Source organism: Camellia sinensis, chromosome 11 (genome assembly GCF_055761805.1).
Source record: "Camellia sinensis isolate YWXY chromosome 11, ASM5576180v1, whole genome shotgun sequence".
Taxonomy (NCBI): domain Eukaryota; kingdom Viridiplantae; phylum Streptophyta; class Magnoliopsida; order Ericales; family Theaceae; genus Camellia; species Camellia sinensis.
This window is the reverse complement of record NC_138971.1, coordinates 151,175,592-151,247,680: the sequence shown is the minus strand read 5'-3', so window position 1 is coordinate 151,247,680 and position 72,089 is coordinate 151,175,592. Positions and strand designations below refer to the sequence as shown.

Sequence of the window (72,089 nt, the reverse complement as noted above, 5' to 3'; positions counted from 1 at the left end):
TGAATATTCACATTGTCAACAGGCCGGGTCGGGCCAGCCCTAGGCCGCTGGCCAATTTTATACTCTTATCAATGTAAATGTTAACATGTCAATGTAAATATTCACATTGTTAACAGGCCGGGCTCGGCCCGGCCCGGGACGCCCACGAGCTGTGGGCGGGTTTCGAGCAGCCACGGGGCGTGGGCTAATTTTACACTCCTATCAATGTGAATGTTAACATGTCAATGTGAATATTCACATTGTCAACGGGCCGGGCTGGGCCCGCCCCGAGCCGCGGGGGGCTTTTGACCGCCCATGGTCGCGAACCAATTTTATACTCTTATCAATGTGAATGTTAACATGTCAATGTGAGTATTCACATTGTCAACGGGCCGGGCCGGGCCCACCCCGGGCCGCCTATGGGTCGTGGTGCGGGTTTCGCGCCGCCACGGGACGCGGGCCAATTTTACACTCCTATTAATGTGAATATTAACATGTCAATGTGAATATTTACATTATCAACGGGCCGGGACCGTCTCGGCTCGTGGGCGGGTTTCGGGCTGCCCACGGGCCAATTTTACATTCCTACCAATGTGAATTTTAAAATATGAATGTTCACATCATAAAATTGCTAACCGTTCAAAAAATATTTATAAGGGTATCAAAATTAAATATAAGGACATAAGTGTCCAAGAAAATAGTGTAAATCAAGAAAAAGGACTTTATGGAATAAAACTATACATACATGGGACTAAATGGGTTAAAAAATTTCTACTTCTTGAATTAAAACACTTCTAAATAAGATTTATCAATAATTTTCCCAATAATTTATCCAAAAAAATTTTACCAAAGAAAAGTCCTTTTGCTAGTGCATTAAGCTTTTGCTTAATTACTCCAATTTTTTCTGACTAGTGCAAGCCTATTGGCCATGACTCTATACATGGATACACTTGCATTCACCACATTAAAAATATTCAAGAAATTGAGTCAAGTAAATCGTTTTGTTTTAAGTTTTTAAAAATAATTTTTCAGTTTTTTATTTGTATTTTTTATTTTTAATGATTTTTTTAATATTTTGAATTGTATTTGTCAATTATTTCCATCTGGGGTGAGTTTAAAATTTTAGTTTTTTTTATTCAAATCCTGATTTAGAATTGATTTTTTTTTTTTTTTGTCACTTTTAACTTGGAAAATTTACATATAAATCCCATATTGAGGAATGGTAATCCAATTAGTTCCAAGAGTTTTCTTATAGACCAATTAGTTCAATTGATTTAAAAAAAAATAGATTTAATATATTATTTAAAAATTGAAAATACGGTTATACCCTTATTTCTATTATTATTTTATTTTTTATTTTTTTTGGTAGTAGAAAAATAAGATATATAATCTATGATAATCAAATTTGGCATGAATTTTTATATGAGAATATTTTTTATTTGGAATGACTTGAGATATGAAATTTTTCAGACATTCCAAAAGGATGTGGGATTGTTCAAATATTTCAAAAGGAGTACAAAAACTCCTTAGTAAGGTTTGAGCAAATGTAAAATTTCAATATGTAATACTCCAATATAACACTCGTAACACTCCCAAAAAAATTAATTATTATATTTTTTCCAAACATAACACTCGTAACACTCCCAAAAAAACTCCTTATTATACTTTTTCCAAACATAACACTCTAATGTAACACTCAAAATAAAAATAAAAAAACTCCTTAGTGTAGCACTTTAATGTAACACACACACAAAATTCTTAATTTACTTTTTTTAAATGAATATTTCAATATAACACTCAAAAAAATGATGTAGTATTCTTTAAACCATTCTAAAAGGTTGTGGGATTTTTTAAACCATTCAAAAAAAAGTATAAAAATTCCTTAGTAAGCTTTGGGTAAATGTATAATTTCAAACTGTAAGTGTTACGTTTAGAAAAAGTACACTTGGTAGTTTTTAAATATTTTTATGTGTGTTACATTGGAATGTAACGTTTGAAATTACATTGATTAAAGTGTTACGTTTGGAAAAAGTACACTAAAGAATTTTTTTATGTGTTACATCGGAGTATTACATTTGGGGGAAGTTCAGAGTGTTACATTATTTCATTTGAAAAAAATATATTAAGGCTAAGTTTGGGAAGTCCCAAATAAGCTAAAAAGTCAAAAAGTTACTCAAAAAGTTAAAAAGTTAACACTATTCACCAAAAGTCAACAATTACGGCTGCACAACTCCCAATTCAAATTTTCCTCTACAAACCAATTTTTACAATTTTTTATTACACATTTTTCCATAAAAAGTCAAAAAGTTAACCCAAACATCCATATTTTCAATCTCAATTTTTTAGTCCAAAAAGACAAAAAGTGTACTTATTTAGTCTTCCCAAACTTGGCCTAAGAAATTTTTTAGTATGTTACATTGAAGTGTTACATTATTAGAATGTTATATTGGAGTGTTGCGTTCATATTCGTAATGTGGGATTTATTCTAAAATGAGAAAAATCCAAAACCTCTATAGTGCGGATTGTCTAAATATGTAATTTCATATTTGGGAAAACTCACTTTTATTCTTCAAAAATTAAACGCAAACATATAAGTGACTACTCTTTTACATAATTTCTACTCTAATAAGGCCTTTGAATTCATAAAAAAAATTAAAATTAAAAAATTAAATAATGCATAAGATCACATTTTGAAATTTATTAATATGCATAAGATCACAAAGGACCCCAACACCCCCACTGAGGGTCACAAGCTTTTTTTTTTTTTTTGTTACAGGAAAATCCTCCTACTCTCCCGCATGTCCAAGGCAGCGCCCCTTTAAAGAGATCACCAGGGTGTCATGTTGTCCGTTCCGAGTAAGAGACTATAACCTGAAAGCTTATCCCGACCTCCCAAGGCAAGCTCCGCTTAAGTCAGGATTCGCACAGCGGGAGAGAATTAAACCCACACCAAGTAGCTGATAAGATATCCTTGAGGTCAACCTTCTAATCAACTGTGCTACACCTAAAAAATTGACCCAAAAAAGAGTTAAACCCAAAACTTAGGGACTTAAATCCCAGTCCTTTACCAAGTTGCCACTGACCCCCGGTTGGTCACAAGCTTTGTTCTTACCCTTTTAACTTTTTAAAAATGCTACAAAGGTTAATGTCTTTTGGAAAGTTGTAATTATTAATTTTTTTTAATGATAAAATTTGATATGACATTTAACTTTTCTAATTAATGACAAAGTAATTTTTTAATTTTTTTAATCAGAAAAATGACTTTTAAGTCGTCCCAAATGCGGCTTAAATAAAATTTAAAAAATTAAAAAATTAAAAATTTATTATCAGTTAAAAAAAGGTTAAAAGTTACCCAACTTGTGCTTACATGTCGTATGGACATGTGTTCAGCGTTTATTATGTTTTCTGTATTTTCTTAAGCCTCCGTTTATTTTGGTATAAAATATTTTATATAAAAAATATATATATTTTGTAAAATAATTTTACATAGGAAAAATATTTTTATTTTTATTTTTCGACATTTAATTGATACTTAAAATAAAAATATTTTATTGACTAAAAGATAAATTTTGATTCAATAAAGTGTCATTTATAACTTTTTAGTGAATTAAGATATTTATTTGAAAATGTTAAGGATTCATTTGGAAGGTGGGTTGGCTTTTTGACTTTGTTAACTATTTTAGCTAAGGGTTAAAAAGCCTGGTTTTTGAGGGCCTTTTTATTTTTTTAACTTTTTTGACTTTTTTATGAGAGAAAGAATGTAAGAGCACGTCCAGCAGTTTAGCAAATTTTTCACCAAATCTGAGTAAAAAAAAGTTGATTTTCTTGATCTGATACGCGTAGCTCCAATGGTTATGATTACTATAGTGTGCATCAAAAAAGGAAAGGGACATCTGGTGGGTCGACCGGTTCAAAATTTTTTTGAACCGTTTGAACCAGTTCGCAGGCAATTTTTGCATGAGCCGATCGACCGATTGGTCTACCGGGTGGTCGACCCCGTAGTGTAAAATTTTCACAAACTTCTGCTTTAACGGCTATGCACAGTGAATTGGTGAAAGGGGTAAGCCGTCCTCAAATTGATGAAACGTTTGATATTTTCTCAATTTGATACTGTTTTGGTGCAACCGTTGGAGCACAAAAAGCAGCTTTTTTTCATCAAATTTGAATTTGATGTTGGATTTGGTGAACGGTTGGAGATGGCCTAATGATTATAGATTAGATGTAATGTTTTGTCTTATTAGGTTGAAAAATCTATTTTGTTTTTTGTGGTAATTTTTGCTAAAAATTCCTCTAAGAGCATCTCCAATGAAGCTCTCAAAATAGTTGCCAAAGTTATAATTTAGCAATAGTAATAAAAAGTGAGTCTCCAATGGCTTGCTATTTTACTTGCCAAATATGGCATATGTCATATCTGTTCTCAAATTTGGCAAGTAAAATAGTAATTGCCAAACATGTCACATCAGCAAATATGAACATATTTGTAGCTCCAAATTTAGTTGAAAAAACCGAATTGAAATAGTAGAAAACCAAGTAACTTTTTAAATTTAATTTTTAAATTTTTTTTCATTTTTTATATTTGTCTAGTCGGGAATAATATAAATATATAATTTTTTTTACAAATAGTTAAAAAAAATGTCATAAAAGACAAAAAAATAAACAAAAATAAAATCACAAAAAAACTTATATCCAAATTACACCTACAAACTAGGAGAGAAAGTTCGTTGAAAATTGTCAAAATAGCAAGTGACCATTGGAGCACCATTGCTATAATTTAGCAAAATAACACTATTCATTGTCAAATTATAGCAATAGCAATGGTATTATAGCAACAACTATTGGAGATGCTCTAATCCAACTTCCCAAATATAGGCTAAATGTATTGAAAATGTAGTGAATGAGAGTTAATTTTGTAAAAATTGACTTATAAAATTTTTAAAAGTAAGTCATTTTTAAAAAAATATTGCAAAAATATATTTCTTAAAAAATATTTTACATACTTTTTTCAATCAAATAACAGAAAATGAGTAAAATGCTTTTTGAAAAATGGCGCCTAAGTGGAAAACAAAACTTCATTGCCTTGAAAAAAAGAGAGTACCTTTAGATATATTTTTCAGCCCAAATAATTTTCCTTTTTTTTTTGTTTTTTGTTTTTTGTTTTTTTGGAGTTGGGGTATAATTCTCAACTATTAAGTTGGTAGCAACTGATCTCGAGCAATTATTTAAGTGATTATTAAGAGGATACTTAAATATTAAATTGGTGTGCTTTATAATTTAAACATCAAGCTAAGTAGTTATTTGTGATGTGTTATATAAGTGTACATTTTGATTTTTTAGTTTAAAAAAAAAAGAAAAAAATGTATGTTTTGAATAATTTTTTGAATTTTTACAAAAAAGATGTGTAATAAAATATTATAGTAAAATTAAAATGATCATTTTACCCTTTTTTTCTTTTTAACTTTTTGGATAGTTGAATTCAAATGGCAAAATAATAATTTTATTCTAGTAGCTTCCTCCACAAGCTACTCTTGAATAGTATAAATTTTTTAACTTTTTAAAAAAAAATTTGAACTTTTTTTAGTTTTTTTTTTTTTTTTTTACAGAAAAATCCTCCCTACCCTCCCGCAGGTCCAAGGCAGCGCTTTTTGCAGAGATCACCAGAGTATTCTGTTAGTCATTTTGAGCGAGGACACTATAACCTAAGAACTTGTCCCGACCTCCCAAGATAAACTCCGCTAAAGTCAGGACTCGCACAACGGGAAGTATTGAACCCACATCAAATATTGATTAGATAACTTGAAATCTAACCTCCTAACCAACCATACAAAAAATAAAAATAAACACAAAACTTTTTTTTAGTTTACTCCCAGCAAAGCCTAAACCGCTTTACAAAGAGAAAAAAAAGTTGGTAGCAACTAATCATTTCATTAGTTGCCATCAGCTGTTTTGCTTTATTGTTTTTTTTGTTTTTAATTTAGCCTGTGTTTGGCAAGTGGGTTTATAGGTTTTTTTGGCTATTTTAGCCTCAAAAAATAAACTAGGCTATTTTAACCATAACAAACAAAACATCACATTCAACCCATAATCATTACATTATTCTCTCACAAAAAAATTTAAAAAAGCCAAAAAATCAAAAAGCCCTTCCCAAACCAAGCTTTTAAGCCCAAGCTAAAATAGCTAAAAAAACCAAAAAGCCAAAAAGGCAACCCACTTCCCAAACGGAGGCTATTTGACAAGTGGCTGGTGATGAAATTTGGGCTACTTTTAATTTTGATGGTGGTTGATTAGCAAGGGAAGACCCATTTATTGTAATAAGAAGATGTTGAAGGCCCAATTAAATAAGACCCGATGTGCATGTGGATTCTCTCTTATTGGGTTGTCTAATTCACTATAGATCCATTTTTGGTCTATCATGCTAATTTAATTATTTATTTTATAAAATTATCTATGTAAATTATACGTACATATTAAAAATTAGTTTGATTGAACATCAAGAATTGCTCAATCAAACTACATTTATTCGAAAAATAATTAACAAACTTTTTTTAAAATATTCTATCTATTAATTTGTTATAAAATTTCTTATAAATATCTCATTTATATTAAATCGAAAAATATGTAATTGGTTTCATTTTATAAAATTTAAAAATTTAATTTTGATATGAAATTTTTTTTTCCTCAAACTTCAAACGAAACAAGCAAATCTCGATGGGTTGAGTTTCTTTTATATTTTCATCTCAATATAAGAAAACTTAAGGATTAAGTGAAGCCATCACAAGTCTATTTTCGATAATATGAATCGTTCATTTTGTAAAACCATCAATATATATTATCTATGAAAAAAATTATATTGATTCAATGATCATAATTTTTTTTCATTTTAAATGTTTGTTTCTAAAAGTTGATGATTTATTTTTAAAAATATAGTTGTCGTCTGTTTTTTCTTAAATACAAGTGAGATAAAAATAAAAACATTATGATTATTAAATTGAACCAATTTTTGTTATAAAAGATATACTTTGAAGGTCCTATAAAATGAAATTTTTAAAATTTTAAAATAAAACCTATAATAAATTTCAGAAATCCGATAAATTCTTTCATATCTATACTATATATTAAGCAAAATTGAATTTTTAACTCACAAGTCTTGTGAGAGTTTCAATATCCCAATCCTCATTTTCTAATTTTTTGATTTTTTTCTTTTAAAAAAAACTCAACATTTATTAAATTCTCCAAAATCTTTTTGACTTCCTTTTCAAGGCTTGATCGGAAGAAAGCCTATAGCCTAATGTGAACTCTACTATTGAATGCTTTAATTAAAGCCTATGCACACCAAACTTATTAATTGAGTCTCCAATCGTCAAATGAAAAATTCTGACATATTATAAGAGTATTATGATATCTACGTGTACTCCAAAACTATGTATTCCACATGCAAAATATATATATATATATATATATATATATATATATATATATATATATATATATATATGTCTTGCCCCATTAAATTAAGGAAATGGGGTTTCTAACCTCCGAGTCTTGTGGGAGTTACAATCTCTCAATCTTCATTTTCTAAATTTTTTATTTAAAAAAAAAAACTCAGCATTTATTGATTTGGTCAAAATCCTGATCAACATTTATTAACTTTTTCCAATCCACATGTCTTTCTACATGCCTGCATTTATTGATTTGGTTAAAATTCTCTGATCAGCATTTAAAATCCCCCCATACAAATAATTATAGATACAATCTGTGCATAGTTACTGCAGTACCCTTTTTAATTTCTCTCATACATTATGATTAGAGATGAGATTGTTAAATTATTTTTATAAAAAATCTTTACAAACATAATTTATATATTAAAAAAATTTAAAACAAATATGAATATTTATAATTATTCTGTGCATAACACGTGTGATAGGTTAGTATTATAATATGTGAATGTGGAGAATCCAAACTCAACCTAAACATCCTCCTCCGGTGTTTCTGAGCTAAGAATCTATACTATATATTAAGCAAAAGGGAGTTTTTAACCTCAAGGCCTGTGGGAGCTACAATCTCCTAATCCTAATTTTCTAATTTTTTGATGTAAAAAAAAAAAAAACTCAGCATTTATTGACTTCTCCCAACCCAACCTCAGCATTTATTGACTTCTCCCAACCCACAATCCCTTTTGACTTCTCTCATAATTATTACAACACCCTTTTCAATTTCTCTCATACACTATAGTTACACACAAAATTTTTTTTAAAAAATAAGAATTTAGCTATAGATCTCAAAAAGATATAACATCTAAATTTAAATTATGATTTAATAATATAATTATGTATTTTTTTATGTATATCTATCAAAATTTTAAATCACTTAATGGGACAAATTAATCAATTTTTCAAAATTATTGATTTTTAATTTACAAAATAGATTAAAAAAACTATTGACTGATTTATTTATTTAATAACCAAAATATTTCATAATCTCTCCCTCCTAATCTCTCTCACAAATTTTTTTTAAAAAAATATTAAAACTTGCATTCCTTTTCTCTTCCCCAAAAAATCAGATAATATTTTTTATTAAAGTTGTAGATATCTACCTATATTTTATATATTATATTATAACATAACAAAAAAAACTAAAAAAAAATCTTTAAAATTTATCTAAATAAACTTTAAATCTTATCTGAATAAACTTTAAATCAATAAAACTCGCATGCCTATCACGTATCTGACTCACATCATAACTTACCTAAATAATAATAATTAAAAACAAATAGAAACCACAGATAAATTAAATTAAAAAAAAAAGATACCCACAACTCCATCTTAAATAAATTTAAAAAAAAATACCCGAATAGAAACTACACAAAAATAAAAATAAAAAGATATATCTATCTATCTATCTATATCTATACTATATATTAAGCAAAAGGGAGTTTTTAACCCCCAAAGCTTGTGGGAACTCCAATATGTTAATCCTAATTTTTTAATTTTTTGTTTTTAAAAAAAATAACCTCAGCATTTATTAATTTCTCTCAACCCACAAGATTTTTTTGACTTCTCTCATAATTATTGCAGTACCTTTTCCAAAACAAATAATTTGTATATTAAAAAAAATTTAAAACAAATATAAATATCTCTATCTATATCTATCTATTTATTTATATCTATCTCTAACCCACAAGTTTTGTGGGAGTTTCAATATCTAAATCTTAATTTCTTAATTTTTTAAATTTTTTTTGAAAAAAAAAACTTAGCATTTATTAAATTCTTCCAAGACTTTTTAATTTTTTCAATGCACACACTCTTTTTAACTTTTCACATACCTATTGCAAATAGTGAGTCTCTTTTTTGTTTTCTCCTTCTTGACTTCTCACTTCTACACTTTCAATTTCAGTAACCACGTATGCAAACAGTAAGTCTTCTTTTGTTTTTTCTTTCTTGACTTTTCCTTTTGTTTACTATTTTAATATTGTAGTTAGATAGCGCATAAAAATATTTGTGATTTGTCTAGCGAATAAAAAATTATAATTTGATTTTTTAATATGATTGAAGTTAGATAAATATAAATCTTCACAAAGAGAAAAATGTGATTATAATTAGTTGAATGATTCTTTTTTTTTTTTAATGTGATTGTAGTTAGTTTAATAATTCTTTTTTTTCATTTATTTATTTTATTATGGGAAAAATATGATGTGATTGTAGTTTGTTCAATGGCTCTTTTTTTTAATATGATTGTTGTAGTTAGTTCAATAGTTTTTTTTAATGTTATTTAATCTTTTTATTTACTATTTTAATTTTATTTTTAATATGATTGAAGTTAAATAAACATAAACATTCACAAAGAAAAAAATGTGATTGCAATGTGATGTGATTGTAGTTTGTTTCAATGGCTCTTTTTTTTAATATGATTGTTGTAGTTAGTTCAATGATTTTTTTTAATGTTATTTAATCTTTTTATTTACTATTTTAATTTTATTTTTAATATTATCGAAGTTAGATAAACATAAACACTCACAAAGAAAAAAAAATGTGATTGTAGTTAATTCAATGATTTTTTTTTTAATGTGATTGCAGTTTGTCAATGGTTCTTTTATTTATTTATTTTATTATGAGAAAAATGTGATGCGATTGTAGTTTGTTCAATGGTTCTTTTTTTTAATGTGATTTAATCATTTATTTACTGTTTTAATGATTTTTCTTTACAATTATTTATGAAAAAAATATGATTGTAATTAGATAGCATAAAAATATTTGTGATTTGATTTGATTTGATTTTTTTATGATTTGGTTTTTAAAGTACCAATTATTGATAATGATTAGATTGTATTTTGAAAAAAAATTGTAATTGATTTTTTTAACTCACTGTGTTTTTTGAAAAAAAATTGTAAGTGATTGTAGTTTGTTCAATTTGAATTTCTAAATTTTTTATTAAAAAAAAACTCAACATTTATTGATTTGGTCAAAATCTTCTAATCAACATTTATTAACTTTTTTCAATCCACATGTCTTTCTACATGTCTGCATTTATTGATTTGGTCAAAATCCCTTGATCAGCATTTAAAATCCCCTCATACAAATAATTATAGATACAATCTGTGTATAGTTATTATAGCACCGTTTTCAACTTCTCTCATACACTATGATTAGTGATAAGATTGTTGAATTATTTTTATAAAAAATCTTAAAAAAACATAATTTATATATTAAAAAAAATCTAAAACAAATATAAATATTTATAATTATCCCGTGCATAGCACGGGTGATAGGCTAGTAAGTCTAGACACAAATGTATAAATTTAAAATTTATCCCGAATATAGGTATATGGTAAAAATTAAATTTATATAGTGTAAAATCTATGTATAAAATAAATTGAAATTATAAAATAATAATTTTAAATAATTTTTAAATAATTAAGTTTGAATTTATAATATTATTATTGAGGTAAAGAACAAAGAAAAAAAAAAAAAGGCGGGCTTTCCTCCACTGGAGGATACTATTGGGCTATGGAGGCTCATCACGGGTCTCGTTTCGATAATCTGAACCGTTTGATATGTAAAAATCATCGTGTACTATATGTTGATAAACAATCACGTTGATCGGATATCGATAGTTACGTGATTACGTGATCAAATCAATTTTGTAAAAAAAAAAAGGTGAAAAATAAATAATTCACAGAAATTTGATCCGATATGATAGTTATCGATATCTAATTAATTTAATTTTTTACAAATATATATTATTCTATAAATTTTACACATTAAATATTTTAAATTATTAAATCAAAATTTATAACATATTTCTACGAATCTAACCACACGCTCCAATTCAATGACGGATGGGAGAGAAGCCCAATCTAAAAACAAAATGACAGGTTTGTTATTCTCTTTAAAAAAATAAAATAAAAAGGCGAGTTGAGTGGGGGAGGAGCATGTGCGTAAATTGTCGTACGCTAATGATTTTCGTGTCAGCCACAAGCCCTGCCCGTCGTTCACGTTCTCACGTGTCCCCACCTTTCACTTTCTATTTTTAATTCTATTTTTATTAGTATTTATTTCATAAGATATAAAAAAAAATTAATTGTAATACTTTATTTTAGGGCAAATTACATATACCCCTCGAGGTTTGGCTAAATTACAGATACCTCCTGAAGTTTGAAAAATTACGAATTCCCCCCTGAATGCTATATTTGTATAAGAAATTATGGGGTAATTTGTTATGAAATATAAACCTCATGGGACAAATTGTTATGAAAATACAAACCTCAGGGGGCGAGATGTAATTTCTGAAACCTCAGGGGGTATCTGTAATTTAGCTAAATCTCGAGGGAGGTATATGTAATTTGCCCTTTATTTTAAGAAAAATTTCATATCAATGTGTATGTAAAAAAATATTTACAAATCAATAATAAACTTTACAAATATTAAAGTGTGAAGTGATGAGAGGGTAATTTTTGGTAAAAATTAGGCCGAGCTATGAGATGGACTTTATGGCCCAAAGTATGACGGACTGGGTAAAAAAGGGCCGAGAAGTTACTCCGGCCCGAGAGAGATAAATTACTTCGGTCAAAAGAGATGAAGTTACTTCGGCTCAGGAATTGTAAAGCTACTTCGGTTTGGACAACTTGGAGTTAGTCCGGTCTCCGAGTTAGTCCGGTCATGGCGTATTCTGGGTAGATCGGTCAAGACCTTGCTACTCGGTAGCTCGGTCCCAACATATCATGGTTCATACATGGGAGAACCGAGATACGGAGTAAAAGGAAGGACCGAACTAAGGATAGTTCGGCCTACCTTGTGGCTCAGCTTAGCCAGTTTACTTCAGTTAAATGGTAGTTCGGCCGTAGTAAGAACCATTCCACTTGGTTTAAGCAGTGGGGGGGTGTAAAAGGATAAGTATTATCCTTTAGGAGTATGAATCTTAGGAGGACTCTGCATGGAGAAATAAAAGTCCTACTAGGATTGTGCCACTCGAAACCTATAAAAGCTCACAAGCATCACCTTGGAGGAGGTAACATAACACAATATACAATTTTGCTTCCTGAATACATTGAGCTTTGTTTATTTGTCAAGTTTTCTGACTTAGGCATCGGAGAGGTTTCCGGCACACACCTGCCGGCTAGCTCACGTTTGTGTTTTCAGGTGACAAAGCGACGTCGTACGGAGGAGCGTGGACTTAGTCAACAGGATTATACGAGGAAAATTATTTCTTCCCCGTACAATTGGCGCCGAAAAACAGACAGAACAAAAACCTCTTGATTAAAGCTTCTTCCCTTTACATTCAATGGCACACATTGAAGAATTGCCGCAGTCCGCCGTCGACGGACTAACTCCAGAAGGGGGCGCAAGGCGTGAAGAATTACCTTCTGTCCCTCCCATGGCGGACTTGGAGCCCCAACGACATACCTCCAGGAGGGATGCTAGGGGAAGGCGGAATAACAGCCCCCATCGCTCTCATTCACAAAGTCCAGACAGGCAAAGACGGAGGATTGACTCTCAAGCTCTGGAAGACCGCGTGAAAGAACAAGATGAATTGATAAGAAAGATGGCGGCGGACATGGAGGCCATGAAACGCCAGATGAAGAAAAAAGAAGTGGCGACAGGAGAGGGGCGCAAAAACAAGATGCCCCCTCGCCACTCAGAAAATCGTAGTAGGAATACTACACCCTCGCAAGGAGAGAACAGAAGCCTCAGGACAGGCGACACTCAATCCTAGTCTTCCAGAACTCATCACTCCAGGTCTGAGAGGACGAGATCTGAAAGGTCATACACTGAAGGAAGCACATATTGGCTCTCGCATTCACACCAAACCAGATCTAGATAGACGGAATTACCCAGATCATCCGACTTACGAACCGTGCTCGAAGAGAAAGCACGATGCAAGGAGGATGCTAGGGCAAGGGATCCACACAGAGTTTTGGCCTTACAGCGGTTGGCTCCTCGAACGCATGGAAGCGTCGAGGTTGGAATGCCAATACCGCGCCCTGCCTATGAACCGACGGACAAGGCATTAGCAAGGCTACAGACTTCACCGTTTGTTCCAGTGATCGAAAACGCGCCCCTACCATCAGGCTTCCTTCAGCCGAAATTCACTACATATGAAGGGAAGATGGATCCCTACTCACACTTAAGCCATTTTTGCCAAGTCATGGCTGTATACAGGCGAAACGAGGCCTTAATGTGCATACTCTTCCCATCAAGTCTTGGCGACCTCGGCCTGACTTGGTTCGAGAAACTTCCTGAGGGCAGCATAGCCTCTTGGGCGCAATTGGCAGAAGCATTCGTAACAAGGTTTCGAACGAACACTAAAACCCCGGTAGAGATCGACCAGCTTCTCTCTATCGACATGGGTGAAAAAGAGACCCTTAGATCTTACAACAGTCGCTACTGGGAGACATTCAATCAGATAGGGGACTGCCCCACCAATCTCGCCATTGCACAATATAAAAGGGGAGGAAGTGTAACAAAACAAGTGGAGTTCTGGGTATTGAAGGTCCCCTCCACTTACAACATCATCTTGGGCAGAACATGGCTACACGCTATGCGTTCGGTGGCGTCATCCTACCACCAGGTAATGCGGTTCCCCAATGACATCGATATAATTGAAGAAGTATATGGAGATCAGATCATGTCAAAACAGTGTTTCGCCACGGTAAATGACAGTCGCGCTGCCAAAGGATACATTCATTCGGTGGAGGAATCTGAAAGCAATGAACTATTCGCGGACGTCGGCAAAGAGGCTGATCAGAAAGCGGTGGAGGACTCGGTGGAGGTAAAAATAGATGAGAAGAACCCGGATAAGTTCTTCTTGCTTGGCTCGTCGTTGTCCAGTACTAAGAGAATAGAGGTCTTGGAATTCTTGACCTCCAACATCGAAGTGTTCGCCTGGACGCCCTACGACATGCCAGGCATTGATCCAAACTTCATCTGTCACCAGCTCAATGTCCATCCATCCGCCAGACCAGTCATTCAGCGCACACGCAGATCAGCACTCCACCACGCTGAAATAGTGGCGGAAGAAGTAGGCAACCTACTGGAGGCAGGAGCAATAAGAGAAGTGCACTACCCAAGATGGATCTCCAATACAGTCGTAGTGCCAAAGAAAAATGGCAAATGGCGAGTCTGCGTCGACTACAAAACAGTCAACAAGGCATGCCCAAAAGACAGTTTCCCTCTACCGCGGATAGACCAACTGGTGGACCTAACGGTGGGGCATAACCGACTTAGCTTTCTGGATGCATACAGAGGTTATCACCAAATCGCCATGCATGAACCAGACCAGGAGGTCACATCTTTTACAACTCCAAGAGGATTATACTGTTACAAGGTCATGCCCTTTGGCCTAAAAAACGCAGGGGCAACATTTCAACGGATGGTCACCAAGATGTTTGAACCTTTGTTAGGCAGAACAATGGAAGCTTACATCGACGACATGGTGGTCAAAAGCAAGGACGAGAATGGCCATCTTAAGGACCTAGGCGAAATGTTTGAAATCTTGAAGAAACACAAGTTGCGCCTCAATGCGTCCAAGTGTGCATTCGGAGTAGGATCTGGCAAATTCCTAGGCTTCCTCGTGACCAACCGAGGTATAGAGGCAGACCCCTCTCAGATCAAGGCAATCCAAGATCTGGAGAGACCAAACTCAGTAAAAGAAGTGCAGCATCTCACCGGCATGGTAGCTGCACTCAACCGGTTCATAAGCAGGTCGTCAGATAGACTACGATCATTTTTTCATGCCTTAAAAGCCAAGTTTGAGTGGGATGAAGAATGCGACCGAGCTCTGGAAAGCTTGAAGGAGTATATGTCTTTCCCACCACTGCTTGTTACTCCAGTACCTGGTGAAGAACTCTTCTTATACTTGGCGGTCTCTCAGCACGCAGTAAGCGCAGTGTTGGTTCGTGCAGAAGGAATCCAACACTTGCCCATCTATTATGTCAGCAAGACACTGCTAGGAGGCGAAACAAGGTATTTGCCACTGGAAAAACTGGCATTAGCCTTAATGATGGCCTCCAAGAAATTGGCACACTACTTTCACGCCCACACCATAGTCGTCCTTACAGCTTTCCCACTAAAAGCTTTGTTTGAGAGGGCGAACTTTTCTGGACGAGTTTTGAAATGGGCAGTAGAGTTGGGACAATTCGATATCAAGTTCCAACCCAGAACCGCAATAAAAGCCCAATCTTTGGCGGACTTCGTCGCAGAGTTTACTCTTGGAAGTCATCATATCTGCCCGGTCGACCTAACTGACACAACCGAACTAGGGACGGAAGTTGACGCCGGAATAGCGCAACCCCTAGTAGAAGGTACTCAGTCAAACTCCAAGGCAGACCAGACTAAGGACAACAAGGAAGAAACAAACAAAGGTTCACCAACAGTACAATCAGATGACGAAGGGCAGACAGCAAACATGGACCTTGAAGAAAACACCATCCTTGACCCCACGACATCATCTGACCCCTCCACGTACTGGAAATTGTTCGTTGGAGAGATGTGGAAGCTCTTTGTGGATGGAGCATCCAACTAGCATGGTGCAGGGCTTGGCATAGTCCTCATCTCCCCAGACGGCCTGGTTGTAGAGCAAGCAATCAACCTTGGCTTCCCAGCATCAAACAACGAAGCGGAGTATGAAGCGCTTCTCGCAGGACTCAAATCAGCATGCTACATGAAGGCCACCGAACTAATGGTTTACAGCGACTCACAACTGGTGGTAAATCAAATTTCTGGTGACTATGAAGCGAAGGATGATAGGATGGCCAAGTACCAAGAGTTGGTCAGAACAGAGATCAAGAAATTTGAAGTAGTAAGGATAGAGCAAATCGGTAGGGAGGAAAACAGCAGAGCAGACGAACTAGCAGGTTTCGCCTCCATGGCAAATACCTCCATACCCCATCCACTACTGATCGACTACCTACCCAGACCAAGAATAGAAGACTCCGAAGCAGAAGAAGTATGTTGCACAGAACTAGGCCCCTCTTGGATGGATCCCATCATCCTGTTCTTAAAAGACGGCATCCTACCAGAAGAGAAAAAAGAAGCCAACAGAATAAGAGCAAAATCACAACGATTCTGGCTCTCACCGTCCTTAGCATTATACAAGAATTCATTCTCAGGACCCTACCTAAAGTGCGTACATCCCTGCAAAGTAGAAGCTTTCTTATACGAGATACATGAAGGGGTGTGCGGAAGCCATCAAGGTGGAAGATCGCTAGCTTACATGGCCATTTCACAAGGTTACTGGTGGCCATACATGCAGGCAGACTCAGAGAAATATGTCAAGAAGTGTGAAAAATGTCAAAAATTCGCACACCAAATCCACCAACCAGCAAGAGAACTCCTACCATTGACCAGCCCATGGCCTTTCGCAATGTGGGGCTTGGACATAGTAGGACCGCTTCCAACAGCACCCGGCAACAGGAAGTTCTTTATCGCAGCAACAGACTACTTCACAAAGTGGGTGGAAGCAGAAGCATTGGCATCAATCAAAGAAAAAGATGTGAAGAAGTTCGTTTGGCAGAATATCATCACTCGGTTTGGCATACCAAAAGCCTTAATCTCAGACAATGGCACTCAGTTCGACGGCAGAATCTTCAGAAGCTTTTGTGAAGAATACAAGATAGAGTTCTACAATTCTACACCGGCATATCCTCAAGAAAATGGCCAAGCAGAAGCATCAAATAAAGTCGTCTTGGATGGACTTAAGAAAAGACTAGAGAAGGCAAAAGGCAAGTGGGCAGACGAACTTCCTCATGTTTTATGGGCTTACCGCACCACACATCGACGATCAACAGGAGAGACACCATTCTCCTTAGCCTATGGAATAGAAGCAGTAATCCCACTGGAAGTTGGCCTCCCCACAATCCGAAGCGAAAATTTTGATCCAGACTTAAATGAAGAAGCCATAGCGTTGGAACTCGACCTTGCGGAATAAAGAAGAGAAAGGGCATTGGTTCACATTGCTTCATACCAACGAGAGTTAATTAGAAAATACAACAAAAAGGTGCATCCAAGACAATTCAAGATCGGCGATTGGGTACTGCGCAAAGTAATGGGAAACACCTTGGTACCAGGAGATGGCAAGTTGGGGCCAAACTGGGAAGGTCCTTACAAAGTGGTTGGGTTAGCAGGCAAAGGGGCATACCACCTAGAAGACATGGACGGCAAAGCAATCCCTAGGCCATGGAACATGGCCAATCTCAAGTTGTTTTATTTTTAGCTTTTTTTTCTTTCAAACATGTAATTTCTTCTTTTTTCTCAATAAAACAACCAATTCTTTTTCAGCATGAGTTGTTCTTTGTAAAAGACAGCTTTAGTAACGATAGGAATATTGCAAATCTTTTGTTCTAAGTTAGCTGGGAAAAAACTAAATTAGAGGTTGGCTGGAATAAACCAACACCATTCCTAAGCCCAGGATATGGACCCAGGCTGCAGGACGTTTGGTCGGAATAACCAAACAATGTTCTAAGTTAGCTGAAAAAAACTAACTTAGAGGTTGGCTGGAATAAACCAACTCTTAGTACTCTTCAGCCGAAGTAAGGGTATGGCTGAAGAGTGGTTGGCTGGAATAAACCAACTCTTAGTACTCTTCAGCCGAAGTAAGGGTATGGCTGAAGAGTGGTTGGCTGGAATAAACCAACTCTTAGTACTCTTCAGCCGAAGTAAGGGTATGGCTGAAGAGTGGTTGGCTGGAATAAACCAACTCTTTGTACTCTTCAGCCGAAGTACGGGTATGACTGAAGAGTGGTTGGCTGGAATAAACCAACTCTTGGTACTCTTCAGCCGAAGTATGGGTATGGCTGAAGAATGGTTGGCTACAAAACAACTCATCGTACTCCCCAGCCGAAGTAATTATGTCGGCTAAGGAGTGGTTGGCTGATAAGCATAGTGCAACCATTTAAAACCGGAATAGCAGTTGGAACAATAGAAGACATTACAAGTGCAAGCACACATGAAAATCGGAATAAGAGCCCAACAAAATTTTCATTCATTGAAAATCAATTACAAAGAGGCATAGCCCGGTTACAAAGATAAAGGTAACAAAAAAGAGAAAAAGTGCAAAATCAAGAAAAAAGATCTTCAATTTCGGCGTCAAAGGCAGCGTCGGCATCAACTTGAAGACTGGTTTCAGGCGGAAGGACGTTTTCAGTCGCAAGAGTGGTTTCGGTCGAAACCACGGTTTCACCTGGTTGTTCAATAGTTAGATCTTCCACCGTGGGCTCCGACCGAACTACCTGATCTATATTCGCAACCGGAGTATCCTCAGGGGCAGAGTCTTCATCAGAGTCTGAGCCCTCAAGAAACTGCTGTTGCATGGCATTTGCATATTCCATGAGGGAGTTCGGTATAAAGTAGGCTAGAGGGTTGAAAACCTCGGTCTGAGGATCATGACCAAGCTTCTCAACGGCTCCCCTCCAGCCGCACTTAAAGAACAGCTCCTTGGCGGCCTCACACTGTTGGACATATAAATCCTCTGCCTTCTTGTAGCCTTTCTTTTCGGCCTCTTTTGCGTCCTCCTTCGCCTGGGATATTTCGGCATCTTTCTTCCTTTCCAGCTTCACCAGCTCGCATAGGTACTTATCTTTCAGAGCAATGGCAGCCTTCTGCTTTTCGGCTTCGGCCGAACTAACCAGTCCGGTCAGTCTGCCGACCTCACCTCGTAGTTCGTCCATTTCCTTTCTGGCCTCCTCCAACTCGGCCGCTTTTGCCTCAGCTTCTGCCGCTGCTTGCCTGGTTACTTTCCTAAGCTCCAGCACTTTTTTATGAGTGATTTGGTTTTTCTGAATGGCCTGACAAAGCAAAAAAAATTTTCCCTTTAGCCGAAGTAGAAGTTGAAAAAAGAAAGTAGACAGAAAAATGACCGAAGTTGCTTACCAGAATCATGGATTTAGTCGTAGACCAGATGGCCTTCAGTTCGGTGTTTAACTGTTTGTGGTGGTGCTCCATGTCTTTGGGCAGACACACACTCTTGGCCAGATTGATGGCCAACAGGTGGTCTTTCTCAGCTACAACCGAGTCTGTATCTCGGATGTCTCGGTCGTTGAAAGTAAGTTTTGGGGCCCAGCTGCCGGTAGTTCGGTCAGAAGGTTCCGGTTCGGGGCTCGGTGGCAAGCTCGGTGGAAGTGCAGGTTCTGCTTCATCAACCAAAATTTGTTCGGTTTCAGCAGTCCGGGCGCGCTTGGTTCGGCAAGAAGAGGACGGCTGTTGAGAAGGGAGGGCCACAACAGCAGGTTGCGATTGGCTGGGTGGCGTTACTTCGGGCCTGGTTGTCTCGGTTAAAAGAGCCCTAACTCTGTTCTTTTTCGCCATCTCTTCTTCAGCTGTCAGTGGGACTAGTCTAATCTCGGGCAAGGATGGGTCCGGTTCTGGGGCGTCTTCAAGAAGGAAGTCAGTTACCCTGGCTTTCCGACGACCGCTGTATCGATAGGTCGGCTTGAATTGCAGCAACTTGACCCAACTACGTTCAGGATACCGTAGTGCGGCTCGCAAAGCTGCAAGATTTGAATAACTGTACAAGGAATGAAGGTGAGCAGAATCTGCGAAAAAGAGACAACTGTTAGTTCGGTTGATAGACTAGCAAAATCGAAATAAAAAAATACAAGGAACAAGACCGAAGTTAAATTACCGGGCTCCCCTTTTTTCCAATTTATAGGTCAGCCAGGAATTTGGACTTGAAAATCCTCAAAGTTCCCAGAGACCCAGAAAAAGCCGTCGTCATTTACGTCTTTGTCCGGTGTATATTTTATTATCTTTTCTCGGCAGCGACGTATTCTAAGATAATAAACCCACCCATCTTCTTTTGAGCTGATAGAATATTGATGGAAGATTTCGGCCAGGCCTAGGTTTAGTTCGGCTTGGCGGTTCAGTTCGGCTATTCCCATAATTATGCGATATGAGTTGGTGGATAGTTGGGTTGGGCATAATCTAGTCTGCCTAAGAAACTCGCAAATCAATGGTTGAACTGGAAACCGTAGTTCGGTTTCTATAATGGATAAAAGGGTGAAAGGGACGAAGCCTTCATTGTCCCAGGGAATAACGTCTTTTTCGGCCAAGATCAGATGGACATCATCAGGTATTTGGTAGTCTTTCCTAAATTCGGCTAGACCGTCCGGAGTATTTACTAGGTGCCTATACTTCCCCATTTAAGGTATAAATTATGAATAAGTTATGTCGGTGTGATAGTTGTGCTTAGTAGTTCGGTCGAGCGCACGGAGTGACTGGGCAACCTAAGTCTGCAAAGTAGAAAACAAAGGGGTTAAGCACAGATCATTGGACCGTGCTACAAATTAAATGCATGGTAAAAGAGCCCTACTTCGGCTTCATAGACAGGTTCTATCTCGGTTCAGCAAAAATGATTGGAAGCTCGGTTTGAGCAAAGTTCTTATTGATCAAATCTTGGAAGGCATCTCGGCATATTGGCTTTGGAAACAATTTTGTTAGACCGATTCATCGTCTAGGGGCAGCTTTCTGAGTTCGGTCTAAAAAACTAAGGAAGCTGGCTTAGCCCCAAAGGCCTAAATCGGTTGAACTAGGAGTTTTGTTATTTCGGTTGAGCCTCTAGGGGCAGCTTTCAGAGTTTGGTTTAGAAACTAGGAAAGCTGTCTTAACCCCAAAGGCTTAGCTCGGTTGAAGACCGAGGTTCCTTATTTATTAAAATCAAACTTCGTTCGGTGGGCTTATCTCGGCTAGAGTTATTCAGGAGTTGATAACCTACTGAAACTACTGATTTCTGGAGTTCTAGTTCGGTTATTATCTAAAGTGATCTACCTATATAGGACAAACTGTATCCTAGTTCGGTTGCTACTTGATTTTGGATCTAAGAATAGTTTTCTACAGATTAATCCATACACATGCGTTCTACTATTAAAGTTCTTTTCATGAAAGAACAGAAGCGAAGCAGAAATGGAAGAACATATTTTGCAAAAATACAGTAAACAAGATGCATAGGGCAAATACGAAAGCAAAAACATGAAAGGAAAGTAGATTTGCTTACCAGATTGAAGAAAAGGGGACTGGAGATGAAAACTGTAGCAGCAAAAGAAGAACACGAACTCAGGATTAGAAGAACAGAAGCACGAAGAAAGGAAGGGGTAAAATGCGTAGGTGAATGATTCAAGGCTGAAGGAGTTGTTTTGTGAAAAAGGAGAGAGAAAAAGCGGGAAACTGTTCAAAATTTTTGTAGTACGAGGGCGGCGTGACAGCTGCTCACAGCCTATCAGAGCCTGCCACGTGTCGTTGGAAAGTGAAGCGTTACAGTCACAGTGATTGAAGAGACGTTTTGACCGAACGTGTAGAGCCGGAGTAAAATAAGCTCGGCTGGAGAGGCTAAAACGATTTTTTAGTTCGGCTGGAAAGGCTTAAAAACGTTAGCTCGGCTGGTCACTAGGTAATCCCAATCATGCTGTGCAGATGGAATTAAGGGGCAATTGAGAGGGTAATTTTTGGTGAAAATTGGGCCGAGCTATGAGATGGACTTTATGGCCCAAAGTATGACGGACTGGGTAAAAAAGGGCCGAGAAGTTACTCCAGCCCGAGAGAGATAAATTACTTCGGTCAAAAGAGATGAAGTTACTTCGGCTCAGGAATTGTAAAGCTACTTCGGTTTGGACAACTTGGAGTTAGTCCGGTCTCCGAGTTAGTCCGGTCATGGCGTATTCTGGGTAGATCGGTCAAGACCTTGCTACTCGGTAGCTCGGTCCTAACATATCATGGTTCATACATGGGAGAACCGAGATACGGAGTAAAAGGAAGGACCGAACTAAGGATAGTTCGGCCTACCTTGTGGCTCAGCTTAGCCAGTTTACTTCAGTTAAATGGTAGTTCGGCCGTAGTAAGAACCATCCCACTTGGTTTAAGCAGTAGGGGAGGTGTAAAAGGATAAGCATTATCCTTTAGGAGTATGAATCTTAGGAGGACTCTGCATGGAGAAATAAAAGTCTTATTAGGATTGTGCCACTCGAAACCTATAAAAGCTCACAAGCATCACCTTGGAGGAGGTAACATAACACAATATACAATTTTGCTTCCTGAATACATTGAGTTTTGTCTATTTGTCAAGTTTTCTGACTTAGGCATCGGAGAGGTTTCCGGCACACACCCGCCGGCTAGCTCACGTTTGTGTTTTCAGGTGACAAAGCGACGTCGTACGGAGGAGCGTGGACTTAGTCAACAGGATTATACGAGGAGAATTATTTCTTCCCCGTACAAGTGATATTGAAGCGTAGTTTTTCCTTCATTTTATGCATTTATATTTAAAAATAAATAATAAATATATTTTTAAAAAAAATTATTTATTTATTTTTAAAATACTATGCTTATTTTATTTAAATATTTTTTTATGAATACTATACACTAAATATGTTACAAAATAAATAATTCATATTATCAAAATAAAATCCATTCTAATTCTCTCAAAGTCATATTTAAATCTGCAAACTCATTTTTGTTAGAAAAAATGATTTTTGGGGACTTTAATTTAATATTAAAGTGTGGTGACTTTAATTAAAGATTAAAGTGGGTCCCAACCATCTATTGTGTTGGGTCCAAGTGGGTCTAGATACTTTGCATTGAGATCTTTACACCACAGATAGAATGGCCAAAAACCATTGAGATTTGAATGAGAAATTACCTCATGGAGTTAGCTTCATGGAAAAAAGGTAATGAAGTTTGTAACTCCTGCCTTTATTGCAGAGGTTAATGGTGCATTATGAACAGCCATAAAGGCTGGAGGCTCTTCCTTTCTCCCCTATACATGTATAAATTGAGACCCTCCTGTCAAGTCTCAAACACATAAATTTTTACTTCCATTTCACAAGTCAGTTTGCCTGAAAGTTCCTACAGTGAGAGAGTGCTGCCACTGTTTTGTTCGCTAAGCTAGACAGAGAGTGCTTCTGCCGTAGCTGGTTTTGACCATCGTATCCTGGGAGACAGACGCCGGGATTCCTCAAGCACTCGACCAGTGAGGCGGCGAAATCTGTTTTAAGGAAACTGCTTCCGTGCAGGCTTCGATTTCGTCTCTTTACCCTTTTATTGTTTTGTGTATTTCTGTTGAAATTTAGTTGTAATTATTAGTATGTGTTCTTAGTATATATATAATTTGATTTCTTCATAAATCTATTTATTTAATTTCAAAATTTGAACAACAAGCTTAAAACAGATTTTTCATATATGTTTTCCTATGAAATTGATCGAATAGATTTATATAGACATTTGTATAATGTTACTAGGAACTATTGCGGAATTGCTCCCTATTCCAATGATTGTAAATTATGCAATGTGATTCTCTAATTATTTAGTTTAATTAGAATGCTCTATCATAATTTGTATACTTAATTGTATTACTCTGATCTTATTTTATGAGTATGGTTCTTTATTCCCCTTCTATGATTTGCATGAATTTTAAGGTTATAAAATATAATTTATTGATGTTGCAATTTTGACATGCTAATTCTATTCTATTCTAGGTTTTAATTTGTTACATGCTTATTATTTTCTAGACTAGATTACATGGTTTAATCTTTAGAATTTTTGCATGTTAATGGTTGAATGGTTATATACTTGAAGTGCTTGGTTATTAGTTTATTACATATAAACAATTCAAATTATTTACATAAACTGCATGCTACTTATTTGGTTTCATCCTATTTGTCTAATGTTGCATATGTATATTTTGATTTTGCATGCTTCTAGCTTTACTATCTAATTTGCATGTGAAATTGCTTCTAGTTTTCTAGAGTTATACACATAAGTTATTTCCATGAATAGTGCGTGATTTAATTGGATGAATTAAAGTTTGAATTAAATGCAGTTCTTTGGAGTTATAAAATTTGTGTAACTTGCCTATATTTATTTACATGGTTATTGTGAATTAAATTCCTATATAATTTTATGGAAATTAATTTTTAATTTAATGTAGAAGTTATAAGGTTTTGTAACTTGTATAGTATCTTAATTTCTTAGTTATTTTGCTATTCTATGATTTGCTAGAAGGTTAAATAATATTTAATTGTATGTACAATTGCTTTATATTATGTTGTCGTTTTCTACTAACTCTCTTTGTAGGCATACCTAAGCGTAGAAATGAATTGTTTGGACTACTTATAATCCTCAATTGGATTGGTTATTTTTCTTTATGTTTGAAGAAATTTTTACTTGAGATTTAGTTGGTTTGTTTACCAATTTGTAGTAGCAAGTTTTATTTGCTTATTAGACGCATTTTATATGCATGTATTTGGTTGTAGCAATTTTAAATTGTTTGCAAGTTTAAATTACTTGTAAGTTTGGATTTTGGTTTGGTTTTCTGGAATAGAAACCAAAGTGTTTAGCCTTGGCTAAAAAGGAGGTTTTATTTGTTCGAAATGGCAACTATCACTGATGCTGCTGCTACTGCTAATGTTGGTGGGAATCTGAACCCCGGGGCAACTGGGTTGCCAACCCCTACTGTTGTGACCTCTGTGGTCAACCATGGCGTTACTCCGGCTGTTCCGGGAGGACCGCTCAGTCATCATGAGCGCCCAGAGAAATTTGCTGGGGTGAACTTCAAGAGATGGCAGCAAAAGATGCTGTTCTACTTGACCACGCTAAACCTTGCAAAGGTTCTGAGCGAGGATCCTCCAGCCGTGACAGAAAATGAGCCTGATAGGCAGAAAGTCATGGCGCTTGACACATGGAAGCAGACAGACTATCTTTGCCGGAACTATGTGTTCAACAGCTTGGTAGACTCACTCTATAGTGTGTTTTGTTCCAAGAGCTCAGCAAAAGAGTTATGGGAATCTCTGGATAAAAAGTATAAGACTGAGGATGCCGGGGCAAAGAAATTTGTGGTTGGCCGGTTCCTTGATTTTAAAATGGTAGACTCTCAAACTGTGATAAGCCAAGTCCAGGAGTTTCAAGTGATCTTGCATGAAATTCATGCTGAGGGAATGCCTTTGAACAAGTCATTCCAAGTTGCTGTGATCATTGAGAAACTTCCCAATGGTTGGAAGGATTTCAAGAACTACTTGAAGCACAAGCACAAGGAAATGTCAGTTGAAGAGCTGGTGGTCCGACTCCGGATTGAGGAGGATAATAGAAAGAAAGGAGGGAGTACCTCCTCAGTAAAAGCCAATGTCATTGAACATGGCAAATCTTCTGGAATAAGAAAGAAGCCCTCTAAGTTGGGGCCTAGAGGTGGTGTTGCAAAGAAGCCGGCTTACAAGCCACCGGAACCAAGTAATCGGTTCTTTGGGAAGTGCTATAACTGTGGTAGCAATGGGCATCGGGCTAGTGACTGCCACAAGAAGAAGAAGTCATACAAGACTAAACCTCATGCTCATATGGCAGATTTACAAGAGCACTCCCATGAGGAGGATGATATGCACTTGTCTGCCATTGTCTCTGAGGTGAATCTGGTAAGTTCAAACCCAAGAGAATGGTGGATTGATACTGGGGCTACACGCCACATCTGCTCCAAGGAAAAGCTGTTTACAACTTTCAAACCGGTTACAAACGGTGAGAAGTTGTTTGTGGGAAACTCTGCTACCTCGTTTGTTGAGGGGAAAGGAAAGGTGGTCCTGAAGTTGACGTCAGGAAAAGAGCTGACCTTGAACGAAGTCCTGTATGTTCCGGACATTTGTAAAAATCTTGTCTCAGGGTCTCTTCTTAGTAAACATGGTTTTCGCATTGTTTTTGAGTCCGACAAGGTCGTTTTGACCAAGAGCGGAATGTATGTGGGTAAGGGTTATATGTTGGGGGGTATGTTTAAACTCAATGTAATGACTATTATCCCAAAGATGAATAAAGATGCATCTTCTTCTGTTTACATGCTTGAGTCTTCCAATTTGTGGCATGGTAGACTAGGACATGTGAACTTTGAATCTTTACGTAGATTAATCAAGCTAGATCACATACCATCTTTTAAGATTAATCCGAAACACAAGTGTGAAACTTGTGTTGAAGCGAAGTTGACAAGATCTTCGTTTCATTCTATTGAAAGAAGTTCAGAACCGTTGGATTTAGTGCATAGTGATGTGTGTGACTTAAAATTTATACAATCACGTGGTGGCAATAAGTACTTCATCACTTTTGTTGATGATTGCACTAAGTATTGTTATGTCTATTTGCTCAAAAGCAAAGATGAGGCGATTGACAAGTTTGTTCTTTATAAGAATGAAGTTGAGAATCAAGTAGGCCGCAAGATTAAGGCTTTCAGAAGTGATCGTGGTGGTGAGTATGAATCACCGTTTATTGAGATTTGTGCTCAATCCGGGATTATCCACCAAACCACGGCGCCTTATTCTCCTCAATCAAATGGGGTTGCTGAACGGAAGAATAAGACGCTAAAGGAAATGATGAATGCAATGTTAATAAGTTCTGGATTGCCACAGAACATGTGGGGGGAAGCAATTCTCTCTGCAAATTACATTCTGAATAAAGTACCCCGGAAGAAGGTGGACAAGACGCCATATGAGTTATGGAAAGGCGTTAAGCCTTCGTATAAATTCTTACGAATGTGGGGGTGTCTTACAAAAGTGGCAATTCCTACACCCAAACGGGTTAGGATAGGCCCAAAATCTGTGGATTGTATATTCATTGGTTATGCACATAATAGTAGTGCATATCGGTTTCTTGTACATAAGTCTGAAATTCCAGACATACACAGGAATACCATTATGGAGTCAAGGAATGCATGTTTCTTTGAAGACATTTTTCCTTGTCGAACCCATGAAAGGGTTCCAAGGTCTTTGGAGAAATTTGATGAGCTTGCTAGTGAGGATGATCATATTGATGATTCAGGTGATAATCAAATTGAGGTTTTAGATGAGCCCAGAAGGAGTAAAAGGGCTAGGATATCCAAATCTTTTGGTCTAGATTTCTTAACTTATATGGTTGAGAACGAACCTCAAACTTTCCACGAAGCTGTGACTTCTCCTGAGAGTCCATTATGGAAAGAAGCGATCAAAAGTGAGATTGACTCCATCTTACAGAACCACACCTGGGAGTTGGTAGATTTACCTCAAGGTTGTAAGCCTTTAGGCTGCAAATGGATTTTTAAAAGAAAGATGAAGGCCGATGGGTCTATTGACAAGTATAAGGCGAGGCTCGTTATCAAAGGGTACAGGCAACGAGAAGGCCTGGATTACTTTGATGCGTACTCACCTGTTACTAGGATAACATCCATTCGGATGGTGATTGCGATTGCTGCTTTGCGCAATCTAGAAATTCACCAGATGGATGTAAAGACAGCTTTCTTAAATAAAGATTTGAATGAAGAAATCTACATGGAGCAACCTGAAGGATTTTCAGCTTCAGGGCAAAGCAGGAAAGTTTGTAAACTTGTCAAATCTTTGTATGGTTTGAAGCAAGCGCCTAAACAATGGCATGAGAAGTTTGACAACGCAATGTTGTCAAATGGGTTTAAAATCAACGAATGTGACAAGTGTGTTTATGTTAAAGACACTGACAGGGGTTATGCCATTTTGTGTCTATATGTTGATGATATGCTCATTATAGGTAGTAACGATGAAATGATCAAAACTACCAAGAAGTTGTTAAACTCTAAGTTTGACATGAAGGATATGGGCATTGCAGATGTTGTTCTGGGAATTAAGATTACCAGAATCTCTGACGGAATTGTACTATCTCAGTCTCATTATGTTGATAAGATACTTGAGAAGTTTAGTGGATCAGATACGAGTGTGTCATTGACACCTATAGACTTAAGTCTACATTTTACCAAGAATAATAATGAAAGTGTCTCGCAGTTAGAATATTCTCGGGTAATTGGAAGTTTAATGTATCTGATGAGTTGTACTAGGCCGGATATAGCTTACTTGGTTAGCAGGCTTAGTAGATACACAAGTAATCCCGATGCTTCTCATTGGAAGGGTATTGTGCGGGCGTTAAGGTATTTACGCTACACTCGGGATTATGGGCTGCATTATACTCGATATCCAGCGGTGCTTGAAGGCTATAGTGACGCAAATTGGATATCAGATATAAAGGACTCAAAGTCCACTAGTGGATATGTGTTCACTCTTGGTGGAGCAGCGGTGTCTTGGAAATCTTCCAAACAAACGTGTATATCTAGATCAACGATGGAATCAGAGTTTATTTCTTTGGATAAAGCAATGGAAGAAGCTGAATGGCTTTGCTATTTCCTTGAAGATATTCCAAGTTGGTCCAAACCTGTGCCTACTATTTGTATTCATTGTGATAGTCAATCTGCAATTGGTAGGGCACAGAGTAATATGTATAATGGAAAGTCTAGACATATCTGTCGTAGACATAATTCCATACGACAACTACTCTCGAATGGAGTTGTCTCTATAGACTATGTAAAGTCTAAGGACAACATTGCGGATCCGCTAACCAAAGGGTTAAATCGAGTATTAGTCGAAACGTCGTCAAAAGGAATGGGGTTGAGGCCTTTGGAAGTTACCGGAATGGAAACCCAACCTAGTTGACTGGAGATCTCAAGATCTAGGTTCAATGGGACAACCTAATTGCGTGTAACGGTGGTATGTCACTGAGGAGGTTAAACCTCTAGCCATTCCTTCTATCAGTGATACCTGCAAGTGTGGTTAAGCTGAGCTTTTAATGACTCTAGTGTGTTAAGCTATTGAGCTGAGTATAGCAGGATACTCAAGTAGAGTTACCTATGTGAGTGTGAAGTGGGGCCGCTTCTAGAAGAATTGGGCAGGCCAAGATTCTTTGAAACCACTCGCTGAACCAGGCTAGTGTCCAGGGCCACACAGGGCACACCAGTGAGAACATAATGGTGGTAGGAGTAATTCCCGTGTGAGATCTATTGTCTCAGTTTACATAAACGGCAGAGCAGTTCAAGATGTCATATTCACTGATCAGCCAGTAAACTCGATAGGTTTTCACTGGGAGAGGTTCAAAGCCAAAAGCTACATTCTCTGATGTCAGGGTTAGTTCGTTGTACTCTCTCTCAAAGTCTTTATTGTGAACGGTGTTCGTTTGTTGCGTCATTCGGTCAATTTTTATTCATGTGGGGGATTGTTGGAAAAAATGATTTTTGGGGACTTTAATTTAATATTAAAGTGTGGTGACTTTAATTAAAGATTAAAGTGGGTCCCAACCATCTATTGTGTTGGGTCCAAGTGGGTCTAGATACTTTGCATTGAGATCTTTACACCACAGATGGAATGACCAAAAACCATTGAGATTTGAATGAGAAATTACCTCATGAAGTTAGCTTCATGGAAAAAAGGTAATAAAGTTTGTAACTCCTGCCTTTATTGCAGAGGTTAATGGTGCATTATGAACAGCCATAAAGGCTGGAGGCTCTTCTTCTCTCCCCTATACATGTATAAATTGAGACCCTCCTGTCAAGTCTCAAACACATAAATTTTTACTTCCATTTCACAAGTCAGTTTGCCTGAAAGTTCCTACAGTGAGAGAGTGCTGCCACTGTTTTGTTCGCTAAGCTAGACAGAGAGTGCTTCTGCCGTAGCTGGTTTTGACCGTCGTATCCTGGGAGACAGACGCCGGGATTCCTCAAGCACTCGACCAGTGAGGCGGCGAAATCTGTTTTAAGGAAACTGCTTCCGTGCAGGCTTCGGTTTCGTCTCTTTACCCTTTTATTGTTTTGTGTATATCTGTTAAAATTTAGTTGTAATTATTAGTATGTGTTCTTAGTATATATATAATTTGATTTCTTCATAAATCTATTTATTTAATTTCAAAATTTAAACAACAATTTTAAATCAAAATATTGCGTATGGGTCAACAAATTTATTTTCATCATAAACAAATTTACATATCCCAATTGATTATAAATAAATAAAGAATGAGATAGAACAAGAAGGAAAGGGGTGCTCACCAATTGGCTTTTCCAATCGGAGGTGCTGTTGGGTTTGGTGGACTTCTCACAAAATTAACATTAATAATTTAAAGGGTTTAATATGTTAAATTCGTCAATTATTATATTTTTAAAAAAATTATATTAATTGAATATCAATAATCATTAAATTATATTAATCAAGTAATTATTGATATTAGTAATTCTTTAAAGAGATAAAATACTCGACAATTTCTCCACTTTAAATTAACAATATAAACTTCATAATAAGCCTATAAAAATCTAATAATACGTTCTAATCCTATTTTAGACCGGAGAAAATATGATCTGCGTGGAAAAATATCCTCCAACGACGACAGATGACCGACAACCGATGACACTGGTTGTTCAGACAATAATAATATTTCATTTTAAAAAATAAAAAACTTTTTTTGGATTTTTTTTTTTGCGAACCTACGAATCCCGCTCTCTCTATCTATCTCCCTCCCCACAAATTGAAACAGATAATTAACACGTAGAGAGTCGTAGAGACGAAGACGAAAAGACAAAGCGAAAAAGAAAGAAAGAGAGAGAGAGAGAGAGAGAGGAGTGTCCCAAAAGCAAGGAAGAAGAACAACATTCAATCCTTCTCACGCAAAAAAAAAAATTGTTTTGTCTGTCTGTGAATTGAATTTTGGGATTGCTGATTGTGAGAATGGAGGAGAGAGAGTGCAATATGGATTGCAATGGCACTGATGCAAATAAATCGAATTCATCATCGTCGGCGGGGGCCAAGTTTCCATTGACGTTTTGGGAGGTAACGGTGGCTTGCGGCGTCGTATTGATCTTCGTAGTAGGGCTTCTTGGGGTCTATCTTACGATGCCCGCATCTGATTACAGCTTCCTCAAGCTTCCCCGTACTCTCCAAGATCTCCAAATCCTCAGGTACTTAACAACATCTTTCATTTGCTTCCATTTTTTTTTTTTTCTTTTTTTAGATTTAAAAAAAAAAAAAAAAAAAAAACTGACTTTGTAGACAGATTTCCCGCTGATCTATTTTATTTTCTATATAAACAAACAGACTAATAATGTCAATTTCAAGTATGTATATAAAATGTGTAACATTTTTATTTATTTATTTATATTTTGGGATGGGGGGTAGAAGGAGTTGCACAAGCAAAAATAATAGTTCCAACAAGATTGTTGTTGGTTGATGATGGGTTGTTTTAAACACTGATTATGCAATTTTTTTAGATTGGGAGATATGGAATTGGATTACATTATCATCCTAATCTGTTCAGTTTTTGTGCTATTCGTGAAATAGTGAATAAATTTGCAATTTGAGTTGTGCGAGTTTGTTTTTCATCCAAAAATTTCTTCAAAAAAACTGGTGCTTTTATTATTTGGGGGTTTCTATATATTCTTGGTATAATACTGTAGATACATCCGCGTGAAGCACTAAACTCGAAACTTGACTTGTCCAAGGAAATATGACTTGTATTTTTACATGTTTACATTGTCATATATGATATATGTTTTTTTTTTTTTAAAAAAAATCAAATTTTTTTTGCCCTTTTGCACATCCATGTGAAGCACTAAACTGCATTGTAGCTAGTTATGTGTTTTTTATGGTTATAGTATTACATATCCATTGCTGCACTACTCTTCAATTGAAAATGTTGTGAGTTTAACATTCATTTCATAGATGGTGATGCAATATCTCAATTTTGTGGCTGAGATGATCATGACATCTGATTTATTAGCCTTGTGCTTCTTGTTTTCCTTTTCTGTTTCACCAAACATCAAATTCTGTTAGGTATGAAATCCTTTAACCTTTTGTTGATAGTAATGTATACATACTAGCGCTGAACCAACGTATTGTGCTGTCCTGTTGATAGGACATAACTCGTACGTCCAAGAAGCTACTGACATAATTTCATTAATTCCTCGGCATACTTATCTCCATATTTTGTTATGCTTTTCTTTGGATTTTTTTTTATACTGGATTGTAATTTTCCTCCTTGGTTCCTACTTTATCTGACATATTACTTGTGCTTCTCTGCTTGATGTGCTTGATCAAGTTCGTTGAGAGAGATCGCAAATGGCGATTCAGAAAAATATATTTTAATATTTCTATGGATGTTCCCTGTAGAGATCACCTGGAGAGCTACACAAGTGACTACACTATACAAGTCCTCATGGGGTACTGCATGGTCTACATTTTCATGCAGACTTTTATGATTCCAGGGACTGTTTTCATGTCATTGCTCGCCGGAGCCCTTTTTGGAGTCTTTAAAGGTGTTGCACTGGTCGTGTTCAATGCCACTGCCGGTGCTTCTTCCTGTTATTTCCTGTCCAAGTTGATCGGCAGGCCCCTAGTCTTCTCTCTGTGGCCCGACAAGCTTGTATTCTTCCAAGCACAGGTGAACTTCAAATCATCCCTATACTTATCTTGGCTCGTGTCAAAATTAAGTATTGAAGTTAGATATTTCTCTGTTAAGCCAGGTGGCTAAAAGGAGAGCACGGCTGCTGAACTATATGCTTTTCCTAAGAGTGACCCCGACCTTGCCAAATACATTCATCAATGTGGCTTCACCGATAGTTGATGTGCCTTACCATATTTTCTTCCTGGCAACATTCATCGGGCTCATTCCTGCTGCTTATGTGACAGTCCGGGTACTTTTTTTTTTTGGGCATTTTGATTTCATATCTCTTTGGCATTTTAGATTTCAATATGCTTATTTTGGGGAAAAAATTTAACTGTGACTACAAGATTAAGGAATACCTTGTTGCCTAGAATCAATCCACGTTTAATCTAACAGAGATTAGATCAATATGCATGCACACATACAAGGCCTGTTTGGTGAAGCTGAAAGTTGATAATTAAATAGTGAAGTTAAAAGTATCATCTTCCAACTGTTCAAATATCAAAAAAAATCGACTTATTTAATCTAGTTTTTCCTGATTAGCTATAAGCAACCGAGTAAGCTGCTTCAAACAAAGCATAGCAATGGAAAAGGTCGATTCTTAGATTCAAACTAAGAAGAAACAACAAAGTATTCATTCTTTTATTTTATACCTTTTTCTTTGAATTATATCCATTTATCTGAGTATTTACGTTACTTCATTTGCAGGCTGGAATAGCTCTCGGGGAGTTGCGATCGATCGGTGACCTTTATGACTTCCATTCAATAGCCACCCTGTTCCTTATTGGGATTGTATCAATTACCCCTACACTGATGAGCAAGAACAAATCATAGCAGTTATTCAGCTGGAACACACTGGGTTAACATGGTCTCCGTGATCTCTCCAGGCAAACTGGTTGCGTATCACTACGTTTCTGTACAGATTAGCATCGAATAAATACAATTTGTAGCTCTAATTCAGCTATAGATTCATCACTGCTGAAGCTGCAGCAATTGGAGGTGGTTCAGAGAAGGTGTTGGGTCTCCAATGAATTCTCTTCATTGTGTTTTAGTAGGATGGGAAGGAAAATATGTCAATAACATTTTGGATGGTGTCTGTGACAATCTTCAATGTTTAACATTTCATCATTGTTGAGAAATTCAGATGTAAAACACTTCAATATGATTTGTGTGCCAACAAAGAGAGTCATTCTAGAAATACAGAGTAGTCATAAATCATTTGCATTACAATGTCTCTTCAATTAAGAAGCTTAATCCAAAAAGAGGACAGTGGCTAGATAACTTATGCTAGAACTAGTATTTGGTTTAGTTTTAAAATCGTAATTTCAATAAAAAAAAATTTAATACTCTTAACAAAATATGTAATGTAAAAATTCTTTTTAAAAACTCATAACTAAACTATTTTCAAAACTCTATTTTAAAAATTAAAAAAAAAATTAGATCATTTTTTATTTTATTTTCTTTTTGAAATTTTTATTTTGTTTATATTTTGAAATTTTATATTTTCATAACTCTATTTTGTATTTTGAAATTTTTTATATTTTTTATTTTTTATTTTGTTCTATTTTGGAAGAAAAGTATTTTTTTTTATTTTTCTTAATTTTTTCAAAAGAAATATTTTGTTATTTTTTTAAGTATTAGCCAAATAATTTGTAATGATTTAGATATACATAGGGGATCCAAAAAATTTAAAATTAAAAAAAAAAGAGTAAAAATTATTTAAAATATTAAAAAAATAAAAATATTTTAAAAATAGAATAAAATATTTAAAATAAAAATTATATATTTAAAATATAAAAAAATACGACTCATTTTAAATTTTTAAATATTTCAAATATTTTAAAAAAAAATACAACGTACACATGTAGTACAGCACACATTAAAATAAATAAATATTTAAAATAAAAAATATTTATCCTAAAAAACTAAAATTAAGAAATTTTTTAAATATTTTAAAAAATAAACCCAAAAATTTTAAAATACAACTCAAAACTCAAAATACAATTCAAAACTCTTTTCAAAACACAACTCTTATAATTCAGATCATAACACAAGATACGAGCAATGCTATATACCACTAATTTACCATCACTAATACCACCACTAGTGAGGTGGCAATTAAAAAAAAAAAAAAAAAAAAAAAAAAAAAACAAGACACAAAACACATGTGACAGTGGATGGAACCCACTGCCACATCATTAGAGCCACCACTAATTAGTGGTCTAAAGCATTTTTGCACAAGATACATATATATATTGCCAAAAAGAGATCTAAAATATAAAAGTTAACATAGCAGGTGAGTATACAACACAACTGTTACAATCTCTGATTAGAGAAAAAGAAGAGAAGATGAAAAAAAAAGAAAGAAAGGGAGACCCATTCTGCAGATCACATTCAGGCATATTGTTAAATGAAATGGCTTCATGACAACCAAGCAGAAACAAATCATCCATCTTTTTTCCTTTTTTTAATTTATTTTGGTCTAGTAAATAGACAAATTAGCATATCTGTATAAAATATAATACAAACTGACACCTAATCCTTTCAGCATAACATTTACAAGTTTATATAAGTCATGTCCTTATTAAAGGCCTTTATTGCATGTAATCTTATCTGAATTTCCTGATTTTCTTACTCGGGCGGGCACTCCCTGGAGTCTGGCATTCCAGCTTGCGTTTTTTCCCAACTTGTTTTGAAGCATCACCACCACCATTCATTGCATTTGCCCTTCTGGCAGCCACTGCTGGTCTTTTTCTTGTTCGCTCTTTCAACTTCTCACCTTTCTGTGTCCTGAATTGTAATTTTACTGGCTCAATGACTTTTGCATGGACCTTCTTTTGGACGCCCGATTTACTTGCCCGCAGACCCTGGTAAGAGCTAGCAGCCTTTGTTGGAGTCCTTAAATCCACTGCTAACTTCTTGGTTGGAGAACCATTTATATCTCTGGGTGATGGGTTTTTCCTCTTAGATGGTGTGAGGTTTGGTTTAGCATGACAGAGCCTTAGTTCACGATCCCGGAGCTTCAAGCACCCTTTTTTAACAACCGAGTTTGCTGCACCCTGTATGCCAAAAAATAAGTGAAATTTAGATAATAATGCTTTGACATAGGGCATATACAAGATTTGCAGTCAGCATCATATAGAAAACTTTTGATCAAATAACTCCATATTATCCAACTTCTTGGTGACATTCTTCCAGCACTTGTGCTCCCAAGTTGGGTTACTTGAATATTTATACGATAATTTTGATAGATATGGATGGATTAGCACAAGATATACCAAAATGCGATTCTTTTAAGAGAAGATCTAGACGGTCCTGTAGGGAAAGGTGGTGGAGATGTGAGAGAGTACAAGAGTGTGTTCTGGAAAGAGAAAATGATGAAAGTGGCACTATCTTAGAGTTCGCAATGGCATATAATTTTGTAATAGCGAATGCATGTCTTAAAAAGAAAAATAGAGAGTACAAGAGTGCGTTCTGGAAAGAGAAAATGATGAAAGTGGAACTATCTTAGAGTTCGCAATGGCATATAATTTTGTAATAGCGAATGCATGTCTTAAAAAGAAAAATAAACACCTTATATCATTTAAAAGTGGAATAAATGTTGGACAAATATATTTCTTTTTTAACGAGGACAGTTGATACGAGGAACATGCAAGGATTGTAAATTACTAGTATGACATGTAAAGAAGTACTAGTATTACATGTATGTCATAGGAGATAGAAAAGTAGGAAAATTAATGCAAAGGGTAAAAATTTAGTTCACTTTACGAATAAAATGATTGAACAAGAAAAATGGCCTTCAAATGAAAAAACTAATGTTTTTTTAGTGTGAGTTGGAGCAAAAGGTTTATGATGATCCTTATCTTAAGTTAAATACAAAAGGATTGAAAAAAAGATATATATAATTTTAATAAGATATTTTATTCTTATTTTGTTTTTGTTTTTTTTTACGATAAGCACAAACTTAATAGGATATTAGAAAGGCAAGGTGGAGACTTAAATTATGCTAATTGCATTAAAAGCGAGTGTGAGAGATTGCTACTTCTGGGAAGAAAGAAAGAGAGAATGATGATAGAGGATTTACAAAAGCTGTTTGATGAAAACTACAAAACTTGAAATGAGAACTTAAAGTTCTCTAGCAATAACACAAGTCATAAATTCTTTCACAAATTTAGAGTCGTGGAGCATCTATTACTTTGTTAGAGATGTATATTACTTTGGAAGCCTAAAACAAAGCCTATGGCCCTCACACCAAGCAAGCTACTTTTTGGAGCAAAGCACAGAGTCCATGACATATTTAGGGTCTTGTTGGTAAATAACATGGAATCAATGAACATAAAGGTTTCAGGGTCACCCAATCTTACAATTATTGAAGAAAAGTGACCGCCATATGGTTCACTCAGTTTGAACTGCAGATTGTTGGGGTACTAAGAATTGTGTAAAACTAGATAAAAATAAGTGAAAGAGCAAGTAGAACCTTCAATCACTTTAAATGCATTCAAGGTTAAAAAAAATATGCCTTAAAAACTACTAATCATACCCTTGTTTTAAACAAGACGTAAGCAATGCCCTTCCCTGCACTAGTACCAGAATCTCTGATAACGTGAATGGCTTCAATGGTGGACTCCAGGTCCTTGATACCAGAAAATAACTGATAAATTTCTTCATCCTGCAGAGATAATAAAGCAAATATGCAGATCATTATAAGCAACATGAGAAGCAAATAGGCAGCCTGCATTCTGCAAAATACCCAGAGAGAGAGAGAGAGAATAAGAAGAAAAAGAAGAGCAATTCACCTTCACATCAAATGGGAGATTACCCACAAAAACCGTCCTCTTGTTATCATAGAGTGGAGCATTGTCTCCCTTTAGCTTCTTGCGAGGTGGGCATGCCCTGTCAACACGGATGTGATTTCCTCCAACCTAGATCCACAAACCCATTACAAATGCAGCTAAAACATTCTCCTAGCAAAATATCCAATTGTACCCAGAATCATGTTGATTAACTGTCAAAAGAGCAACATACCGCAGCCATATTATGGGCCAAAGAAGCCTGGGCAGCTTGCTCTGTTTCGAAGACAATGTAAGCGTGAACACTGCAAGATCCCAACAATTTATTATTGGTGTAATAACGACAATAGGAAAAAAACAAAACCTGATGAAACAATCAACACACTAATAGTTACAATTTAATATGTTCATGGACTCGTGTAATTAATGATTTTTTTAGGAACCAACCTGCTTTTATTAAAGATATAAAAATTAATGATTTGTGAGAAAGATACTTTAAAGATTATTAGTTAAATGTCTGTTGGATGGTTAACTGAAGAAGCCATATGATCAATGAAAATAAACCACTTCTAACAACCAATATCAGTAAAGAATCAAAATCACTCATTGAAGGATGTGCATACATTTTATTAAATGCAACAAAAGTACAGATATTGGGAAATGATAAAAGTGGACGTCTGAATCAATGTAAGAGAATTTCATTCAAGAACAGAAGGCAAAACTATAAATGGGAGCATATTAATACACGAAAAGGAATTCCAAAGGTAAAAAGGAGACGACGCCATTATGTCCAACGAATTGAAGGAATCAAAAATAAAATGAGATGATGCCATTAAATATCATAACTTTTTTGTGACAAGCATACTACATTTGATGAATTGAATTTGATAATTGATATATAAGCATACTGTTAAAATCCACCTACTCTCCACCTACTTCACCTACTTAAACCTACTCCACTAAACCTAACCCACTACACCACTACCACCTCACCTACTCCACTAAACCTAACCCACTACACCACTACCACCTCCACTTCACCTACTCCTTACCTACTACACACTCAACCTCTTCTATATATAGGAATCATGAATCATTGTAATAGAAATCAATATAAATCAATCAATAATACAATTCTCTATTTCTCTTTATACATTAAATTTCTACATGGTATCAGAGCAAGGTTAAGCACTTAGTATTTTTCGTTTCACCGGCGGGCGGCAACCTCGCCTTGGCATACCTTCCTCAACCTATTCCGCTTATTTTCTACACATACCTTCCCATCACTGCCTAAATCCTCTCTCTTGAGGCCAATGTGAATTCCTCTTCTTCATAATCTGCACTAACTGTGGCATCTTTTCCTGGGGCAAACTCTGCAACCCAACACTCAATCTATGCTTCTCCTCCATGCTCATTTGCCTCTTGTTAGGATCCTTCGCCTTCGGCTTTGGTTTGGGCTTCGCCACAGCCTTGAGCTTCACTGCAGCTTTCAACTTCACGGCAACCTTCGGTTTCACAGCAGCTTTTGGCTTCGCAGCTGGCTTGGCCTTTGCCGCTGGCTTGGGCTTCACAGCGGCTTTAGCTTTTGGCGCAGCAGCTTTTGTCTTAGCCGGAGCCTTCTTTTCCTTTTTCGCTTTTACAGCCTTCGGCTTTGCAGCAGCCTTCGGCTTTGCTTCCCTCTGGTGGCTCCCCAGGTTCCACCTGAGCTGCATGATTCATTTATAGCTGCAATTGATAAGGGAAGTATTAGAACAATGCCCAATAGAAGTATGCCAGCTGCTCCTTACCCTACTCCTGGAGCACTATTAATAGGTGATGCTTTCAACATGCGTCATCCTTTAACTGGTGGAGGAATGACTGGAGCCCTGTATAAGGTGTTTTGTGCATCTCCTGATCAAGCAAGGAAGGAAATGCGTGAAGCATGTTTTGATTATTTGAGCCTTGGAGGTGTGTGTTCAACAGGACCAGTGGCTTTACTCTCTGGTCTAAATCCTAGCCCATTAAGCTTGATACTCCATTTCTTTGCTATAGCCATATATGGTGTTGGCCGTCTCTTGCTACCATTTCCTTCCCCTAAGCGCCTGTGGATAGCAGCTAGATTATTTTTGGGTGCATCGGCTATCATTTTTCCCCTCTTTCTCTCACATGGGCTTGTCCCCTCTCTCTCCTCCGTTTGATTTCAAAATCCATTATTTTTTATTTATTTTCTCCAAACCATTTTCCTTATTTCCCCCATCTTTCATTTTGATTTCAAATATATTTTTATTATTTCTTTCTTTATTTTTCTTTCACATTATTTTTTAATCTTTTTCAAATTCCATTCATACCATATAGCTTTGCACACCAAACCATCTTTTATTCATCTCAGGGATCAACCCCGATCACAAAAAAAAAAAAAAAACAAAACAAAAACAAAAACAAAAACAACCACAACAACACAAACCACAACACCACAAGATTTGTTTTCTTTTCTGCAGACGGCCACCCACCGACCTCACTTTTTCGCCTATTCTGCCGGTCTTTTCTTCTTGCCTCCGTCCTGGGCGGCCCTTGACGGTGTTGCCTCCGTGTTTCCCACTCCACTGGGCACGATCACTCCACCCTGCTCCTCCACTACAGCATATGGCGGACCTCCAAATCGGAACATAACGGTGGCCTTCCGCTTCAGCTCCTTATTTTCCGCCTTTAGCACACTTATCTCTGCTCGCGCATCCTTATACATGCGTTGGAGCAGAGCCAGTTGGGCGTTTAACTGCTGCACCTCATTTGTCCTACTCTACAGCCGGTGCGACAAGTTTGTGACCGCAGTCATAGTTTCAACACAGGACTTCAATGTATACTGATTAGCTTCAATATCCGTTTGCACTGCCATTTTTTACTCCACCGACCGCATCGGAAAGTTCAACGGAGCAAAACCAGAGATGTTTGGTTGAGGTTCACAGGCCACCGCACCAGTTATCTCTCTTGTTGACTCGTTGAGGTCGGGAAAGAGAGTGAGCAGACCACGGGAAGAAGAGGCTATGTTCTGGGTAACTGAACGGGAAGAAGAAGCCATGTTTTTGGGTTGCTGAGTGTTTCAGAGAAGGGTTGGTTACAGAATGTTACAGAGAACGAAGAGGTTTCAACTGGTTTGTTATGCTTCCAAGCCTCAGACTTCGCTTTGGTTTATAAAGACAGAGACGACGAGGCCGACACGCGCTCTGTCAATCACGTGCATCGCTGCGTGTCAGGCGCCCCTTTTGATGGCTCGATGCTTTCTGTCGGGCACGTCTTTTGATGAAGTGGGCGCGCCTTTTGATGGCACGCCTTTTTATGGATTGGGCACGCCTTTTGATGGCACGCTTTTTGAAAGATTGGGCACGCCTTTTGAGGGTGCGACTTTTTAAGGGTCCGACAAGACTCTGTAAACTGTCCCGACATTGATTCCGGTTAGCTCTTTTATAGGTCCGACAAGACTCTGTAAACTGTCCCGACATTAATTCCGGTTAGCTCCTTTATGGGTCCGACAAGACTCTGTAAACTGTCCCGACATTGATTCCGGTTAGTTTCTACAAGGGTCCAGCAAGACTCCGTAAACTGTCACCACAGCTGTCACAACATTGTCTGCTACAACGGTCCGACATGACCCCATAAACTGTCTTCTCCAACGGTCCGACATGACCCCGTAAACTGTCCTGCTACAACGGTCCGACATGACCCCATAAACTGTCTTCTACATCGGTCTGACACCGCCATCCAGTGTCCTCTACACCGTTACGACACCACCATACAGTGTCCTCTACATGGTTATGACACCCCCATACAGTGTCCTCTACAACGTTATGACACCACCATCCAGTGTCTTCACCAATGGTCTGACACGACCATACAGTGTCTCTTATCCTCTTTTATTTTTATGTATTTTCTTGTTTTGTTACTCTCTCCAAACTCAAGTTGGTTAGTTCCTATCCCCCTTGAGTTTGCGGGGGGTTGTTAAAATCCACCTACTCTCCACCTACTTCACCCACTTAAACCTACTCCACTAAACCTAACCCACTACACCACTACCACCTCACCTACTCCACTAAACCTAACCCACTACACCACTACCACCTCTACTTCACCTACTCCTTACCTACTACACACTCAACCTCTTCTATATATAGGAATCATGAATCATTGTAATAGAAATCACTACACCACTACCACCTCCACCTACTCCACTAAACGTAACCCACTACACCACTACCACCTCCACTTCACCTACTCCTTACCTACTACACACTCAACCTCTTCTATATATAGGAATCATGAATCATTGTAATAGAAATCAATATAAATCAATCAATAATACAATTCTCTATTTCTCTTTATACATTAAATTTCTACACATACCTATCAACAGCATCATTTATTTTCTTCTGGATAATTGCACCCTTCCTCGGTTTTTTGGTCTGATAAAACAATAATCAATAGTTAAAACTAGAATAGGCTAACACGTATAAAATGAGCGGGAAGCACTTTACATGAAAACCAAGGAATAAATCTTGGAAACATACTTACATCCAATAGAGGAATGGACCGAATCCTCACAGACTCAACCTCTCCAAATTGGCTAAATTCCTTAAACAGAGCCTTCTTCTTAACCTTCAATGTTAAATTCCCAACAAACACAGTCCTCAAAAGTTTATCCTCATCATCAAAACCTTCCTTGGAAACCACCATGTCCACTGAATCATCAATCTTTTTCCTCTTCTCCCCAACAATTTTCCCTTCCAATCTTCCCTCTCCACCTTCATCATCCATCGCCACAACTCCATATCGGTGCGCTTCATACTCCACCTCGAGCTCATCCCTCTTCCTCTTCTTTTTCTTCTTCTCTGTCCCCTTTGACTCCAAACTAACTCTCTCATTCAACTCCACACCCATATCATGGTTTCCCCCCTCCTCCGATTCAAATCCCAAATTAGCGTCGTTTTCCTTCAATTCAGGACCCAAATCATGCTTTTTTCCTTTGCCTTTCTTGGCTTTCTTAATCTCCAAACGGGTACCCAAATCTTCATCGATTTCACCCGAATCAAAAATGGGTTTCTCATCTCTCCTCTTCCTCTTCTTCACCTCAACAAAACTAGGGTTTTCATATTCACCATTCGTAGAGTTCTCTGTATCATCTTTAGCGGAACCAAACCCTAATCCTGATTTTTGTTGATCAATGGGTTTTCTTCGGAAGGTAATGTGGTTGGAGAAGATGGAAACAGAGGTGTTCTGTTCTGGGACATCTCGGAAAAGGGTTTCGAAAATCTTACCCGAACCAGAAGCAGAAGCAGAGTTAGAATCGCCAGTGTTGGATGGATCTTTGAGATTCTTTGCCATTACATTCGATTCGATCAGTTGAGCCGTAGAGGAAGCGACTATATAGAGAGAATTCAAATTCGAGGGTTGGGATCAGAGAGTTTTTTGTCAAACGATGAAGCTTTGATTGAGGTACCGAATAAACCCTAGCTAGGGTTAGGTTAATGGTGAATAATGTTAACCCAGAATCAAAGATCACAAATAGCAGCACGCTTAAGAAAAGAGAATGTGTCAATTGACGTGGCTGCAGCGGTCATATTAATGTGACATTTTTAAAATTTTTAATTTTAAACATAAAATATTAAAAATAAACAAATATATCATAGTCGCATAATAGAATCAAGAATCGGATCTAGTTTCATCATTTTTAAAATCAGAATCAAAATTAGAATCGAAACTAATAAAAATCAAATCAAATTGGTGCTTTGAATCAGGTGAATTTATCGATTTTATTGATTTTTTTAAATATTTCTAAGCTAAACAATAAAATAAGATTTTATTTTAATGCATCATTGAAAAAATAAAGGGATTTTTTTTTAAGATCCTTGATATTATGATTTTATAGCATAAAGGACATCAAATATTTTTATGATGTCTAAGGTCCATCAACAATATTTTCATAATGTCTAAGGTCCCTCAACCTTGATCCAGAGAAATTTCAGTCCAGAGAAAATTGATCCAGAGAAATTTCAATCCAGAGAAAATTGGTGCAGAGAAATTTCAGTCCAGAGAAAATTGGTCCAGAGAAATTTCAATCCAGAGAAAATGGGTGCAGAGAAATTTTAGTCCAGAGAAAATTGGTCCAGAGAAATTTCAGTCCAAATTTCTCTGGAAAATCTAATTATTCTCAGAAATTTTTCAGATCTGCTGCTACTTTTAGCATGCAAAATGCCCATGATTTTGTTTGGTATTGATTAGTACTCTTTCTCTCTTGCAGTTTTTCCCCCTTGTCTTAAGTTTATGTCCAGAGAAAATTGGTTCAGAAAAAATTAGTCCAGAAAAAATTCATATCACAGAGAAATTTGGTTCAGAGAAATCTTGGACTTTCCAGAGAAATTTTAAAATTTTTTCTGATTTGAGAAAGGAAGGGAAAATTAGAATAGAATGGTTGAGAAGTTAGGTCAAAATTCACGAAGTCTTTGCATCTGAAATCTGAATAGATGAGGGTTTCTATACTGTGAGGAGTTTGTTTTCTGCATTTCAATCTTCAGAATTCCAGGCAAAACACAATGTGTAACAATTATCTCTGAATATGATCATGAAAGCCCAAGAAAGAGAGATTGCAGACACTTCTAGTGAGAGGGGAATAGATTTTAAACTGTTTGCTGTAGAATGTGATCTGATCTAGATACTACCAAAACACAATAATACAGATTATGCCCAGTAGTACCAATCCATTTTGTACATACATCCTAATTAATAAAGTTGGTTTGGTTTTCACTGCATTCCTAGACACAGCTTTTATTTTTTTGGGCAACTTTTGAAGACAAGCTCCACAAAGGGGTCCATTGAGGATGCTTCTTGTGTTCAAACAAAACATACACAATCTTTTATATATATATATATATATATAACGCTCAAGCCTTAACCCCCAAAAAACACAAAACATACAAAAGTCCAAGTCATATGCATAAACAAAAAGCAAGCTAGCTAGCTTTTAACTGCCAAAAACTAGGGGTGTAACTCGGGCGGGCTCAACCCGAGCAACCCGAGCCCAGCCCGAGTTTTTTTAGGGCTTGGGCAACTATATCTTGTAATCTGGACGGGCTTGGGTAGATTTTTTATGCCCGAATTGCAATTCGGGCCGGGCTTGGGCAGAACCAATGGCCAACCCGAGCAACCCGAACCCGAACCCGAATTCAATTTAATATATTATATAAATTATATAATATATAATATATAATATATATATAATTTAATAAATTATGTAATATATATAAATTAAGTAAAAGAGTTAGTCTTAATTTTTATTTTTATTATTTTTTTTGGTTAGTCTTCTATTAAGTAAAAGAGTTAGTCTTAATTTTTATTTTTTATTTTTTTTTGGTTAGTTTTCTACCATTAGATTAGCATCTTTTATGTCTACCCTTAGATCTACCTACAGGTTTTTGAACTCGGGCAATTCGGGCAATTCGGGCAACCCGGGTTCAAAATACAAAGCTTGGGCCGGGCTTGGGCAACAATGTTCGGGTTCATGGTCGGGCTTGGGCGGGCTTGGGCAGTGCCAAATACAATTCGGGTCGGGCTTGGGCAGACCCCCAACCCGACCGAACCCGCCCGAGTTGCACCCCTACCAAAAACCAAGAGAAACATAAGAGCATTGCATTGAATTGCACAAGGTTGTTGCAAGAGATCACTTCTTGCGTTCCAGACGCACGACAGCAATGCCCTTACCCTCCTTGTCGTCGAGAGTCTGACCGCTCGTCTGATCAGTGGCTTTGAGTTTTGATGCTGCTTCTCCAGCTGGAGTCTCTTTCATATCCACCATCACCACCTTCTCCGCCTCTTCTCCTCCCCTTCCACCATCACCACCACCCTGCTCACTCTCTACACGTTTCTCCTCCATGGTATCTATCGCAACGATCTGGTCCCGATGCAGTGCGACCTCACAAAACTCCGGTTCACTATCAATCAAATTGTCGAGGTAGTGGTTGTTGCAGAACATAAACTTTTCTTCAAGGAAATCGCCAACAGTGAATGGCTGGAGGAAGTTGAGGAAGCAGCTTATGATGCGGTTGATCTATTGGATTTGATGATAGCAAACAATAATTTTTGCAAAACCTTGTTATCCGGAAGCTTAATTCTATCACCTGTGTCTAATTTGTTGGGTATGGGGGGTGAGGGACCTTAGACTACAAAAGAATATATTGTGGACCTAATCCATTACTAAAAGGTGGATAGGGACCTTAGACCGATTTTCCCAAAAATAAATTGCCTCATTTGAAAATTGATTATTTTAATTATTTTTTAATTTTTTCTAAAAAGACATATAGAAAAACATAAAGAATAGTATAATAATTGTAAAGATTTTTTAATTTTTTAACTATTTCCTTCATGTTTCAAACAAAGCTTTTTTAAAGAATTTTAAACGATAAATTAAGTGATTCAATAATTGAACTATATTTGAAAATAATAATAGCGATGAAGAGGGCTAATGGTGGGTAAGGGGTTGGGGAGATTGGGAAAGCACAAAGGTGAGACAGGTAGTGGTGAGATTGGATAAGGGAGAGGTGGCTAGCAGTTAAAGAGGGTGGAGGAATAGTTGTCGGTGGGACTAGAGTAGAAAGATAATAATAAATAAAATGATATTTTCAATGAAAAAATAATACATTAACAAACTATTTTTTTACAAATTTTTCTTAAAATTAATTGCGGCATGGAATGATAAAACTTGGAATGTAAAATAAGACCCAATTTACTAATGTGATAATTGTCACATTAGTTTGAAAGAAAAATTTATTTGTATAACATTACTCTTTCCATAATTAAGGCCTCGTTTGGAGAGTGACTATTTTAGCCAAAAAGCCAACTAAAACTAGTCACATCACCTCTCTATTTTTCTACACATCTTTTCGTAAAAAGTCAAAAAATTACTAAAATATTATGTTCCCAAACGAGGCCTAAATAGGAAATTCCAGCTCTTTGTAATTTTGTTTTTACTTCACCTTTACAATTATTAATCCTAAATTTATTTATTTTTTTATAATTTTTCTTAAAATTTTAACCCTAAAATGGTTTTGACTTGGAAGTCCAAAGAAATAAGTCAAGTAAATTGGTTGGTTGCATGAGCCCCTTTTACTTCCTACCAAAAGATCCAAAAACAAAGTGAAACCAACCAGTACAAGGATAATTATTCAATACCACTAGCGACATTATTCCAAAGCGATTTAATACTATACATTTGAGTGAGTCCAAGTGTGTGATTCCAAATCTGTTTGAAGCAATGCCACTTATGACAATGAATAAATTTTCATATAGAAACTTGAATACACTTCCCAATAACACAGCCAAATAAAACTTCAATAACCTACATAATATAACATAGAACAAAATCCCCCAATCATCAATCAAATTCAACCCCTACAAGAAAATACAACATGGGTCAAAAGGATCTTTTTTGCACAGCCAAAACCCAATATACACTGCTGAAAAAAAACAAAGAGATCTCAAACTCATTCTCTATCGATGACTACAGGTTGCAGACCTTGGGCAACATTTCTAGTCAACTGCTCGGATGCAGCAGCGAGGCCCTGCAACATTCTTAGTATCTCGGTTGTGTCCTCTAAGTAGTACTTGGCCTTGCTCGGTTTCTGGCCAACAGTGCACGCAAACACTTCAGCAACCGGGGAGAGAGAGGGCCCTGCCATGGCGCTTAGTATCACCTCGAACATGTCCTCGTCTGACCTGTCATCCCCAACACAAAGTACAAAGTCTGGAAGCATGCCCTTCTGTCGCATGGTGACTAGGAGGCGCTCTGCTACGAGACCCTTGTTGACTCCCTGTTGTCGAAGGATAACAAGAAATAGGTAATAAGATTTTGAGGATGGGCTCACATAATTTGAATGATCCTTTTACTCAAAGAACTTTAAAAATAAAATAAAATAAAACAAACAAACAAAAACAAATATTGTAAGGTCACAGCTAATCAGATATTATCACCCCAAAAAAAACGGCGAATTACATTCCAGTGAGAGGGAAAAAAAATTACACAAACATGAACGGTGCAAGTTACACTTGCAACTCCCACTACCTTTTACTTGCATCCCATCACAAAACACTTGCCCCCCCCATATTTTTGTAATTTTTTGTCTGTCCCACTATGTCGAATTTTCCCCCCAAAAAAATGGAGGATGAATTGGGGATCCACTAGGAAGGAAAATAAGAAAATCCACAATCATGAGAGTCATCATCACGAGTCTTTTTAAAAATTAGTCATGAACATCAAGTTACACCTTTTGGCTCATTTCGCTTGATTTACATTTTAACTTAAAGATGTTCATCTTTTGCTTTCAAATGAACAAACAGAATCAGAGTAAATCATTAAAAACATCTCAAATAGTACTATAACAGTGGTAAATGAGGTTCACCGATACATTGTTTAAGATGAATTGTTGGAAACTATTCCTATATCAGCAACATTTATTTGGTCCTTTTAGGAGCTTTAAAGTCTCAAATTCAACCAAATTGTTTTCTCACCAAATTAAAATTTCCAAGTGAAAGAAAAAAAGGACTAGAATGGGAAAATAAACCATTTCACCTTGGCCAAGAAAATATTAAATTTTGAAAATTAATAATTCACTTTGGTCCATGCCACAAGGGGTGTGTGAGCATCGGATTTCAAAATAGAGGTGATCAAAGTGAAATTGGGACTAATCTCCCTACCCACAATGGGGCAAATGGTAATTATCCTTTTTTCCCATTCATACCACAATTCAACTCAATAAGACACAATCCCGACTAGTACATAATCCCTCTTCTCCAATTGGTTTTTGGGTAAAACAATATACTTAGTTCAAGTCCAAGCAATCACTTCAATTCCCACGTCACATCTTCAACTCTTGCCTTGTCTGTTTTAGACTTCCTCTCATCCATTTAGCACCATCAACTCAGATTGATTAGCTTTTTGCATATCAATGCATTAGTTGATTTGTGTTACACGTGAGTCCCTGACCACTCAGTCAACTTCCCTTCATTTTACCTTTAACCATTGCTGCTTTTATCGAGGGAAAGCACTAGTTTCCAACCTATATAACTAAAAGGAATAGAAAAGATAGATTGCGGTACATCGGCTCAGGTACAGGTGTAAGGTGTGGGTGCATATCCAGGGCTTGGACCCATCAAACCTCAAATTTAAGGTTACAGGGACTCAATAGAAAAAAGTTCATTTTTATATTTTATCAATTGTGGGAGATAAAATAGTGTTATTTGTAAGGTACAGTGTCAAAAACATATTTTACTCTAGTTGTAGCATTTATACAATAATACATATATATATATATATATATATATACATTTGATGATAGTGATAAATATAAATATATATATATATATATGTGTGTATGAGGTGTCCAATGGAAAGTATCTGGCAACATATCCCAAACTGTTGTCTAAGTGTCGGGTGTCCAACATAGGTATTGGTTTTATTTTGAAAAGTCCATGAAACATAGGTTGTGTACAATGAACTCATCACAAAAGGCTGAAAAATCAACTGGGGCAAGCTCAGTTGGTTAAGAAGGTCAAGGTTTGTGTCTTGTCACAGACAAAGCTCCCCCTCCCTTGGGCTACAGCCTCCAATCTACCCAAGGAAAAAAAACTGAAATAATTGCCTTTTCACTTATGGACTATCTGTCCTTGGTATGATACTGAAATTTTTTAGGTTAATGTGAATTCCAAGCTGAGTCCAAGAAAGTTTTCCATACTTCTACAGAGATGTACCAAGCCTCACCACTAACCTAAGTAGCTCCTGTTGTGAAAATTTTTAAGACAGATAAAAAATTAAAAAAACAGAAGTAAAAATAACTAAAATGGAAGAAGAGAAAAAGTAGTAGCCAAAGGGGCAATGCATGTTCCTGAATATATATGGCCACAAGAATATGACTGCAAAACAAGCCACAAAATCATTCTAAAGACTTGGATAAATTTTCACAGATAGGTATCCAAACATAACATCAAGGTCATATAGAAAGTAATAAATAACCAAAGATTGAAAATAAACATTAGATATTCATCATCCATCATTCTGCTGATGGTTAGTTTTAATTGCAAAGGCTCAATAAGGAACACGCAGTTCTTGAAAAAGTTAAAAAAATTAAATAGTGACAAAACTCAAAGCTTATGAGAAGTTTATAATACACACTACCAAAAGGATCATGTTAAAAATTTTTTAAAAAATAAGCTTAATTATGTTCCAACCATTACAATTTACAACTAAAAAGCGACCAACTCCAGAATAAGGTAATTGAAGAATCTAAACCACGCCTTTCAAAGAATCATATCATCATTTTTATGTGGATCAAACCAAATCAAACAAAGTCCTATGTCCCAATCAAGTGGAGTCGGTTGCATGAATCTTTTTTCACCATTTGGTTCTATCAAGGGCTATATACTTAATTAAACAAAATAAATACATATCTTTATATATAGAGATATAGATGGATAAACTTAAGCTAAAAACAAATTGGCTCCTAATTATCAATTAGAAAATTCTTACAAAACAGGGAACTATGACTATGGAACTGATGATTATGGTGAACTATATCACAAGAAAATGAAAAACAACATAGAAAAAAAAAATTAATTGAAAAAATGTACTACTAATACCTGTGGTTTAACTTCTACAATGTGTTGGCCGCTCTTAACAGAAACTGGTTCATTGGCAAGAACACTTTCGAGGTGGTCTAGAAGCTCCTTAGCTTGACATGAACCAAAATCCGGATCTGCATACTGGTAATTCCAAACAAGAGCACTCTCTTTAGCCTCTATGTAAGAACCATCTGTTGTTTCGGTGTACAATTTCATTACTGGCTCAGCAATCTGTTTCCAATAAAAATCAGGTACAGCAACACAAGTTTCCCAGTCTGCCTCATGATTGAGCCTGAAATATAATAAAACTCAACTAGGCTTCAATAGGGAGAAGAAGAAGACAAAGAAATAATGAAAAGTCGCTAGGAGGTAAAAAAAAGGTTGTTTGGGAGGTGGAATAGTGACTATATATCTGTATCAAAATATCACAGCTGCTGATGAACCGAATGCAAGCCTGTGTTAACATGCCCACATTGGATAATTTCAATTTGGAAAAAACAATAAATTTTCTAATTTCTAAGATGAGACAAGGTTAAAGGTGTACCTCACAAAATAACCATGCTCTGCTGCTATTCCAAGCTTTTCACACGAAGAAAACCATTCAGACACAGTTTTCTTGTCCTTCCCACTAACAAGGAAGACCACATTCTTGGGGTCTCTGCATAAGCTTTTCAACATTGCAACAGCCTCTGTATTAGGCGTGGTGCTAATTGAACTTTGCAGCATCATAGTACCATCATAATCCAATAGAATTGCCCGATTCTTGGTCCTCTTATACGATGAAACAATATGATCAACCGAAAGCTTCCTAAAGTTTGGATCCAAAGCAATAACACGAAATCCTAAACCAAAACCAATACCCCAACACATCCTCCTAACATGATCTCTACACGCCCTTTCAAGATCCTGCAAAAAACTATGTGCCCAATATGCAACATCGTGTGTATTCACATACCTATAGTGTTTCTCATGCCGCAACTGTTTCTCAGCTTCGGAGACGATTAAGGCCGAATCCATAGCTTCAGCCACAGCTTCAATGTTCCATGGGTTAACACGAATAGCACCGCTGAGAGAAGGTGAGCACCCAACAAACTCCGAAACAACTAGCATGCTTTTCTTCGGTGTTGATGAGTTTAGTCCCAAGGTCTTATCTAGCTTCTCATTTCCTTGTCGGCATATAACATATTCATAAGGTATAAGATTCATCCCATCTCTCACAGCCGTCACAAGACAACACTCAGCAATTACATAATAAGCGATTCGCTCATAGAATTGAAGCGTGGTATCAATCAAAACCACCGGATCATATCCTGGCCGTTTAAATGTTTGATTAATCCTGCTTACAGCAGCATAAGTTTCGGATTGGACCTCTTGGACATCTCTCCCTCGGCCTCTGGCGGGATTTGCTATTTGAACCAAAACAACTTTACCCCTCTTTTCAGGATGTTGTATGAGCAGTTGTTCAAAAGCGAGTAGTTTTAAGCTTATCCCTTTAAAGATATCCATGTCATCGACCCCAAGCAAAACAGTCTGATCCCTAAATTGATCACGTAACTCCACCACCTTAGATTCAGTCTCGGGAAGATCCAGCACAGACTGAAGCTGGCCCATGTGAATCCCAACTGGGAGAATCTTAATGTTTACAGTGCGACCATAGTACTCGAGCCCAATGTAACCTCTCTTGGATTGATAAGAAACACCAAGCATTCTACTACAACAAGAAAGGAAGTGCCTTGCATAGTCAAAAGTATGGAAACCGATAAGATCAGAGTTCAAAAGTGCTCGTAGAAGTTCATCTCTTACAGATAGTGTACGATATATTTCTGACGATGGGAATGGACTATGGAGGAAGAATCCGAGCTTCACCCTGTTAAATCTCTTCCTCAAAAACGTTGGCAAAACCATCAAATGGTAGTCGTGAACCCATACAAAATCATCATCAGGGCTGATCACTTCCATGACTTTATCGGCAAATATTTTGTTCACAGAAACGTAAGCTTGCCAAAGGGACCGATCAAACCTCCCACCAAGATCCGGTGATAGAGGAAGCATGTAGTGAAATAAAGGCCACAAATGCTGCTTACAAAATCCGTGATAGAATTTACTAAAGAGTTCTGGAGGGATAAAAGCCGGGACACATTTGAAAGTTTCGAGCAAGGTTTGTGCTACATCATCTTGTTCATCGGGGTCAATTTCTTCCTTAAGAGAACCAACATAGATGACTTCTAGATCATCGCCAAGACCATCTTTGAGTTGCAAAAGAAGGGAGTCCTCATCCCAACTAAAATTCCACCCTCCATCATTATCTGAACTTTTATGTGCCTTGAGTGGAAGTTGGTTACCCACAATTATAATCCGATCTTGAGAGACCGATGAGGGAGCATCAGAGCCAACACTATTGCAATTGTCATCATCTAATTCAGATAAGACCCCGGCAACAGTTGCCACTCGAGAAAACTTCCGGCCCCCTCGACCAAAATTTGGGGATCCACCGGAAGTAAGATCCAAAAGGTTAGAATAAGACCTCGAAACCATGATCAAATACGGAATTATGACTCAATTCTACTAAGAATACCAAGATGGCAATGTGTTTTCTTCTTTATCCAATAAATACTATCAAGTTCTGCACACAAAAAAAAACCCATCACAAAAAATCCTTCTCGGGATCTACCGTTGCTTCAGAAATTCAAAAAACAAAATATGAAAAAATTCAATGCAGAGAAAATACGAGGCATGATAAGAAAAAAAAAAACTGCAAAAACCTCACTCTCATAGAGAAGTCATATAATCAGTAAATACAACAACAATTGAGCAAAACCCGGAAAAATCTGAACAGTACTGAAGGATTGTACTAAAATTTGGAAATACCCAAGAGTTGAATAGGACTAAAAACAATACAATATTGAAGAAATTAAGAAATTAGATGAAGAAACACTAGGAATACCCAGAGTCTAAATCAAGCCCTAAACTGATAAAATTACCTCTAGGGATCAAAATCTACTCAAATAGCCACACATATTGAAATGCCTAATCAACCCATCTTCCAACAACAACCCCCCCCCCCCCCCAAAAAAAAAAAAAAAAAAAAGGATTGGAGAGAGAGAGAGAGTCAACAAGTAAATGGAACAGGAACAAACTCAGAACATACCAAGAGAGAAAAGTAGTGCACAGAAGTACCAGAAAGTAGAACACAAGCACAAAATGATAGAGCAAAATATGAGCTTACCTTTCAAGGTAGAGAGAGTGTGATCTGGGTAAAAACATCAAAGATTCCCATATAAAAAAAAATCCCAAAAAGATCCCTTCCTTTCTTTCTCTCTCTCTCTCTGCAACAATGGCATCAACAACAGACCCTTGTGCAAATTGACATTTCTTTTCTTATCTTTTTACATCTGAGAGCCAAAAAATAAAATTGAAAAAAGGATTATCCATTTACAGAGCATTTGATTCTCTCTCTCTCTCTCTCTCTGTGTCTGTGGAGTGCCTGTGATGAGAGCAAGAAGAGAGAATAGTGGGCTGCAACTTCTCACCTTAACTCTGGTTAATGTCCTTCTAATCAATTTTTACTGAAGACAGGTGTGTACCTAACTCTGCTTGAGCCCTTTTGTTTTTGTCTTCACCACGCGTGAATTTAGCGCGTGTAACCAACAACCATCTTTGTTTTTGGGTAAATTATTAGTAGACTCTAAGGCCATGTTTGTTTGGGCGGACTGGATTAGCATTCCCATGACTAATAATCCTAGAACTATGAATCCGTTGGATTATGTATCCTATCTTAACTAATAGTTAAGTTTAAAATAATTAGTCCCTACTTCAATTGTTTAACCAAATATCGGATTATTAATTTTATTGGATTATTAATCCAATCCAAAGCACATGTCCACTCAAACAAACATGCCCTAATAGTTAGACTTAATTTCTATCAAGTCTTATTGAAAATAAGTCTTGATAAAATTATTAATAAAAATAATTTTTTTATGATAATTTTTTTTATATATGTCGTTAAAAATTGATAATTAATGACTTTTTTTTATCATAATTTTTATAAATTATCATTAAAACTTATAATTAATAACTTTTTTTATGATAAATTTTTTTATAAGCCTTATTAAATAATAAGTCAACTTATTAAGATTTACACTTAAATATCCCTTCATTTTTTTTTGGGAGTGAACCGATTAGGGTGTGTACATATTTTCTGTTGTGTGATTTTGAGTGTGTACATAACATTAGCCTCGTTTAGGACGTGGGTTAAAAGGTCATTTTTTTAATTTTTAATTTATTTTAAGTTATTTTATTTTTTATATTTTTATATATTTTTAAAAAAAATTTAAAATTAATTTTTAATTATCTTTTCAAAACACCCTATTATCTTAGCATTATCCTATTATGTAAGATATTATTTATATCAATAACTAATAGATTTATTAATTTCAAATGCGATTCAAGCTGTAATTTTGTTTAGTTTTGAGTTTTTAAAAGTAATTTTTTATATTTTTTGAATTTTGTTGTCTTTAGTAATTTTTTTCATATTTTATTTAATTTTTTTTTTTGAAAATATTAAAAAAGTAAAAAGTTGAAACTATTATTGTAAACTCATGAAAGTACAACATTTATATATACAAATTAATAAATAAACTATTTGTACTTTCATAAGTTTGAAATAATATTTTTAACTTTCCAATTTTTTTATATTTTCTTTTTTAAAAAAATTAACAAATTTATATTTTTAAAGTTTATATCTAGTCGAAGTAAAAAAACTAAAATATTAGAAAACTAATTTTGAAAAAGGGAAAAATAACAGAAAAGTGTAACAGTAAAAAAAAATCAAAAAACAATAAAAAAAATTTATACACTTTAATGATTATAATGTTAATGTTTTGGGAAATTCTAAACTACATTCTTTTAAAAATGGTATATCATATGCACCTTTAATTATGTTATTTTTTTCTTTAGTCATTATCAATTTTCTTATTTAATTATAACAGTATATTAGTTATGACACGTAAATTCTTTAATTATACCTTATATTATGTTTAGTTATAATATATATATTTAATTATGATTCAAAAAATTAAAGTTAAATTTTTTTTTTTAACTATAAGATATATATGACGTATATGTTTACCTTAACTTTTTAATGAAAAAAATTGTACCATATTATTTTTCTTCTTGAAAGGAAAATGAATGGGAGTACTAAGCCTACGTTTGGGAAGTGGGTTGGCTTTTTGACTTTTTGGCTTTTTTGGCTATTTTAGCCTGGGCTAAAAAACTGATTTGGGAAGGGCTTTTTGGCTTTTTGGCTTTTTTGACTTTTTTTGTGAGAGAAGAGTGTAATGATTATGGGTTGGATGTGATGTTTTGTTTTTTGTGGCTAAAATAGCCTATTTTGTCTTTTGTGGCTAAAATAGCCAAAAAAGCCCCAAAATTTTCTCCCCAAACGTAGGCTAATTAGTGCTATCACTGATGATGTGGCAGTGGGTCTCACCTACTGCTTGTGCCTTGTGTTTTTTTTTAAAAAAAAATAAAATAAATGTTAAGAGTGTGTTTGGTAACGTTTACGTTTTCAGTTTATATTTACAAAAAATTTATAAACTGATTTTTGTTTATTTTTTGTTTATTTTTAGAAAAACATAAACTACAAATGCGTTTGGTAATTGACAAAATGTTTAAAAAATTTTAAAAATATAAAAAGAGTGAAAAATGGCAAGTGGTGGCAAGTAGCGGCGAAAGACGGTGGTGGAAAGTGGTGACGGTGGGTGATGGGTAGCTGGTGGTGGGTGACGGTGGCAGGTGGGTGGGTGACGGTGGCAGGTGGTGGGTGGTAGCGAGTGGGTGGTGGAAGTGGCGGTGGCGGTGGCGGTGGCGGGTGGTGGGTGGCGGATGGCGAGTGGTGGTGGGTGGTGGCGGGTAGGTGGTGGTAGTTGGTGGGTGGGTGACGGTGGCGGGTGGTAACGAGTGGGTAGTGGTGGTGGTAGCGGCAGCGGCGGCGGCGGGTGGTGGTGGAAAGTGGGTGGCGGATGGCCGGTGGTGGTGGGTGGTGGCGGGTGGTGGTGGTTGTGGGTGGTAGTGGTGGTGGGTGGGTGGGTGGGTGACAGTGGCGGGTGGTAGGTGGTAACGAGTGGATGGTGGTGAGTAGTGGTGGTAGGTAGGTGGCGGGTGGGTGATAGTGGTGGCGGGTGGTGGTGGGTGGCGGGTGGCGAGTGGTGGTGATGGCGGGTGGGTGGGTGACAGGTGGCTGGTGGTGGCAGGCGATCGATGGTGGTGGTAGGTAGGTGGTGGGTGGTGGATAGCAGGTGGGTGGTGGGTGGTGATAGCAAGTAGGTGACGGGTGGTGGCGGCGGGCGGTGGATGGTAGTGGCAGGTGGTGGGTGGTGGATGGCAGGTGGGTAGTGGTGGCGAGTGGTGGGTAGTGGTGGGAGGTGGGTGGTGAGTGGTGGTGGGAGGTGGGTGGTGGTGGAAAATGGTAGCGGGTGGTGGCTAGTGTTGGGTGGTAAAAAAAAAAATTGAAAACTCAAAATGAAAACACATTTTTTGTATTTTTATTTTTTGGCAAAATTTATAAACTGAAAATTGAAAACGTAAATGTTACTAAAGAGTACCTAACTCATTAATAATACTTTAAAACACCACTTTTAGTAGAGAGTAGCATTGCTGTTCTTGAAATTACATAAACAAAGAAGTAAAATATGTAAAAAATTATAAACAAGCCCTTTAAAACCGACAACAATATTGTGATTGGAGAATGTTGTCGTATGGTGTGACGTGGACCAATAATATGAGATATTGAAATGATGTGACATATGATATGACGTTGGATGGAGCGAGTGATGTACACGCGTTGTGTGTGATGCTTTCTGCGATAGATGGTTTTCATCGGCTTGTCCGCTTGGCTTTTTCTAAAACACAGCCGGTTTTTGCAAAAGTTTTTTTTTTTTTTTTTTTTTTTTGAAGGTTGAGGAGATCGGGTGCAGCAAGGACTACTGTAATCTGATGCTGATGATAATGATACCACCGAAGGAAGGTTCCTGATATCGGAAAAATTATTTCTTAATCCATGGCATCACAAATTGACCAATTACAAATTATTATTTTATTTCTCAATCATTTAATATAAAATTAATAATCACAACATACCTAAGGTATTTAGGGCTGAGCAAGGAATCCGTGAAATCCATAATCCGATCCAGTCCAGTCCAATCCGATAGGTTTGGGTTGATTTTTTGAATCCGTGGTTCGGTTCCGGATTGAACAATTAAAAATCCGTAGTCCACGGATTGATTCCGGATTGAACCCCACGGTTCCGGATTGGAACCGATCCGGACCGTATACAAATAATCTATATTTTTATTATACATCCTCCCCATAGTATCTTCTCTTATTCCATATAAAACCTAAACTCAAACCTAAACCCGCATAATATCTTCTTTTATTACTTTTGTTTGTTAGTTTTTAGTTTTAATTTGTAATGGCTTAAATACTTATGGTGAAATCAATTTTCTTATGGTTGTTTAAATTCTAGAACAGTATTGTGGAACTAATATAGCGCTTTGTTTATGTTTTTATGAAATTAAAGTGTTATATATATATTTTTTTGTTATTAAATTATGTGAATCCGTGGTCCTAAACCGATCCAATCCGTATTTAAATGGATTGGTTCGGATTGGTTCCATGATTTAAACGGATTGGATTGGTTCCAATTTTTCAGAAACCGTAAATAACGGATTGGTCCTGGTTTTACCCCCAATCCGATCCAATCCGGACCATGCTCACCCCTAAAGGTATCGCATTAATAATCACAACATTCGCTTGAATGAAATCTTTTGAGATATTACAAAACAAAATTACAATTTGGCCCTTCTAATAAAATAGTGGTGCTAGAGTGTCACGAATTAGATCCTTAAGTTTCTCGACAATGTTGTGACAAAATATATAAAGTCTGCACAATTGAGAATTTGATAAATTAAAAGTTGACATATATTATGTCATATCATTGTAGATCAAATTGTGAGTAATTTTTTTGTGGATCTTAAATATTTTTCATAATAAAATAAATTTTATTATTTTGTTTTTTTAATTTTTAATTTGTTTTGAATCTAAACTATTTATTTATTTGTGTTAAGTAAAATTGACAAAAAAATAATATTTTAGTCATTAAATTTCACGAAAAATAACATTTTAGATATTTTATTACATTTACATTAAATTTAATTATTAAAATATTTTTTTCATCAATTTTACTTAACAGGAATATGTTGATGGTTTAGATTGAAAATTAATCCAAAAAATCGAGTTTAAATTAACAAAATAAAAAATCATAATTTATTTTATTACAAAGTCAAATACTAAGAATTTTTTTTTCAATTTCTCTAACCTTTTTTTGACAAAATCCTTTGTCTTAACTTTTTCCATTATTCAATTGTTCAAAAAAAAAAAAAATCAAATTTTATTATATTTTTTAAAGCAATGACCCAAGTTAAATATAATTACTTTTCACCATTTGTAAATATTTTTTTTTTTATCTCAATCTCAATATTGAACTATATATGTGAAACAATTGTTAACGTTCGTCTTATTCAAATAATGAGAGTATATTTAACGTGTAATGTGGTGTATGATAAAGTTAAAAATTAAAAATTAAAAATTAAAAAATAAGTATTGAAAATTAAATATTGAATTTTTTAAATTGAAAAGTAGTTTGATAAAAATTTAAGTACTGAATTAAAATAAATTATTTAATATGTATAAAATCAAATTTAAAATTTATTATTTGAAAATTATATATTTTAATTTTTATATTGTGATGGCGATAGTAGTAATGATGGTATGATGATGGTGGTAGTGGTAATGGTTGTAGTGACATGGCAGTAGTGATAGCAACATGGTCGTAGTGGTGATGGCGGTAGAGGTAGTAATGTTTATGACAATAATAACAATGATGATTAAGGTAGTGGTGGTAGCAATAGTTGTAGCTATGGTGGTGGTAACAGTGGTATAATGGTGATGATGATAGTGACTTTATAATAATATATATCAATATTTATGTTTAGTATTAATGAATTCAGTTATAATTAAGACATCGTTTGGCAAGTGGATGTTTTAGCATAAAAGCTAAAAAATTACTAAAAAAATTAAAAAGCCAACAACTTATACCAGAAAGTCAAAGATTCTCTTTTCTCTCTACTCTTTGCATATATTTTCATAAAAAGTCAAAAAATTATTCCAAACATACTAGTTTTTTTTACCTCATATTTTAGTTAAAAAATCAAAAAGTTATTAAAATAGCACGTTCCCAAACAAGGCCTTATAGATTAAAATTTTCTTAAGTTTTAACTTATATTTTAAGAGACTTAAATTTTAAAGTAATATTAATTGTAGTTATCAAACGAGTTTAATTGATCATCACTTTATATATTTAATTTTATATATTAAATTAGGTTATCTCTCTTTTCATCGAATTTATTCAATAATTAATTTAGATCAAAGTTTAATTTGATATAGTCAATCCAAAGGTGAGAATCAAAATTTTTATCAAATATTTTTTAAGATATTTAGGGTTGGTTTGGGAAGTAAGTTGGCTTTTTAGTTTTTTGGCTTTTTTGGCTATTTTAGCCTGGGCTAAAAAGTTTGGTTTGTGAAGGACTTTTTAACTTTTTTGACTTTTTTTGTGAGAGAAGAGTGTAATGATTATGGTTTGGATGTAATGTTTTGTTTGTTGTGGCTAAAATAACTTATTTTGTCTTTTGTGGCTAAAATAGCCAAAAAAACCCACAAAACCACTTCTCAAACTGTAGTTTAACCTATCTAAAAATTTTCTTTTACCACATCAAATAAGAAATATACATCTCCAATCCTTCATCTTTTAATAATTTAATCAATTTTAAATGATAAAAAAAAATTAAATCTAATGAAAGATTTGATTCATTTTTCATTTGATAATTATTTTTAATGAAAATTTGATTTAGTTAAATTAGGTATAATTATCTAACAAAGGATTGGAAAAGTTCAATTACTAATGCTATGGTATATGATTTTTGGGTGATTATTAGGTACTTTTCAAATACGCGATATTTTATAATACAGCTCTGCTACAGAGCTCGAAAGGGTTTCGAGCCAAATTTGGTTCGAATTTGAGAAGTAGGAGGAAGAAGAAGAAGAAGAAGAGAATGAGGAAGAAGAGAAGGAGAAGCAGAACTGGAGAGGGCTCTAAAAATAGGGCTGGAGGCAGAGGCGGGCGGAAGCAGAGGCAGAGGCAGAGGCGGGCGGAGGCAGAGGCGACGATCACCCGACGACCGACGAGCTGTGACGATTGGCCGACGAGCGATGGCAAGCTCCCACCTCTCCCCTCTGTTTCTCTCTCTCGCCTCTGCTTCTCAGGTTCAAAACGAATAAGAAGAAGAAAAGAAAGAAGAGGAAGAAAAAAAAAAAAAAATCAAAACCCAAAACGACGTCGTTTTGGGTTTTGAGCCAAATTCGAGCCACTAATTTCGGACTCTCAAACATTATTCTTTATAATATTATGGTTAATAAATAATTTAAAATATTATAATTTTATATTATATATTTAAAAAATAATAAAATCACGTGTTACTCTAAAAGGTGCTTTGTCCTTTTGCTATTGACGATCCTGATTGCTTAACCTATAACATCTTCTGGTCTTCCAATAGACAGGTCAGCTCACAGTCAAAAGGCACTCAAAACCATGGAAAATTATTAGGCACTCTCACAATCAACATGAAATTATATTTCCACCGTTTCAAAATATTATTCTTTTATTTTATTTTTTATTATTTTAAAATATTAATTTATTTTTAACAAATTAAGGATTAAAATAATATAATTTTTTTATTTTTTCATCTTTTAAATTTATTAACAATACAAAAAGTACAATTATAAGAATTAATATTCTTAAAAAAATATATTATCAAAGGATAATTTTGAAAAATTAATATTTTTAAAATGTAATAATTATATTACAAAAAAAAAAGTTAGATTTTCAAAAGGGACTATTATTTTGGGACGAAGAAGGTAATATCTTATTTTTTTCACCAATTATAAAATAAAGCTGTACGCATCAATTAGTATATCAATTACTGTACTAACGGATGAAGTGACCTAATTTTAGAGGTTTTAAGTCTTTATAGTTTCTATAATAAGTGTCTTTATAGTTCGTATAATAAATGAAGTCCATAATTTTAAAATAACAATATCATAGCATATGCTGGTACGCTAATTGATATAACAATTGGTGCATATAGAACCATGGTCAATTATAATATAATAGTGTTACATACACTAATTAGTCTATTTTAGTGTACCAATATATATTATGACATTACAATTTCAAAATTATAAGCTCACTCATTATGAAAATTATAAAGATTCAAAACTTCTAAAATTATGTCACATCATTCGTTAATATACTAATTAATATATAAAACATTATTTATTATAATATCATGAAACACCACGTCACAGTGCTATGGAAGTACCAATAATTGAATTAGAATCTTCTACTCGCACTCTCTCCTTACTTCCCTACTTGTAATGGTAGAGATGCATTATAGGATGATCCAACGGTCTAGATCTGCCTATTTTTAAAAAAATTAAAACAAATTTTTTTAAATAGATAAATATAAACCGTTGGATCATCTTAAAATATATTTCTACCATTACAAGTAGGGAGGCAAAGAGAAAGAGCAAGTAAAGATCTAGACTCCCAATAATCACCCCCTATGTGCTCTTTTGAAAAGTTAGTTAAAAGCTAACTTCCAACTTTTAGTTAATTTAGAATCACATCACTTTTTACATAACTTATTTATAAAAAAATAAAATAAATTAAAAAATTAATTTTTAACTAACTTCTCAAAACATTCCTACCTATTTGAGTTTCGTACCACGTGGGATGCCCAAAAAACGTGCTGCCCATCTAGCCACCCTACCCCTTTGCTATTCCCACAACAAATTTGGCTGTTGCCAAACCAGTTTTGATATTGTTCATTTTTCAAATAATAATGTGTCATTATCAAAAATAATATTTTAAATATTATAAGATAATATAATGAGAGTTCCGATTCAGACTACTAAGTAAGCCATCACTAAAAATAGTACTAACTACGTGATAGTATAAGAAAAAAAATTTTAAAAAAAAAATAAAAAACAAAACAAAGGCCAAACTATTATATTAGTGTGGAGTCTACATCTTGCCGCATCATTAGTGATTTGTTTAGTGGTGTTAAATTAATAATATGAAGCATTTTTGATATAATAATTATAATATTATTTTTTCTCATAGAGTCTTGTTCGGGGGAATGAATTATAAAAATAATTATAAACTAATAATAAGCTTTGGAGAAAATAAGTGAAAAATTCACTCTAGCAATTGTCTAAACCATTAAATTTGGAGATATTATTTTGTTTGTGAGAGATGCACACTTTGTGAAATAATTTGGTGAGAAGTGTTATAGGACATTTGTTTTTAATTTTATCTCTTGACTTTTTTATCTTTTTGACTTTTCATTGACTATCTGTTCAAATTTATATCTATTTGTTCAAATTATTTTCTATCTGTTCAAACTTTTTGTCTATCTATTTATTTTTTTTGTCTATCTGTCCAAATTTTTCTGTGCAAATTTTCTATATGTCTGAATTTTATCTGTGTAAATGTTCATCCCCCCATCCTCATTATCTCATCAGCAAAACAACAAATTTTACATGCTTTTTCCCATAACTGTACAAATATCTATTCAAATTTTATAATCTATTCAATTTTAATCTTTTATCTTTTGAAATAACTATCCAAATTTTATTATTTGTTCAATTTTATCTGTTGAATTCAAATTTGTTTATATGTTTAAACTGTATCTAAATTTGTTTCATCATCGACATCAACAACTACAACAAATCATAGCACATTCAGCAACTTAAAACAATTAAAAATAAAAAATAAAAATTGAGCATATTCAACAATCGTCATCTTCAACAAAGAAATTACCAGATCTGGTAGTCTCCATCACAGTTTCTTGTAGCATTTCTGATCCACTCTTGTATTTCCTCTTTTGAAGTTTCAACTTTACTACCCCTGTTCTTAACTCAGATCAAATCAATAAAATCTTCTTTAGCACATTCCACCAAGGAAATTCACTAACCAAATGGACTCACATTCTGCTTCAGAGTTAGTTACAACGATGTGATTTTCCCAGTTTCGCTCAATGATCTGTCCAAAGGAAAGCTCCATCTTGACAATAACAACGACAATGGGAACAAAAATTTAAAAAAAAAACACACACACGCACACACACAAAAATAAATAAAAATAAAAAAATAATTCCACACACCTACATAACCAAAAAAAAAAAAATCACAAAAAAAAAAAAATCACGAAAATGCTATAAAGATTTTTTAAAAAATTCACAAAAATTAATATGGAGCATAGTGGGAACAAACCTTAATCTTTGGTTCACAAATATCAAATTTCTAGTATCATCGTCTTATAATAGAAGGCTTGTATATATGGACTGAGAAAAAATATCCTACAAGAAACTTAACTACGAAAAGTATTCTACAATAAACCTAACTATAAATCATTCAACTAATGGAGTTTTTAGGCAATTTCCCTAAAGTTTAAAAACATAAATTTTATCATGAATTAATAATAAATTTTTGAAACAATCACTGATTCCTAATATTCCAAAAATGACTATTGAAAAACTACTTTGAAAATTATAGGTGAAGTATTTGAAAACTATTTACAAACACATATATGTTTGGTTTTAATTTCTGTTGGCTTTTTGGCTTTCGAAGGTTACTTTTGTAATTATGAGCGTGCCAGCAAGGATCAATCAGTCCTTACAGAATTGTAATTGCCAAACAATTATTCAGACGATTGTGTTATGGTTCTTTTGGCCTCAATAAAGAGGACTTTTACTGGTGGCTTACTGGTAATTTGACTTCAGAGAACTTGAGCATAAGAACAGTTAAATAAACTGAAGCATTTCATTAGTATGAAAAACTTACAATGATCTTAGTTCCGTAGAGAATTACAGCGGCAATATACTCGAAAACTACTCCTACAAATGAAGTGCAGCGCAGGAACTTAAAGTACAGAAATATAAAGGACAGGAAATAACACTGGAATATGTAAAGTAATTTTTTAGATCTTTCTTCCTCCCCTTCTCTGCAATCCTTCATGCTATTTATACTCTCCGAAGATAACCATCGAATTGTACTTCAAACCGTCGAACTGCTCCTCCGTGATCATTGATCATGCTACCTTATAAGTAGTTCCACTACGCCTTCACTTGCAGTTAGGCTTCCCCCCTATATTCAAATTTGAATGTGAGCAACCGTTGAAGCCACGTCACCGTACATCTCTTTGTTGATCCGCTACTACTCAGATGTTATAACAACCAATATTAACTGCCACGTGTATGATCAGGATCGAAGACCTGCCTGGTCTCCCCATATTACCCTTACTTTGCCACGCGTCGAATTGTCACTGGCTAGCACAAAATGTGTAGCCAACATTACCCCCCGCACTAATATGCCCAAGACTTGGTGATATTAGTGGATCAGGGTCCCTTTTCCCACGTCTTAGAACGTGCATGGGTTTTGCGTCTTCCCAAAAATGCAACTGTCACTCACCATCTGTATTAATACTCTCGTCTTGATCCTTTAAGTATTTTCACTGTCTTATTATTCGAACAGACTGATACATTTCATGGCCAAATTAATTCTTTCCTCCAGTGATGAAGCATACGAAGAGTCATATGTCGATGCTATTTCTCATCGAAAGCATGCATTTATTAGCCACCTTTACCCACCTTTACCCACCTTTCTATATTCAGGTCATGGATGCCTTTGCAAATTACCGACCTTTGGATTACGAACACATTGCTCTTAATCCTTCGATTCAGAAAGCTACAAACATAGACATAAGAATTTTTCCCTCTGACCTACCTTTACAGCTCGAACAATCTGCTCTCAAACCTTTGATTCGGAAAATTGCAAATATGGACTTGAGCAACTCTTCTTCGCAAATTTTTGCATGGGATAAAGCTGCAACTTCTTCCTCTTCTGGGGGTTCTGACTGGACAAGCTGGTCAGTACCTGAGACTTATGATTTGAAGGAGCGAATCAACCACCATTTTGTTGAGTTCACTGACCCTTTAGAGTTTCCTTCTTATACTCGAAGTTCAGTTGTTTATCCCTATGTGCCCATTGACCATCGGCGTAGTCTGGAGGAGAATCTTCTTGTAGCATGGTATACATCCTCCATGCCTACAAAGATAGTGCACGCTGCCCCTCGCCCAGAAGAAGCACAAGGGTATAACCCATCATTCTTAGCCCAGAAGGCGAAGATCTGTTCTTCTGACTGGCTTGATTATATTAATGTCTTTGTTCCTTCTGCTCCCGTGTCATCCCCGAAAACAGAAGCGTCCACACCTTCTTCTTCGTCTCCCGAAATTGAAGTATGCACACCTTCTCCCCCACCAATTCCTTCCTGGACAGAGAAACTGAAGATTGCTCTATCCATGGAGAATGTCTTCCCACCTTATAAACCTCTATCTCCTCCTACCCCAGCTGAGCGGAAACAGGCTCAGCTTTTGCTTGCAGCCTTCTCTCATTTGCCTTTTAATGTACTCGAGGAAGAAGTCCCTCTCAAGAACCTTCGATGGGCTTGTGATATTCTGACTAGGGGCCATGTCCTTAATCCCCTTGCTCAGACAGAACTTCATATGTTTCTGGACCAACTTCCATTGCTTCTTTACTGGCATCGAAATTCTGTGGCTACTACACAATCTTTAGACCAACTTTCGTCTCTTCGAATTCATGCTCAGTACGAAGCAGAGAACTTTATTGAAGAATTCAATGATTTCAAGAATAAAGATTCTGCGTATTGGGATGACTTAGACATTGATGAATTGGAACAAGGATTAAGAGAGGTGGATTTCGAAATAAAGGCTGAAGAGCTCTACTATGAAGTGAGAGCACATCAACTTATGCAGCAAATGCTAGAAAATTTAGAAGATAGAATAAGGAAAGAACAAAAGTTCATTGATCATTGTTGGACTAAATTTCATGATCTTGTTATTTATTCCATTCCTTATTTTTATGAGCTCGAGTTCATACCGAGATAGGGTCAGCTGATGTAATCGTTCTGATCTTAATATAAACAAAATTCTTCTTCATTTGTCTTTGTTTGACCCTGTCTTCACTTGTATTTTTACTTGTGTTTTAAAAGTCAACTCAGAGCTTCGAACTTCGAACAATTTCATCCTTTGAATCTGGACTTAATTGTTTTAAATGAAACACTAAATGAGCCAATTGTAAACCTTTCCAATTAGTGGAATAAAGTTTTGGCTGATTTTCAATTGGAAACAGTGCTTCGAATCTAGCAATCTTACACTTAAAGCCTGTTTTGACCATAGACAACATCTAGTCATTGTCATTATTGCTTTTGATGTTTCGAACACCAAATCCCATCCTTAAAGAATCTCAAGTTTTGCTTCGAAGGACATTACCTTTGTTAAAAAACCTAAAAACAGGTCTTTAAACTCTTTTAAGTGAAATAAACACTCGAGTATTTTTATATTTTGGGTATGGCAACCCACTTCGAAGCTGGCTTCTCTGTTTCGAAGCCGTTTGACTTGGCTTCGAAGCAAAATATCTTACTTCGAAGTTAGCCTTAACAACTGGGCTTTGTTTTTCCCTCCAAAAGCATCAATATTGAAGGAAGCTTTTGTATTCGTACTTTTAATACTTAACAGCTCATGTAATATATTTTCAAATACGAGGGCTTTAAAAACCCTTTTGTTTCGTGTTCTGAAATCACTTGCTCTTCTAATCGCACAAACCCCTCTTATTACCGATCATCGGCTTCTCTCTACTTCCTTTCCCGGTTTCATTGTCAAGAAAAGCATACCGTCAATGGCTTCTCTTTCAGTATCAGTCGTAGAGCGTACGAGCCCATCTGTGGCCCTGAAGAGGGTTATTGATGCAGAATGTGAAAAGTACAAAGCTGGGGAGAAAAGCGCTATTGATGGACGCATCTTTGTCCCTCGTCGCCATGTGCAGTCAGACTCTGTGCTCGGGCCCATATTCAAAGAGGTCCTCACTGAGCTCCCAGCCCTGTATCCCCGACTGGAAAACCAATGTCTTCTCTATGAAGGTGGTCTTGACTGGAGGAACTGGAGGATAAATCGCCCCCACCGATACTGGCCCACGGTGAGACCAGAGTGGCAAGAATGGTATGATCGGGTTATTCCTGCTAGGACCCTGGACCTTCAAGAACTCTGCCTTCTCGATGCTCTCAGACTATCTAGGGTAACTATTTCAGAGGACCCTTTCCTTGTTCCTGCTGCCCTATATTTTTGGAATCCTGTCTTTAACTTTTTCCAATTTAGATGTGGGATGATGGCCCCTACTGTTCTTGATATTTGCCATTTACTAGGACTATCTCCCATTGGCACCCCTTTTGGACCAGATTATCCTGATTTAGCAGTCCCTTTCTCTCTCCCCTCCCTTAACTCATCTTATAGTGATTTCGCTAGGGCTGAGAATAAAAGAGAGGGCCCTGTGACTGATAGGGAATTCTTTTCTTTCTTATTGTATTGGCTTTGCAAATTCCTTTTTTGCACTTCCTCTCAGAGAATTATGCCTGAATTTGCCCCTCTTGCCAAAGCCTTTGTTTTACAGAAAAAGGTGGCCTTAGCCCCACATGTTCTAGGGCACGTATATAGAGTCTGCTCCTTTTTTTGTGAGAAACCCTGAGATGCTAATCAAGGGGGGCCATTCTAGATCCTTCAGTTTTGGCTTTTCACCTATTTTACTGAATTACAATCCAAATGCCTTAAATTTTCCGAGCCAAACCCTCTTACTCATGGCATAAGATGGCCAATGCTTCACTTTACCCTTCTACCTTTGCTTTTTACTTCTCTTTCTTTCACCAGCTTCCAACCTCCCTTCCTACTTACCGCTTTCGTCCCTTCGAACTTTCCATTGGTCCATCTTGGTTGAGGAATTTTCTAAGTGACCAGTCCTGTACTTCACTTATTCACAAGGATATATGGGCTTCCATTCTGATTCCCAGAGAGTTATTTATCGGGACTTTGAACCCGAAGGCCTACAAATGCATTGCTGAACCTCACTGTCCAGCTCAATTTGCTAGACAATTTGGCCTCACACAAGGGGTCCCAATACCTCTTTGTAGCAACACAAATCTCAGCCTTACCAGAAGGGATCTGAAAGTTCGGAAATCCAGGCTAGAAGAGGCAACTTTGAAATTTGTAGATGACTTAGCCAACTTTGAGTACACCCCTTTCATTCCTCAAGGTACCGTGTTGAAGAGGTACCAAAACTGGTGGGTGACTAACATGGAGATTTATTTGGCCATTTCACCTTTAAGCCTACTAACGATGTTAGATGTGACCAAGCCCAAAGAAACTAGGGTTGTCACTTCTTCCACTATTTCAGATATAGCACATGCTGCTCCTGCTGCTTCAATTTCTCCCAGAGTCACTCGGGCTGCCTCGAAGAAAGGTATACCCTTGTCTCTTCTCCTTTTGTCTTTCATAATGCATTTTGCCTTATCTTTAATTCTTCTTTTGTGGAGGTGGTCAATCACAAAAGAAAAGGAGGCTCTTTGAACTCGAGAAGGGAACATCCAATATTCAAGGGGAAGAAAATGAAGAATCAGATGAAGAGGAAGAGTTATTTTTTAAAAGAAAGAAGAAGGCGATCGTCTTTTCATCCGACTCGGTTAGGGATGAAGCAACTGCCAGAGAGTTAGAAGATGAATTCATCTCTTTGGAATCCAGATCGCAACTTGAAGAACTTGAGGGAAAAGTTGAGAAAGAAATTGAGAAAGAGCAGACCCTGCCAATACAGAGGAAAAGGAAAAGAAAGGTGACTGTCTCTCCTTCCGATATGGTCGAAGACTCTGATTCTGAGACAATCGCCAAAGCCATAGAGAAGAGAAAAAAGATGTCTGCTTCCGCTCCTGTCTCAGTCGAAGATACCATTCATGAAGCAGCCGTCAAGACAATAGAGCAAGAACATCCTAAAGCCATGATTGTCTTCGAGAGAGCTGAGAAGAGACGCCAGCAACAATTTCTGAGAGATGAATCTGCCGCTGCTGACATACTACAAAGGGAAACTGTAAGAAGGCAACAGACTGCCAGAGATTACACCCTTCGTAGTTCCCCCATTATCGCCGATACTTCTGGAGCAGGTAATTTTTATGCTTCTGCGATTTTTCCTCTGTTAGCCTTTGGTATCGAGGTTTAACATTGCTTTACATTTCTTCCTCTTGCAGCGGCAACTTCTGAGTTCATCTTTCCGATGAGACCTCTCTCAGTTTCATTCGAGGTAGATCAGATGTAGGATGTAAGGACTACTCAGACCATACTTCCATTTTTAGGGTCTACATTTTCTACACTTTTCTTAAGGCCAAGTATTCCTGCACCTCTTCCTCTTGGTTTGACTCCCTATCTTTCTTACTTGACTCTTGACTTTCCTCAATTTACTTCTTTATCGAGTCTTGCTCCTCTTTCTCCTTCCAAGGAGATTCCAACTGCTACCTTGTCTTTGATGGGTGCTGACAGCTCTCCAATTCGTGACTTACCACCTTTACCTAGCTCCAGCCCTCCTTCTCTTGATTCATTGGTGACTAGGACCATGGAGACCATTAAAGATGCTCCACCCATTTCTCCTATCGCTATGCAATCTTCTGTGTCTCCCATGGCAACTCTCTCTGCGCCCCTCATGTCTACTGATGAGATTGATATTTTTGAAGCAAGATTAGCTAGTCTTTTTGACATCACTTCTACTTCTCCGACATTCGATGAGGAGGCTGAGCCATTAGTTTTAGCTGATTCTTTGCTGGAAATTTTTGAGAGCTCTCCTTCCTCCAGCAGCCAACCTTCTGTGCCTTTGATAGACTTGGACACCTGTCTGGACCTGCTAATTTCTTTTTCGAGGATTCCCTTCGAGGCTCTACAAAGGCCTATAATTAAAAACGGGTTTCTTCAATGCTGCAAACTTGCTGAGCAGTCTGGTATGGATGTCTCTAACCACCTATCCCAGGCAGCAGCTACCATCGATTTTTACATCAACATCTGTCATGCTGCCAAGGCCGCAGATGAGAAATTGGTTAGAGATCAAAGTTTTGTTTCTCAAGTGCATACTGAAGTATCGACGCTTAAGGAACAACACTCCTCTGCCTCTCACTTCCGAACTCAACTGTTGGAGAGGAAAGCTCAACTCGAAGAGGAGCTTTCTGCAGTGAATCAAGCCTTACTCCGAACTGACCTCAAACTGCAAATCACCAATCAAGGACTGGCTGATCAAAAGAAAGATATGGCTGCAACTATTCAACTGTTTTCGTCGTTTACCAATAGGAAATCTGTTGTACAAAAACAGCTAAAACATTGTAATGATTTTTGGGCCAACTTGTGGCACAATGTACTTGACTCTTTATAAAACATTTCCTTGTTTACTATTTTATGTTCTTGTACTCAGTGTTTATTTTATTCCCTGTGTTTCCTAAATAGTTGGAAAATAAGGTTTTAAATATCTGCCATTAATCTTTTTGGGATGTACATAACCACTCAAATCTTTCAAATGGTATGCCCCAAAAGGCAAAACTCTATGAATTTGATATGGTCCTTCCCAGTTAGGTGACCATTTGCCAAATCTATGGCTTCTAATCCCTATTGGGAGTATTGTCTTCCATACCAAATCACCTTCATCAAAGCCAATGTGTTTGACTTTCTTGTTATAATTTTTGGCTGCTTTCTTCTTCTGAAAGAGAATGCTATTTAATGCCAAAATTCTAGCTTCATCTATATCTTCTAACTCCAAGCACATACTCTGATAGTACTGCTTAGGATCCAACTGGTCTTGGCATCTTACCCTTAAGGTTTTAACATTGATCTCCACTAGTAACACTACATCATGCCCATAAACTAAGGCATAAGGAGTGACTCCTGTGCTTGACCTTGGGGAAGTTCTATAAGCCCACAATACATCTAACAATAAGTTGTGCCAATCTCTCGGATTATCTTCCACAACTTTTTGTATTCCCTTTTTTAAGGACTTGTTAGATGACTCAGCTTGACTATTGGCTTGTGCGTAATATGGAGTGGAATTCACAAGGCTAATCCCGAACTCAGCCACAAAAGACTTTACTATTTTTCCATAAAAAACAGTCCCATTATCGACCGTTATCGTTTGTGGGATACCAAATCTATGGATCAAATCTTTAATGAACCCAATAACCTCCGTCTGATCTACAACTTTATATGGTTTGGCTTCGACCCATTTGGTGAAATAATCAGTAGCTACCAAAATAAAACAATGATGCTTCGAAGAGGGAGGGTGTATTTTCCCCATCATATCCATGGCCCATCCTCTGAATGGCCAAGGCTTTACTACTGCATGTAGATCAGTTATGGGCACATGCCTTATTGTACCATGCTTTTGACATGCCTGGCAGCCCTTTGCATATTCTATGCAATCTTTAAGGATAGTCGGCCAATAATAGGAATGTCTTCGAAGCAGCCATCTCATTTTTACACCAGGCTGATGTGCACCACAGATACCTTCGTGAACTTCAGCCATAGCTATTAATGCTTCTTTTGGCCCTAAACATTCTAACAATAGACCATCTCCCCCTCTTTTGTAGAGATCATTGTTGTATATAATGTATTGCACAGATTGCAATTTAACTCTTCTGCTGGCTTTCGAGGATGGGCCAGCCAAGTATTGTATTATTGGATGTCTCCAATCCTGTTCCTGCAGATCATTATAATTGATTTCTAGGACCATGTTCCTCTTACTTAAAGGTGGTATAGGTTTTTGGTATGTCGTTTGACTTACATCCCAATGGGTACCATCTTTACTCTTGAAATTCGAAGCTTTCTGCGCCACATCGTTAGCTCTATTATTCAAGAATCTCGGAACATAAATTACATTTACTATTTCAAATTGAGAG

The 72,089-nt window shown here is 36.2% G+C and overlaps 3 protein-coding genes across 4 annotated transcripts; 1 reads left to right on the top strand and 2 right to left on the bottom strand.

Annotated features, from left to right (window-relative positions):
• Positions 1-30,576: 30,576 nt before the first annotated feature.
• On the top strand, positions 30,577-33,870 carry LOC114281531 (putative membrane protein At4g09580). Its single transcript, XM_028224032.2, has 4 exons — positions 30,577-31,191; positions 32,399-32,669; positions 32,752-32,922; positions 33,381-33,870. Exons 1-4 carry the CDS (start codon positions 30,962-30,964, stop codon positions 33,504-33,506), a joined length of 798 nt encoding a protein of 265 aa, XP_028079833.2. The 5' UTR covers positions 30,577-30,961; the 3' UTR covers positions 33,507-33,870.
• Positions 33,871-35,109: 1,239 nt separating this feature from the next.
• On the bottom strand, positions 35,110-43,044 carry LOC114281530 (uncharacterized). The gene is made up of 6 exons (XM_028224031.2): positions 42,005-43,044; positions 41,837-41,895; positions 37,698-37,767; positions 37,469-37,594; positions 37,213-37,341; positions 35,110-35,731 (listed from the first exon to the last, which is right to left on the bottom strand). Exons 1-6 carry the CDS (start codon positions 42,812-42,814, stop codon positions 35,282-35,284), a joined length of 1,644 nt encoding a protein of 547 aa, XP_028079832.2. The 5' UTR covers positions 42,815-43,044; the 3' UTR covers positions 35,110-35,281.
• A 3,761-nt stretch (positions 43,045-46,805) lies between these two features.
• Positions 46,806-53,681, bottom strand: LOC114281529 (alpha,alpha-trehalose-phosphate synthase [UDP-forming] 5). Of its 2 annotated transcripts, none has more exons than XM_028224028.2 (4): positions 53,322-53,681; positions 50,640-52,718; positions 50,114-50,387; positions 46,806-47,292 (listed from the first exon to the last, which is right to left on the bottom strand). In XM_028224028.2, exons 2-4 carry the CDS (start codon positions 52,628-52,630, stop codon positions 46,966-46,968), a joined length of 2,592 nt encoding a protein of 863 aa, XP_028079829.2. In that variant the 5' UTR covers positions 52,631-52,718; positions 53,322-53,681; the 3' UTR covers positions 46,806-46,965. The 2 variants fall into 2 exon arrangements, with proteins under 2 accessions (XP_028079829.2, XP_028079831.2); XM_028224030.2 differs by having other exon boundaries at positions 53,244-53,342.
• Positions 53,682-72,089: the final 18,408 nt, after the last annotated feature.

What these genes read in the sequence shown, in the direction of transcription:
- LOC114281531 (XM_028224032.2), top strand. Translation starts at nt 30,962, where the DNA reads ATGGAGGAGAGAGAGTGCAATATGGATTGCAATGGCACTGATGCAAAT. An exon ending in CAAGATCTCCAAATCCTCAG is followed by an intron (nt 31,192 to 32,398) that starts GTACTTAACAAC and finishes TGTTCCCTGTAG; the next exon opens with AGATCACCTGGAGAGCTACA. An exon ending in TTGTATTCTTCCAAGCACAG is followed by an intron (nt 32,670 to 32,751) that starts GTGAACTTCAAA and finishes CTGTTAAGCCAG; the next exon opens with GTGGCTAAAAGGAGAGCACG.
- LOC114281530 (XM_028224031.2), bottom strand. Translation starts at nt 42,814, where the DNA reads ATGGCAAAGAATCTCAAAGATCCATCCAACACTGGCGATTCTAACTCT. An exon ending in TGGCCCATAATATGGCTGCG is followed by an intron (nt 37,595 to 37,697) that starts GTATGTTGCTCT and finishes TTGTGGATCTAG; the next exon opens with GTTGGAGGAAATCACATCCG. An exon ending in ATCTCCCATTTGATGTGAAG is followed by an intron (nt 37,342 to 37,468) that starts GTGAATTGCTCT and finishes TTATCTCTGCAG; the next exon opens with GATGAAGAAATTTATCAGTT.
- LOC114281529 (XM_028224028.2), bottom strand. Translation starts at nt 52,630, where the DNA reads ATGGTTTCGAGGTCTTATTCTAACCTTTTGGATCTTACTTCCGGTGGA. An exon ending in GAGCATGGTTATTTTGTGAG is followed by an intron (nt 50,388 to 50,639) that starts GTACACCTTTAA and finishes ATTATATTTCAG; the next exon opens with GCTCAATCATGAGGCAGACT. An exon ending in TTGTAGAAGTTAAACCACAG is followed by an intron (nt 47,293 to 50,113) that starts GTATTAGTAGTA and finishes CTTCGACAACAG; the next exon opens with GGAGTCAACAAGGGTCTCGT.